The sequence below is a fragment of the Porites lutea genome, chromosome 9, assembly GCF_958299795.1.
Source record: "Porites lutea chromosome 9, jaPorLute2.1, whole genome shotgun sequence".
Taxonomy (NCBI): domain Eukaryota; kingdom Metazoa; phylum Cnidaria; class Anthozoa; order Scleractinia; family Poritidae; genus Porites; species Porites lutea.
In genome coordinates this window covers 27,978,829-28,050,106 of record NC_133209.1, presented here as the reverse complement: position 1 = coordinate 28,050,106, position 71,278 = coordinate 27,978,829, and the positions used below count along the sequence as shown (strand labels likewise).

The following is a 71,278-nucleotide window of genomic DNA, read 5'->3' as shown; positions in this document are numbered from 1 at the left end:
CCTAAAAGCACAAATCTTCATCCGGTTGAACATTTTTGTTCGGTGAATGTAGCCAACATCAGTATCCAGTGGAAAAGTACAGTGTGTTAGGGAAACCAATTTCAGTTATCTAGCAGACCAAGACTCATCCATTGGATAGCGTTATCCACCTTTTGAGCAAAGAGGCCAAGTTACTTACTCGGCCAAGGTGCTTGTGTTGCATCCTCCCTAATACTCCTTTCCTCAATGCCATACGACACTTGATCTAGCTGAATTCCAGAGTGCAGTTGGTCATCAAGGTAAGACAAATTAGTTATAGGTGGCAAGTCATCAGCTCCAGTCGCTTGTGGATCCTCAGCAATTATAGGAACACCCAAAGCAGGGACAGCTGGCTTGGCCATCTCATTGTTTCCTAATGGTGCCGCCCAGAAGCCTAGGCTTGGATGAGTGAAGTCTACAGCAGGAATTGCTGTTTCTGGAGTGTCTGGTGTAGCTGGACGTTCATCTTCTGAACTGAGTCTCCCTGGGCTGATGTCTTCAAGGTCACTATACTCTATGTCAGCAAGAGGGTTTTTCTTTGTATTTCAAAAAAAATAGAAAAAAATCAAATAGAGTGTACGATTAGATCAAGTAGGCCTAAAACTCTCAGAATTATGAGTCACTCATAACATAATCACTGCAGAAATTGCTTAATACAGTCAACTCCCTTGATTGCGGACACTGTAGGAACATTGAGGTAGTGTCCTCATTTGCGAGAGTCTGTAACAGCGAGAGTTTACTTCAGTCAAACGTCTGTAGTTTATTTTTGTTTGGGATTTAGATGCTGTCCACTTTATCGAGGCATCCGCAAGGCGAGAGTTGACTGTAGGTGGTGACATGAACTACATAGAGCCCTTCCGAACACCAGTATAGAGCGGTTTTCACTTGACTGTCGTAAAACCAAAACCAAAGTAAATACACTAGCCAACCAAAGGGCGTAGTAAAACCAAAACCAAAACCAAAACCAATCCCTTTCGACAGTCAAGTGAAAACCGCTCTAATACCACACACTACAAGAGTGTTATCTAAAGTACAATCCACTTGTCAAAAACATGTCGCTCCCTATTCAGCATCTAAACCACATAAAATATATGGTTGATGATCGTTAAGGTGCCTTTATTCTAGCACAGCATTGTGGGCTCTGAGAAAACTGTCTCCTCACAAGCGATCCTGAGCCATGCAAACATAACAGCAGAGTGCAACCTTAATTGTTGTCTCTCCTAGAGTTAATATTGTGAAAAAAGGTAAGCAGTTCTAATTTTGAGTCTGTAGATAAAATACCAATTATTTAAATAAAACCAGTTTGGCAGCACTTTTAGACTGTATTTGTCAGCATGCACAGAAAGGCATGTCCGATAGCCCAGGGCTAGTAGATTTTGCTACTGGGCTAGTGAATTCTGTTCTTAAGTTGCCCGAGGGGAAAGTGAAGTTTTTTTGGGCCAGGGGAATTCAAATTACAGAAGAACTGTAATCAATCCTGCTCATCAAAAATATTGTAGGGCTAGTTTAAATGACTCTTGGGCTGGTAAATGCCAGCCCGAATGGCAAGCTTTAAAACAGACTTGCTTTGCACACTGATAGTTTTGCTCATTTGGTATCAACACAAACCAGATTTAGGATTTTGGGCAGTTTGGAATGATAGCATTATCAACACTGTAAACTGTAGCGAATTATCTAATCAGGGTACAAAGAAAATCATTTTTACGATGGCAAGCTGAAGGTAGCATTTACTAGCCCAGACGTCATTTCAACTAGCCCCAAAAGCTTTTTGACGAGCAGAATTGATTTCACAGTTCTTCTGTTATTCGAATTCCTTAAAAAACATCACTTGCCCGTCGGGCAAGTTAAAAACAGAAGTCACTAGCCAAATCGCAAAATCCACTAGCCCCGGGCTATCGGACGCTACTTTCTTTGCGGGCTGCTAATTCATGAAAGGAAGCTACTCATCATTACTTGTTGTGACAGTTGCCTTTCTTCAGGTGTTTTAGGAAGGTCTGACTTCTCTTGTTCAACCTTTCCCTTCTCAGGACTGGGATCTAAGCCAAAATGCAACATCATGATTACTTTTAAAAATACACCGCACCTAAAAAAACATGTTGTGGCTTTTAATATCAATTTTAATAATACTCCTCTTTTCGTACACATATCACTTGGAAGGAATAAAAGAGAATTAAAAGTGTAAGAAGGCAGGAATGCTTAAAAAGCTGCCTAAGTTTCTGGTTCACACCAAAAATAAATTTTGATGTGTGGAACTACAAAACAAAAAGCAGTGACAAAGAGAAAGAATTCAATCAATGTTTTACCATTGCTGAACAGTACAATCCTCACTTTTTTTTTCAATACCATCCAAGTACATGCTTTGTAATATCATTTTGCACTGACCTTGTAATATAGTTATCTTCAATGATGGTCCTTTTGTTGTTTGATTACTAACAACAATCCTTGAGGAGACTTTCTTTTCTCTCGAGTGATCACGCTTAGATCGCTGACGCCTCTCACTGGATCTTGACCTGTCTCTGCTAGACTTCTTTGTACTGTCCACAGGACTATGTTGCTCTGGGGACCGTCTGTGTCTTCTCCGCACATGACTATCGGGTCTTCTTCGTTTAGATGGAGTAGTACGTTCTTCTGAGTCACTTCCCTCTGTTGTACTGTTGTGCCTTCTTCTTTTCTGAGAGGGTTGGGTAACCACAGAAACACGACTCTTAATAACAGAAGTTGAACTATCTCCCTCATCACGTACAGTCTTTGGTCTAGGTTCCCTTGGAGCAGCTGTTGCATCAGGATATGTCTTCTGGGCAGCCTCTGTTGTTTTGGAATGATGCTGTTTGAAGTTAATACCAACAGAGCAATATCCTGGAGTAAACAAATAAACATTATGATGGAATGATAATTAAAAGTACCACTGGCTATGAGAGCTACACCCTTTCAATTATTATTATAAAGCTCTTATGGTACCACAACAATGCAAGTGTCTGGAGTGTTACAAAAAGGAACCAATTTAATGAAGATTGCTGCTGTGATTCCAAAAAAACCTTCTTATGTACAAACTCTTCTCAAGTGATCACAGTTTGTCACATGATCTCCTACTATAAAAAATTGTTCAAGTGACCAAATGTATGAAGGGTCCTTGTTGAATGTTAGAGCAAGACGCTGGATTTCAACGACCTTCCCTATTCTCCTTATATTAGTGAATTAAACGTTTGAATAACTTTTGAAGATACCTGAGCTAGCTGAAGGTTTGAAACAGTTTCAGGTTGGCAATGAAGGGAAACTCAGTCAGTGGGTTTACCAGTAACCCACTTACAATAAACTACTGACATCCTAACATTTGGATTCTTTGGTGTAATGCCTCAAGTGTCACCATGCAAAGGAAATCTACGCTGCAGTAGTTTTCCCTGTCACTGTTTATTGTGTTCTACAAAAGCAGGGCTGTATTAAGAGGCGGAGGCCAAGGATTTCCCCCTACTACTATGAATGTGGCTACCCTGGCTACCTGGCTACAATATTTGTATTCAGCGGTGATTTTTAATTCGAAACTGGACTATTAAATGAGAGAATTTGACAACAGATGAAAGCATTATTTTTCCCTTGGGTGATCATTGTATAAATCCTCATATCTTTTTCTCTTGATGATGTATGGATATTGTTAGGAGAAAGCTAATGTTGGTCCAAAAAAAGATCCTTGTGTCCCTATTTTAAGCTGCATTGCAGGGGTTATTCAAAAGCAACAGCAACTGGCAAAAATCGCTGTTTAGCTGTCACAGAAGCATAGGCCAATCTCTGGAAAAATGCTTAGAGGGATACTAAATCCTTTGTATTTGCTTCACCGCACTTAAGTTGAAAAAACAAACACATGATATAAAATTATACAATGAAGCCAATGTGGGTTAAAGTTACCATCCTCATGGTAATGCAGTTTTCAGGACCACCAAATAAAAATTTTCCCAGGGGAAGACTTCCACAATGGAAGAGAGGCAATATTATAAGTGGCTGTGCCACATGAAAGGTGCTCTGTGTCTTTTAATCTAATGTATTACTGTTTACTTATTATTTTTCCCCTTCTCTTTTAAAATTTTCTGGAGAACCCTAATTAAAGTACTCTCTTGTTGTCAATAGATGTAAAGTGGATACAATACCAGGAAGGTCTCTTTCTGGAGTGTCACCATCTGAGGTGTTACTGACATTGTCCCATCTAGTCTTTCTGGATAAGCCTGTGACACGCGGCACAAGTGATCCATTATTTTTCTTTGATTCCTCGGATGACTCAGCAGAAATTTCTTCTTGAGTGCCAGCTCCCCCTTGTTCACTTGGTGCCAAGGCAGATGATCTTCCACCGCTCGTGTCCTTCTCTTTCTCACTCTCACTTCCACCCAAGTCAAGGAGTTGAACAATGCGCAATCCACTCTCCAGGTGAGTGGTTTGTTCACTTGTGGTACTTTCCTCTCCACTAAAGAGCAGTTTTTCTTCCTTTGCCCTACCTGGATTCAAATTTTTGCGGATGAAACAATATTAGCAAGGAAATGGGAGGAGCAAAACCTCAAGATAGTACCAAAGGAGTCAACCTTTGAAAAGGAAATTTTAAAGCTATGTATTAACAATCCAAAGGAGACAGATAACTGACTTAAATTGATGTCATTACTATAGTTACCAAGATTGTAAACAATGAAAACCTGTTGTTGATTTGTTGATTAAACAAGTTAAGGCCACTTTGCAAGTAAGAGATGTCATACATAAAATATAAACTAATCTACAAAATCTGTTTCCTTTTATGATGCAAGAATAGCAATGCATAGACATTAAAACTGTTAGCAGTTATGGGAAATAAAGATCACGAGAATTGTTTTAATAAATTAGACTAAAACAAAATCAAACTGACTAACTATTTCGTCTGGGGAAACGTAGTTCTGAATAGGACTGCTGTTGACAGTGACTGACGTTTCAACAACCTGTGAGGTAGTCATCTTCAGAGTCAAAGTGAGTTATATCATGTCAGTTGATGGTATTAAACTCTGGTTATTGACCTGATTGGTCAATTCAGTCGCGATGTTACCAGCACCATACAAACGACTTATTGATGGACTCAAGCAAAACTAACTACAAGAGAATGATTGGGCAACTGACAATTTGACTCAAAATAAATGACTGTTTAACTATGATAATAGATGGATCGAAATGCACCAATGACTTTACGAGTATTCATAGCAAATAACATCAAGGCTTAACTGACAGACGACCAATAACATCACAACTTAATTGACCAATCAGGTTAATACCATCAACTGAAGTGATACAACTCACTTTGACTCTGAAGATGACTACCGCATACGTTGTCAAAGCGTCAGTCACTGTCACTGTTGTTGGTTCTGTCAACAACAGTCCTATTCTGGACTACATTCAACCAGACAATCATGCTCAACCTACTTATGAAATCACTCCTGGGTTCAAACCTTTCACAGTTTGACTAAACATTGTATTAATCGATTCTATTAACTTAACAACAACGGAAAATATACAAACTAAAATATACATTACATTTAAAAATAAGCAAAACCACATTACACTAATACAACATCAAATGTTACGTGAAAGTAACTCCAGAGAAACTATGCCTGTCTTTTCTACATGTGCAGTAAGTTGCCTTTCAAGTTCTTTCTGTTGCTGCCTGTCTGCCTCCACAACCTAACAACATCGTCAAATTATCCCACCTTCATCCATGTGAACATCAGGCTCAGGGATATCAGGTTTGTCTGGTTCATCCTGTTTGCATGGATTCTCTGGCTCTTGGTTTGTCATACTTGTCTCTGGCTGTGGTTCTGAAGCATTGCTTCTCAGAATGTCATAGATTTTTTTAACAGCTTTGATGCTTGTTTGCTCTGCTTCAGTAACATAATTTGTTACTAAGGAAGTAGGAAAGGATATGTTTTCTTCCACAAGCTGATCTCTGTTTTGAGTTTTAAGCACATTACTGCTCTTGTTACTGGAAGACTCTGTGGACATTACTGTGGATTGAAAGGAGGACATTTGACTTTCCCCGTAAGAATTTTTTGGGTGGTGGGCTTCACTGATCATCTTCCTTGGTACAAAATTGTCTCCATCGTTCATTTTGGCAGATTTTTCTTCATCTACACCATCAACAACAGGCAATTCCTGTTCACTTTTACTGCTAAGAGCATCTGAAGTCACCATCGGGCTTGCTTGCTGGGCTTCACTGATCCTCATCCTTGATACAAAATCGTCTCCATCTTTCATTTCGGCACATTTGTCTTCTTCTACACCATCAACAACAGACAATTCCTTTTCACTTTTACTGCTAAGAGCATCTGAAGTCAACATCGGTTCAAGTGGTGTTTCTTCGTGCATATGTGTCTCATCCACCTGTAAATTGTTGAAGTCTTTTATTTGGTTTTTATCCCTTGGTTGTTCAAAATGATCAGCACTCAACTCCTTCCCAGCATCTGTACCTAGGGCGTCCTCTTCACTTGTTTTCTCTTCAGTGGCACTAACTGTTTTCAATTTGTCACTTTCTGAGACACACTCATCACTTATATCTGATGTGTTTAAAATATGTTCCTTCACCTCGTAAACTTCCAAAGAGGGTTTGTTGACAGAATTTTCTTCTTTGGGGTTCATTTCATCAGAATTTTTCTTTTGAAGCACACTTTTCTCTACCTTTTTATTGTCTCTTTCCCCTTTAGCACCATCATCACTTCTTGAATACCGTTTTACTGGATCAGAGCTTTTATGAGACGATGATGGCACTGATCCATTTGCCTGTTTTTGCACTGAATTGTGATGAAGTGGCATTCTACCCAAATTGGCATCCGACACAGCTGGGGTCTTCACTGGAGCAAGCCAAAAACCTGTAGGACGTTGCTGAAAAGACATTTGCTGAAAAAATGGGGCCATTGGGGTCCCTGAAATTCCACCCAGTTGGGGTGGCAAAGGTACCATATTAGGTAATGAAGGGGGACGCATAAAAGGCATTCGCTGTGGTGTTGCTGGTGGAACACCAAATCTCAGAGCTTCCACTGGTGGAAATCCAAATTGTTGTGAAGTGTTTGCTTGTTGTACTGTTAGGGGGTTTACTTGTGGTGAAGGACCCAACTGCTGTACAAAAACAGGTGGCCTGACAATAGTAAGAGGATGTGAAGGCCTTGGAAGAGATGCTGGGGGAATGTTCACTGCAGGTTGACGAGGATGGGGGAATGGCAACCCTTGAGCAGGTGGTGTCCATTGTTGACCTGGCAGTGTCGGTGGAAACATTCGAGGGGATGGTGATACATTAGTGGGTACCGAGTCCAAGCTGTTTCTCCTCTGAACATTTCCAGGGAATGCTGGAGGTTGAGGGACTGTAAATAAAGGACTGTCTACAGGAGGCCTCACTCCAAGTGGAACAGAAGTGGGCAGGCTCCCAATTCTAGGTGGCATAGAATTAATGGCTGGTGGATATAATCCATGTGGTATAGTGGTTGGAGGTGCATTTGCTGGAGGTAAAGTGGTAGCCATAGGAAGAGCTGGAGGTGGTGGAGCAACAGATGTTGGTGTTAAAACAGGGCTAGCTGGAACCGGAGGAACAAAAGGCATTGGGGTACTAGATGGTGTTGATGAGGTGGGATTAATGCCAGGGATGGAAGGAGCAGATCCACTTGAGGGAGTTATTGACAATGATTGACCATGAAACCCAACAGGTGATACTGGACTTCTGAATGGACCTTGTGGAAAAGGAGGGCTGAAAGGAAACGATGATGGAGCTGGAGTGGAATTCACAGGAGTCGCGGGAGCTGCCTTAGAAGATGCCACTGGATTATATCTCCCTTTTGAAGACACCACAGTTATGGGGCTAACTGAACCGGATATGCAGGGTGGAGAAAGGGGACTAAGATCCATAGCAACTGGTGAATCTATGGACCCTTTATCCCTATTTACCTCCCCAAGATCAGGCTTGTCTCTGTTATCTAATTTTGTTTCATCAGGAACATCTGTTGGTTTTTGTTCAGATGACTTGCTGCTGTTGATCCCTTGCCCTGAAGAAGGTTCATTTCTATTTCTGGGTTTTAAGATCAGCTTTAACTTAGGTGCTTTGGATGTCGGACCAGCGTTTGAGGGTGGGCTTTTCAGCATTTCTAAAGATTTTGATGAGATGGCTGGGAAAGAGTCATCTGAAAGTTCTGGTATTGGACTCTGTACAACTGCTTTTTCAGGCTTTTCTACAGGGGCATCATTTTTCTCTAAATCCTTGGAAATCCTGGCCTTTTTCTTTTCAGGTCTTTCCGATGACTCTTGCCTCTTTTCTTTCCTTGTTTCCTTATGTTCTTTCCTTTGAAGCAATGCGACTCTTTCTTTGACAGATAGCTTCTCCTTGTCCTTTGGGACACTTAAGTTACCTTTCTTCGGGGACTTCCCATCATTTTTTCTTACAGCAGTGACCAACTTACCCTCATCTTTTTTTGCATCATCAGCAGTGATTGTCTTTGACTCTTCCTTTTGTTTCAGTATTTCTAAAGCTTTTCTTGTACCATCATTGACACTAACTTGATAAGCCAAGTCCTTGTGCTTTGAAAGCTGTAATTTCCCCAAAACACTTCTAACAAAATCATCATTCACTTGATAATTGACTTGCTGATTTGTCACTGATGAAGTTGATGTTGAGACAGAAGAAGAAATCACACCTTGTGCCATTAGTGCATTCTGTGCATTATATGGCATACTGTCATTACCTTTGACTGGATTAGGAGATTCTAATTCTGGGCTAGGTTCACCATCAACTGAATGTCTCTTGAGTCTGGGGTCCTCTCTATGTTCTACTTTCTTTGTCACCAGGGTCACAAGAGGTGGTCTGGTGTCCCGCTCCCCTATACTGCTGTCACCTTTCAGTTGCCTCAATACTCCATCATCAGTTTGTGTCCTAGCAAATGCTCTCTGTTGCTCTGCACTTCCTGTCCAGTCCTCTCTATGTTCTCCTTTCTTTGTCACCAGGGGCACAGGAGGTGGTCTGGTGTCCCGCTCCCCTATACTGCTGTCACCTTTCAGTTGCCTCAATACTCCGTCATCAGCTTGTGTCCTAGCAAATGCTCTCTGTTGCTCTGCACTTCCTGTCCAGTCCTCTCTATGTTCTACTTTCTTGGTCACCAGGGGCACAAGAGGTGGTCTGGTGTCCTGCTCTGGTGTTCGGTGGTCACCTTTCAATTGCATGGATATTCCATCATCAGCTTGTGTCCTAGCAAATGCTCTCTGTTGCTCTGCACTTCCTGTCTGATCCTCTCTATGTTCTGCTTTCTTTGTCACTAGGGGCACAAGAGGGGGTCTGGTGTTCTGCTCCCGTACTCTGCTGTCACCTTTCAATTGCACGGATATTCCATCATCAGCTTGTGTTCTGGCAAATGCTCTCTGTTGCTCTGCACCTCCTGTCTGACAAATTTGCACATCTTGAATGAACTTATTTTGTGACATTACTGCTTGTTGTTCTCTAGTCTTTGGAATGCTAAGTAAAAGAGAAGGCAGCTTATCAGCTGTTTTAGCTGTACCAACAGGAGCTGAGTGGTGTAAGGGATGCGGTCTACTAAGCCAGTTTTCGACTGCATTTTTCCATGATGCTGTTTGCTCATTTGTTAACTCCTTAACAAACTCTGGTCCTTTAGAATCCTGTGAAGTCCTGTCCTGGGGTACTACAGAGTCCAGGCTCAGTCTTTTCTGTTCAGTGGGGATCTCTCTGATATCACTAAAACATCTTTTCAGCTCATCTTGAATTTGAATGACTGTCTTTACTTCTCTGGAGCTGTCCTCTCTCACTGAAGGGTCTTTAAATAAAAAGGGAAGATACAAAAAAGGTTGAGATAAATAATAAGAGATAGTATCCTCATTAAACACTGTTTCCTTGATCCAACACAATATTATGACCTGGACAGCAAAAACTTTTTTAACTGGCTAATGCATTAAATTCAGCAAGCTACTCTAACTTGGAAAATGAGTCAAATAGAACAAAAATAGGAAGATTTCAGGATATATGACTGGCTACTCTCCCTGAGAGACCAGTCTCTTCAGTCCTGGACACAGGGGATCAAACCTATGATCTCTCCCTCTACAGATCAGCACCCTGCCTTCCATGGTCTAACAAAGAGTAAGCACTAATTTCAAAAATAAATACAGGATGTGAGTTACTGCATAGCGATATAACCACTCTCTAGATGAAATTTTGAAACTAAAGTTTTCCTTTTGGCAATATTTGGCAGTGCAAGGGTTAATAATACCTATCTCACCTTTGGATTTTTTCTGTGTATTTACAAAAAGAAGAACATGAAGAGCTGCAGGAGAATCTACTGTGGTGATTCCTATGAGATAAAATAAATAAACACATTAATTTAAAAAAGGAAAAGCACACAAAAAACACTTGCGTTGATGTTCCCAATAATAATTGTATGTTACACCTGCAAGACCATTGTGAGGGTGAATACTGGAAAGAGGAAACAGACCACAGGTTGTTTCAGAACTTTCAAACTATTATACAAGAGAAAGAAGAGTGCAGTTGGTCTCTCCTTTCATTTACTGGTTGCTCAGACCTTGTCCCATTCTAATCTTTTACTTCCATGCCAAAACAGCAAATTTTGAGGACGAAACCAAATAGCTGTTACAAGTAGAAACTACAATCAGGGACAAAAGTAGTTGACACACTTGTTTAAAACGGGTGCTTTTAACAAACATTTCATTCATTTATTATTTCATTCCTTTTAAACGCCGTAAATCCCCCGACCCCCTGAATCAATGTTGTCTGAAGTAAAAAAAAGACTTGAGGGTCCAAAATTCAACATTGATTTTGGGGGGAAGGGGTTGGGGTAGACAGGGGAAGGGGATAAGTATATCCACTATGCAAAAAGGGGCCATTTTACGGAAGTGTGTCAACACTTTTGTCCCTCATTGTAGCTGTGCTATTACCATCTGTGTCAGAAAATGTGCTTCACATAAAATGGAATAAAGCAAACTTACCAAGATCCAGAGTGACTTGAGAGGTGGGTATAAGGAAAATGACTCTGTTAGCATCAGGACATTTAACAATACCAGCCTGCAATTTGAGACAAAGTTGAGAGACAATGTTGAAAAGTTAGACACATACATCTGTTCATTAACACAAACTTAATACATCTTCAATTAGCAATCTTGAAAACCAAGGCAACCCAATGTCTCCCATATAATGTCCTGTCATATAATCATCATCGCTGGCTTTCAAATCGTGAGGGACTTGGTATATAAATGTATTATGGGATTATTAAGTAAATAAAGTCGAAGTTCTCCTTGCGACCACTCTTGTAAGCGACCAGCTCTAGTCACAACAACCTCTGTGAAACCAGATGCAGCAGATGCTATGTTAGTTAATTTATTATTAACTTTGAATCAACAAATTTTTCTAACAGGACTTAACTATAAAAGTTAACGTTAAAAAAGGATGATGTTTCGATCATCAAGCGGTCATTTTCTAGTTCCGGTTAACAAGTAAAAAATCAGCATGTGCTTATATTTTGAGTGAAACAATGCAACTCAATCCGTGTGAAGTTATTTGTTTGATTATTTCACTTTTACATATCTTTTATCGTTCTTAGCATCACTTTTACTGTTTACTGTGTTATCTTTGCTTCTTTTGATTATATAAATACTTGACAGCTTTTAAGTCAGTATCTCATAAGTCCATTCACAAGTGTATATAAACACATGCTACTTTTTTTACTTGTTATTCTGAACTTGAAAATGACCGTCAGAGGGTCCAAACCTTGTTCTTTTTTAATGTTTACATTTGTAGTTAAATTATTAACTTACCCAATTTCTTTCTTGAAAAAACTTGACAAGTTTTTTTATCTTTCCATGATCGTCTTCCACTGGGAGTAGATCACAGTGCAAAAAGAAACTTTTATCACCAGCCATGGATGCTACAAAATATTAATTGATTTTAAAGCAATAATTATAAATAATAGTGTTAGAACTAACTGAAAGCATGCAATTTCACCTGCCTCTTGGGATCAGACTCAAAATATTAACGTTAAAATTTCCAGGACTGTCTACGATTCTCTGATGTGCATTGGTGGCTCAAAAACAAAGGGATGACATGGGTGGACCTTGGAAGTTCCTTGGTTGTAAATGCACAACCCTCTCCCCCACCCTTGCAAAAAAAAACCTCTTTTCCCATACCTAACTCCATATCCAAGATTTACACTACATATTATTCTGATCAACATAACTTACATTGTATTACAAGTAGAGCAAAAAGGATGTTCATAAAAACCAAAATACTCCACAATTAATGATCATACTATTAACTCACCTTTACAGATTTTTGTTTCTACTGGAGGACCAGCACGAAAAAGTGGGAAGGTTAAGAGTGGCCTCAGCTGATCAAAGGAGATTTTCTCTTTCATCACAATCTTTTCACCACTAAAATACAAACAAAAAATTGAAAGTGGAAATCAAAGAGGAATTATTTATGTACCCAGGTTTTCTCTCTGTCTAGTGTAAACTGCTTGATAACATCTTTTACTGTGCTGTGTTTTAGTTGCTGTAAGTTACTGCTTACAGGGAGGCATTCAGTTGTCACTTGCCAGATTATTTTTTGTTTTGATGTAACAGGTCAAAATTTCAATCATGTAAAAATGTTTTGACCTAGGTTGAATCTCCATTTCCTTTGTCTCCTAGCCCTACTTATTCGTGAATTAGGACTAGGAGAAAAAGAAAATTTAGAATCAACCTAGGTTAAAAGATTTTAACCTGAATTTAATTTTGACCTGTAACACTGACGCTGCCCAGCTATGTGGGTAGTGAGAAAACAAAATTGTAAATTCTGAATGATCAATAAAAATGAAATGAAAATGTGTTTGTTAGAATGACTTACAATAATATTTGACCAGGAGTGGGCGGGAGGGACTTGTAATGGAAAAAGAAATCATCAAAATGCTTCTGTAAATGACAAACACAATGCCACATAACTAAAAGGAGAAAGATGATGTTCATGTTAAGTATGAACTTACATGTCAAAAGGGAGTTTGATTTTCTGGAAAGAGTGGCAGACAAGCTGAGCGTTGGCCAAGATCCTATCCTTGTTGGAAATCTTTCCAGTCCACAGAACATGGCTGGTTCTTCCCTGTCTGTTTTCCACAATTCCTGGTAATGGTGAGGGACAATATCAGTTACACACTAACACAAATTGATAATGCAGAACAAGGGAATGTCTCAAGTAACTCCTTACACAAGTGTCAACAATCCACCAGCACAACAAGTTTGGTGATCTGCGTTTGACAGTCAAGTGCCAAGATGTAGTGCTTATTAGTTGTTTTTATGGTCTTTCTACAGCTACGTGAGATAAACACCTGCATGAAATACCATTTATGCTCCATTTTCTTAATAACTCCTTTCTTTGGGTTTAAAGCCTTGAGATGTGTCATGTACCCTCAAATTCCAATGCAACAGTTCGGCCATTAGGACAAGATTCAACTAAAGGTATTTTGCATATCCTCAAAAACTAGACACCCATAACAGCTTCCTTGTACTTTTTTCCACTTGAAAAGTCAGCACAGTTATTTTTATTGAAGGAGGTGAAGCCCTCTCCCAGTCGCAAAATGATAAAACTTCTAACAATGTGATGACCTGTTCCGCCACTACGACATTCTCACTAAAAATAACAACAGCTATTCCATTTTCTGTCAAAATGAAGTTGGTCCACACACGTACAATCCTTAGTATTGAGAAAATCTTGTCCTGAAAGTCATCCTTGTCTTAAAAACTAAAGGTCACTAATATGCATTCAGTGAAAACTAAACATGATGATGCTGCAAAATTCCCGAGAGTCAAACATTAAAGGGACTGGTTCACGATAATGCGCATGCGCGCCGTTTGTCTCTTCAGAATAAATTTGTCGGGTCAACACTAAATTTGAAATCGCCACTACCGGTACAATAATTGAAAATCCTTCGTTTTATTCCGACATCCGTCGCTTTGGCTGGTCTAGTTATACTTCAGTAGGGGTGATTAACGTGTGGTTGTGTCGTTTGACTGGTTGCATTTTAAGAAGATGCAAAAAATAATGTTTCGATCATGGAGGTTCAGAAGAGCATCGTGGCCGCCCGGCAACAGGACGTCCTCAAGAGTCTCTGGAGATAGAGAAGCTTAGCCTACCGATCTGGTATGGTTCTAGGAGTACTGCGTGGCATACGAAAACAATACACAACACTTGGAAAGAGGTTAAAGGCATGAGTTCATTCAACTTTGATTTGATTTTTGACTCCGACCTGTAGTTATACCGCAACAGGCCGCACGATCTTCACCGATCTGGTACACTTGAAATGTTCCTTGTATCTTTGCTTTACGATCGTATATGTTTAAGAATTGATGTTTTTAAAATAAATTATTGCCTGAATATTCTGTTTATAATCTAGTTTCTTTATGTGTGCTACTCGATAACATTTGTTTTGCGGAACACTGACCCGATGCAACGCGAATGAATTTGTTCATTTCTGATAAGCAATTGACATAATCTTTATACTCATACGTTGTGTGTTATTGTCACCGGTCAGGCGCTATTTGCAGGTATTTCTGGGTTTATATAAGGCGAACTGAGAGAACAGTAATAAGATGTTTGTTTACAAATTTTGTTTGCCGATCGGTGACTGTTTTGTTAGCGTGGGTACGACCTCGTAAAAATACATGTTGGTAAATGTTTGTTTCAAAGCAGGACAGGGCTGTAAATCTTATTCTTATCGGCTGCAACATATATCTGAGGAGTAGCAAAGAATAAACTTGAATTATGGGGATAAATAAAATCAAACCAAATGCCCGGAAATACTCTCGCGTCAGGAACAATTAATTTGAATTTTGTAAATTTACTTGCGTGCATCTAACTCGCTTCCGATTGGTTGAAAAACAATCAGCTACTGTCAAAACTCACACATGTGCATTATCGTGAACCAGTCCCTTTAAAACTTACTTGTGCTTGGTCTCATTAAAGGTGGGATTGTGCCTAAAAGCCCACTGTTTTCTTTGCTTGGCATCTCATCCTTTAAGAGACAATATAAAATAACACACTGGCATTGCTCAGTTTGGAAGTCTTTCTATGCAATTTCAAAGTAAATCTAGTAGCATTAACAACAGACACATAGGGCTGTCAAGATTTCAAATTGCTGAGTAAATATAACAAGGAGGCCAGGAAACAAACAGCTAGCCTAGGGATTTCTTTTATCTCTTGTGGCTGGGGGGGGGGGGGGATCCCTTAATGACAGCCCTGTAAAAAAAAACAAACAAACAAAAGAAGCTGAGCAACACTAATTTTATATCAAGAAGCAAGAGGATGGTAGGACTTGTTTTCATCCCATATTTTCTCAACTTACAACAAACAGAAACTTTTTAAATGCTTTGCTTTATCTGGCAGTAATTGACACAACAGTAATATGCTAGTTTTTGGTATTTAAAATTTTTCTTTAAACTAAGTACATGATAAACAGAGGTTTGTGCCACATTTAAGTCCATTTGGAGTTCACAGCAAAATAGCAAATTCTGCCTTTTTACTGCCAGGCTCTTCAATTATTGTCTCCTACTAAACGGCTTTGCAGAGACAACAACAATCAACGTCAGGGAGTTAATGCAACTGCATCAACATCGGAAGCAAAGACAACAAGTCAAAACTCATTTATTTTTCCAAGAGTTAATTATCAGACACCACATCTAAGTTTCAAAAGAAAAAGTGAAAGTCTTTGCACATCCTCCATTAAAAGTCACATTAGAGAGTTTCATAACCTGGTCAAGACACCACATCTAAGTTTCAAAAGAAGAAGTGAAAGTCTTTGCACATCCTCCATTAAAAGTCACATTAGAGAGTTTTATAACCTGGTCAAGCAGGGATTGCAAAGAAATCAAATGTAACAGGAAGGTAAATGCAAGTGCAGAGTTGATGTTATGGGCTGGGTTGTTCAAAGCTGGGTTAAGATAACCCAGGGTTAGTGTGAGATTTGAATTCAGATTTGAAAGTTTAAAAAGCATTTCCATTTTAATTCTTTTTGTCAACAAGTTGATGATTGGAAGCTCTAAAAAAAACAGAGAAAATTATCCGAGAAAATTCTTTTGAACACACGAAAGAGAAACCCAGGTTAAATTTAACCCCCAGGTTAAGCGCTAATTGGCCTTCGAACAACTGGGCCCTGCTGATTAACCCTTTAAGTCCCAATAGTAACTAATGTCAATTTTCTCCTAACGATATCCATACATTGTCAAGAGATTAGGTTATGAGAATTAATAAAAATGATCACCTAAGGAAAAATGCCTTGATCATTTATCAAATTATCCAAACTTCTTCTTGACGGAAATGTATAGAGATCAGTTTGGAGAATTTGTACGTGGATATTGGGGCTTAAAGGGTTAGACCTACTGAGCTTTGACGTTGTCATTACCACCATCATTATCATTTCATACAGGTAGTTCAAATGAAACATTAGAAACTCAGAATACCAACTGACAGATGACACTAGCAAATGACCAAAATAAATGAACTCACCTGTGCAATTGATAATTCCTGAAAAGCTGTAGAGAAATCTCCGAGACTGAAAGTTATAACAGCATAAGGCAGACACTGCCGCGGTCGTTTAACATGCAAATCATCACCCTCTTCAGCAAACTCATAGAAATAATACTGAAAATAAATAAGAGAGCAGTGTGTTAGTTTAAGTCAACTAAAAGTGTTTCATTTCTGTAATGTTCATGTATATAGGGAGTACATTCTGATCAGCAGTATTAGTACAACTACTCTGTGTTCTTTCCTAACTTTTACCTGATCTCAGGTAACAGGTCTCAGAATATAAGAATTATTACATGTCAGTCAATAATTTTTGTTGTGACTGCTTGCTCTTAAGTTTGTTATTCTCAAAAAAATGCACAGCTGCCTATTTGGGGTAACCCAGTTACTCTTGAAACCTTGTCCAAGTGCCTTGACATAGGCCAATTTAAAAAAATAACCCTGTAAGGTACAACTAGAACTCCTTTTCTCATCGAACACATGAAGCTTCCTTCACCCTTCTAGCCACCACTCATATTAGCTCTTAAGCCTGGTTCTCATATGCCGCCAAGCACCCTAAGATGTAGCCTCCAATACTACCTTGGATACTGTTCCCATATGAAAACAGAAGTTTCTGTTAACAGAGGCCATCCCAGTCTTTACTGCTGACATACCAACAAAGTTGACTTGGGTTCAACTTCACAGGCATTCCAGAGGTAAAGACATGCAATGTTTCTTGTTAATGGCAGTGCATGTTCCCGTTTGTCGCAGCAGTAGTGCAGGCAGTATTCACGGCTATGTCGCAGGTACAACAGAGGCATATGAGAACCAGGATTAAAGCCTGTTACAAAGACAGGTAAGAAGCTGAGAGAAGACAGAAGTACCTGGGAATAATCAAACAGTTGGCTAAGTGGAGTGTTGGCAGGAAGGTTTTGAATGGATCTTGATATATGACAATCAAAGTTTGGTGTTGGTTCAAGTAAGTCTGTACCAGCTGTTCTTTCTGTGACAGGTTTCACCTTGCCCTGCAAACATAAGGTGCAATAAAATTACATTTAAAAACCTTGAAGAGCAGTTCTGCTGCAACGCATATGTGTATTAGGATTTGTTCAAACATTGTCTTTACCATGATGATTTGCATGAATTTGTTGTAGTAGGACAATGGTACGAGGGCTGAGTAGTTTAAGAATAGTGATGTAACATTTCAGTAACATTGTGGATGTGTATAAAGCCATGAATGTGAGAATTTGCACACATAAATTTAAATTTATCGCTAAGTGAATGAATGATGGCATAAAAAATTAATTAATTATTAATAAACAACAGAAGTCTAGTGAAAGCTCAAAAGAACTGAACTTGGTAAGGAATTTCACTTAAACATGTTTGTAAATATGGCAATGAAGTGGTTGTGACACAAACCTTAATGACTTTGAAAATAATCAAGTATCCCAGAGCAGCAAGAGGTAGAGGTTTCCTTGAAATTACATCAGCATGACGGCAAAGGTAAACACCTGGCAAAAAGGATAAACAGTGATGACTAAGCTGTGATGGCTCTAACCAGCAGAACTGTGTGCTCAAAGGCAAAAAAGTTCTCCTGAAGACGTTTTAGGGTTATAGCCCGGTGTTTGTTATTCACTGTTTTGTTGTTGAACCACTGTTTTTCTATCAATAAAATTGAAAGCCAGGGCCCGGTTCTTGAAAGGCTGATTAGGGCTAATCCAGGATTAAATTTTGTTCCATTTGTGTATTTACCTTCCTATGCATTGCTTAGAGAAACATTTTGTGTTATCATTACTGTACCTTGGAGTAAAGGCTCTCCTGCATTTTGTACACTTGAGTTACATGTTCTTAAACAAGAAATCCTAGCTTAAAATTTGGCTTAATCCTGGGTTATGCTTCACCATCTTTTGATGAACTGGGCACAGGTAAACATTTTTGGCCCCCAGTTCTTGATAAGAGCCTTGATATTTACAAAAACAGATCCTAAAACCTGTTTTAGACCAGAGGAATAAGTAGCAAAATTGTTTAATTGTTCATGGGAAAATTCAAACAAGAAAGAGTTTAATAAGATTATTATTATCAAACATGAGAGAAGTACCCTCTTGGACACCAAAGATTTCCGGTTTAAATTTAGTTATGTCATTGTTAGAATCGTCACCACAACATAGAAATAAATGTGTTGGTACTTTAGTTACTTACCCATTGAAGGGTCACCCAGACAAGATAAAGATGATGAACCGACTTCCAGTCCCAACTCACAGATTCTCTTAGCCTGTTGAAGATGAAAGTGTTCACTACTATGGTGTGAAGAAATAGGCTAAATTCTATCCATGCAAAAGTGCAGTTTTCACCTTCACCCTCAATTCTACCAATTGAGTCACTCATAACAGTAAAATAATAAAATACACCAATTCACACCAACCTCTCATGGCTCTACATTTGTTACATGATACCACCACAAAATGTCATGCCAGGGCAAATTACCCTGGTGTGAGTTCACCCCGGTTGTTGGGGTGAGAATTTCACTCTGGTACGAAATCTTGGAACGGTATCATGTAAATGCAAACTGACCACACGTTTAGGTGTGAAATCAGTCTGCTGATAGACTGGAATGGGTAGCGCATGCGCAATGTTTGCGATTTTGAATCACATATGTATTTTATCAACTTGAAGTGTACCTTCAAATATCAAGATATGAAATGACCCAGTCATTATGTAAATGCGATATGAAATGAAAAAGTCATCCCAGTATGAAACTCGTGCTGGTACGAAAAAACCCCCTAAGACTCAAGTATAGAGGAAATTTGTCCACTATTGATATGATTTGGCAGCACAATCTGCATGATGAACAACTTTCCAATGAAATTGAAAGACAGTCCATATGCATGGATTGCTGCTCAGTACAGTGAAACCTGTATTAAGTGGGTATTAATTAACCTTATTTACTTTAAATGAAACCTTTATTAAGCAGACACCTGTATTAAGCGGACGCGGACACCTAAAAAGTACCTGAAATCGTCATTTCTATTGTTTCCAACCTGTATTAAACGGACACTTGTAATTAAATTCCACCACCCAACATGCCAGACACCGGAAATAGGAAAGACTGCCACAAACAAATTTTCATTTTTTACCTTAAAAAACGTGACTTGACTAACTTATTTGATTAGTTTCACAGGACAGTTATGTTTTCTATTTCGTTTTGTTTGTATAGAGCTTGTTTCACTCATCTGATGTCTTCAAATTTGAGTTTCAATCTATGTTTATGGTACTTTGATCAACTGGTCCACTTAAATAAAGAAATTAATGCAACCGTATATCGTCATAGTCTCTGGGAGTATTCTAAACGTTTCCACTGTTCATTTGAATGGCATTTGACACCTCATATGATGTTTTCTATTGAAACCTGTATTAGGCGGACGCCCTGTATTAAGCAGACACTACAGCATTTCCCAAGGGTGTCCGCTTAATACAGGTTTCACTGTATAATGGCAAACAAAACAAGACAGCATATAAATGAGGCACCTGATATACATGTAAGCTTAATTTGCAGAAACTAACTGACAACATTTGTATGATCACATTTACCTTACAGTTCATACAACTACTATTTTCAGTTCTATATAAAATCAGAAACTCATAAGGGGTCAACCCCTCATGAGTTTCTGATAAAATACAAACTACTTACATACAAATATTTTCAGAATTAAAATATTGCAATGCTACACTAAATAATCTACAAAAATAATACAAAACCACCTGCTGTGATATGGACAACAGCATGGCAGATGGTTTCCAGATAAATTCACTTTCTTCAATATTTTTACTGATCCTCTAATTTGATCATTGCTTGTTACTTCAAGATAAAATTTCGGTTTTATCCAAAACGCTTCCTAACAAACTACGTGCAAAGCTGTATCCTATTAAAAAAAAATATCATGCCACCCTAAGATAAACAGATGGTTTTCCAGATAATGGCTTACTTGACAGCGCCTTTGGTTAAGCTCTTAAAAAATAATTATGCTTAAACTGAGCAGTAATTAAATTCATTTCTTAAAAAGGGCAGAAAAACAGGAAAGGAAACAAGGAATTTTTCTGGAAACCGAAGACACAAACATACGGTATTTTAATAACGTGTAGGCTGTGGCGCCTTCTTCAACCTCAACTCATCCCATGAAACGTATTCTTTTCTAAAACTGGTCATCTTTCAATCTAAGCTTATCATTCTTAGATATCAAGCGGAATAAATATGCCGAAAATCACGAAATAACGCGTCTACTCTTGACAAAATTAAAATAATTTTCGTTCGTAAGCGCTTAAAAACTACCTGGAAATCATCAACATTTTAATATGCCCACTAGCAAAATAAAAATAACGGAGAAGTAAACTGCCAAAGCCAACTGAAAATAAATGAATTGGCTAAGTTGTAAGTGCAGTTTATGTTTGCAGAACTACAAAGGTGTCGTCGGTAAAGTAACCTAAAAAACGTAACAAACCTCGTTGCGTTCAAGCGTGTACAGGAACGCAAATTTGTCTTCAAGTTCTCGTGCATTTCGCCATTCATTTCTCAGTGATTGCTTCTTTTCTTGATACTGTAGGGGATAGAACACGTAATAACAGACGTAAGTGATACATAAAGATCAAATGATGCTGTTTTGTTTACAGAAAGTAAAAATTGGTTCAAACAATATTTGTTTTTACCTCTGCGGACAATTTATCGTTATGTACGAGCTCAAGTTTTTCAAACTTGAACGTCGCTCCCAAAGCTGGATCTCTGTACGACTGCTCCACATTTCGAAGCAACTCTTTTCCATCTCTCGAGTTAAAATCTGAAACCTGGAGAAGTTCTGATTTGCAAGGAAAAGTATAAGATGGTATGAGCTTATTTGCATTGGTTAAACGTGAAAAATCAGACGAGTTTGGAAATGATCAACGTAACAAATCAGCAACAAATCTCAGTAAGCATTACCGTTAGTCTGTTTCTTTTTCCGGGGAATAACAAAGCTTGCCCCTCTCTTAGATAAAAAAGGCCTTATACGTGGCTTTCCTGTGTCATTCGGCCTGCTAGTTCCTTGCGTGTTCAATCGTACGGCGAGAGGAGTATCATCTTCAGAGAAATCTGAGCTTGACCCGTTTGGAGCTCGATCACTGTCGATTTGCCCTTTGTCGGATTTTGCCGCTTTCGGAGCTAACATTTTCCTCAATTAATTGTGAACGAGTTTTCTTTCCCTTGGATTTTCTCCTCATGACTTTGCCGCTATCACATAAAACGGCGTTCAAGCCAAGAATCACTGCATTTCACACCTCAAGTGTGCCATCTTCGCTTCCTGACCACGAGTGACGGCTATGAAACAAGCGCGGGAATATGGTGATTATCTTTTGACAAAGCCCCCCTGGTGAGAATGTGGTAAAAAATGGACAAGGCATCCAAACGTCAACAAAAAAAATTTAAATTTGCCACGTATGAATTCCGAAATTATTGTCTTGACATAGCCTTCGGTTTTTCGCCTGTTTTTATGCTGATAAAGCAAATTTTTGATCCGTGTTTCAGTTTCCTTTTCATGGACGAATACCTTTCCCCACTCCCCCCGATGGGGAAATAGACCCTGCAGTCGCTGAGAGTCCAGGCCTTGTTGATAATCAACTTTCGGCGCTGCGCGAAAAGCCGAACTGGAGCCATAGATGCTTTTTATTTGGAGAACAATTCAAGGTAATTAATGATCCAAGCTTCAAACAATTATTCTACAATGTTTGGACATCTGCAAACAAAGAGTTTTAAGGAACAGATTGGAAAGATTAGGGGTAATTGGCTTTGGCTCCGTTGTTGTCGAAGTCTGGTCATAACAAATCGTAAGTTTAAATATGCATGGAAGCTGCAGAAAGCGATCGATAACAAAAGTCCCTCTCTTTGAAGCAAAGTGATCCCAGCATTTTTAGAATCTGTTTATGTGTTACATCTTCAAATACTTCCCGATAGTGCATGTAAGCAGTGTGATAGTTTCAAAGGTTTACAAAGGTAAATACCGGTAATCGATCAGTCAATGGAACTATTACGTAAGCCGGCAAAGCTGGTCTCAAACGTGCGGCTAGATTTTAGTCGGCAAACGCAAGGTTAATATTCCAGGATTAAGCGAATTTTAATTGCAAAACACAATCAAAGGCAAAGACTCCGGCTTCACGTCCACTCATTAGATCCTTTTCACATGACGTCACATCTGTAGGGCATTCATGATAATCCCGTGAGGATTGAACTCCCCCCGGGATTGAACTCCTTTCTCATACCTGTAATAATTTTCTTTTGTTCGTTGAATTTGCAAAGCTACTGGCCATACAGATGGAAATGACCACTACTGAGGTACATTACGCTATACCTAGAAGAGCCTGAGGGGTGAGGAGAGGGTTCGGGGGGGGGGGGGGGGGCATGTGGAAGGGGAACGTATGTTGTTCAGGGGTGTACCGTGTAGATTGCATCTTTAGTCATCACTTAGTGTGTCATGGCTACGCTTGAAAAAAATCAAAAATGCTTCCATACAGTGCTAGTGGTTTAATCAAAGACAATAACCCATTTCGCAGATGTCACACAGAATTGCAATTTTCATGTTTTTCATTTATTCAAAAATTGACCACCGTAGATCGATTTTCCATGTCGAATTTAGTAAAACTGCAAAGTTTCAAAAGGATTCAGATGTAAAATAATGGGGAAATGATCTTCTGAACAGGTGAATTGTATAATACACTAGGCATGGCATTTACAAACTTGAAAATCTATAAAAGAGGTATGTGAAAAAAAGAGGTACTTATTTGTAACAAAGAAGACTGTAAGAAAAATGTGATCATTCTACATAATAATTATGGATAGTCAAGCCATGACTTTTGGAGCACCTAGCCAATTCACTCATTAAAAACAAAGGTTACACACAGGCAAGAGCCCAATTGAGTTGAACTTAATCCAGGCAGTTTCTAACAATAATTATGCTTTTTTTGTTGTAATTTACAGCTATTTTTGTGGTTCTTTCTGGTAGCTTTCAATGATGGATCCGAGTGAGATCCTATTACAAACAATTAGTGAGAACAGTCATCCTCTGGCATGTATAAAAAATTTGCTCGCCTGTCCAGATATTTCTGTTAACTTTGCTCATCCACGGAACCATCAGACAGCTCTGCACATTGCAGCGCAGCAAGGAAATGTGAATCTCATAAACCTGCTGTTGTCTTATGGTGCCCATGTGAATGGCGGAACAGTAGATCTTATGACACCATTACATGAAGCAAGTTTTGGTGGTCATCCACAAGCTGTTGAAACTCTTATTGCAGAAGGGGCTGAGGTTTGCTTTTTACATGTTATTACAAGTAAATAATCCTTATATTGAAGAATGTTACAGTGCAATAAAACATACATATTACTCTACAATACAAGATCACCAATTACCAGAAGTACTCAGTGTCTTATTTACTGAAAATTGACTTCATGTTTTATTACCATGTAGTTTCATTCTAAACAATTGTTGCAGCACTCTTCCGATAACATTGCCATCTAATAGATTACAACAAGTGGCCCTGGGCAAGCAAAATGAGAGAGCTGCTTGCCAAAATCAAGTTTTTTCAAGCCCTGCTTATATGTTAAGAAATTAGAATACATTACATATAATCAATAACAAGGGTAGCCTCCTTATGAATAAAACTACATACAATCATTTAAAAGGGTAGCCCCCTTATAAAAAAAGGCCCCCTTAGTCAACTCGAGATTGACTTAATCAATAGATACCTTATCCTTAGACCCAGTGTAATAGTCATGAATATCATAAGTTCGCTGTTGAGAATAATCTGAGAAATAACTTGGAGCTTGTCCATCAAGACAATTCTTGACAAGCTTGATGATATGTTTCTCTCTTCTCGTCTTAAGAGGGTCCCAACCAAGACTGAAAGCCATATCTTTAGTGGAAAAATGCACTGTCTTCAACACTATCCTAGCAGCACGTCTCTGCAGGCATTCCAATTCTTCTTCATTTTTCATTTACCACAGCCATGAAAAACAGCACAATAGTATTCCAAATTTGATAGTATCATTGATTGATACAATAATGGTTCAATGCTTCAGTTGTTAATGATGATCTAATTAATTCTTGAGAACATCCCCAGTGTTTTAATGTATTCTCTCTCTAGTCATTTATCAAGCACTCTGACAGCAGCAGAAGAGTGCTGCACCAGTTGAGTAGTTAATAAATTAAACTATAAAGTAATAACATGCCAATTAAGTCTATCTTTAGCTGATGAAGAATTTGTCCTTCTATCAAGCATTCTCTAGCCCTGACAGCTTCTGCACATCTACTAAAATCTACTAAATCTAGGACTCTATCAATAATATTATGTTAAAGAATGAAGGGGTCAATTTCCTTTGCTTCCTACTATGTAGCCCTAAAATTAATTCAATAAAAGACATTGAAGGATTAAATTCTGGTTTAACCTGAGAGCAAAATTTAATATTACCACTACAACATTGGTCACCAGTGCAATAAAGTTTGTAACAGCTAGTCTGCTGTTGATGGTATGCTTTTACATTTGTATGACATATTTCTTTTTGTTTCTTCACAGGTAAATGCACGCAATATAGATGGCAGTACACCCCTGTGTTTTGCTTGTTCCAAAGGGTGTATTCAGTCTACACATCTGTTGGTTAAAGCAGGAGCAGAAGTCAACCCATCCCTGACAGTCACCTTCCCACCTTTACATGAAGCAGCCTTGAATGGACATGTTCGTTGCATAGATCTTTTAGTGCGATTGGGTGCCAACCTAGAGAGATCTGAGAATCAGTTTGGAACTGCTCTGCACGTTGCTTGTCTCCGTGGTTATGCAGACTGTGCGAGATCATTGCTTCATGCTGGAGCTAATCCCAATGCAATCAAACGACACCAGTCTCCTTTGCACACAGCTGCACTATGTGGTTACGAGGAATGTGCAGCACTGCTTCTGGAGTATGGAGCAAATGTTTATCAGAGGAATTCACAAAGCAAGAGACCTTCTGATTTGGCTACAGATGTGGCATGCAAAAAAATCCTTCTATCAAAAGCCGGTGAGGAAGGAGGGGTGCTGAAACTATGCATTGTCAAATCCATACTCTCATCTTGCAATAGGCGAAGCTTTGTTTACATTTTTTTGCCTCATTAGCATGTCCCTTTTGTTTTCTGGTCAAGCTATCAAAATAAACTCTCGGAATAATCAAAGGTCAGCATAACAATTTCAGATAGCTGTGAAAATTTGAGCTTGATATACTAGATAGTTTAGGAGAAATCTTTGAAAAACTTAAAACTTTACCAAAAAATATGTATGGGCTCATTAACCTTTTTACCACCCAGCAATTTTGCAGTTTTTGATGGCTGCTATTTCCTTTGTTATTGCTTGCAAAGAGCTGAAAATTGTACAAATTAATCAACTCTTCAACTCTTGAATTTAATTTGTGCATACAATGATGCCCTCTGTGGTTTAACTCATATGCTACTAAACAAAAGTGTAAACAGTGACGTTACCAAAGATTCGCCTATAGGTAGATGCTGAGGAAATTAGTAGGAGTGGTGTTTTGGGTGGGGTCTTTCAGACAGGGAGGTAAACAATCTACAGGAAATGAGAGATTTGGAGGGAATGAATGATAAACTGTCTAGTATTCCACCTTTTTTTGTAAAAATGTTACCATGTTAAATATTTTTTTGCAAAATAAAATTAATAAACAGGGAGTCCTAAATGTTGTTCATCTCAGGCCCATTTTTATCCTTTCTTTTGTAATGCTGAAAAACATATTGATATTATTAGTAAAGGCCAATTTTTGCTTGATTTTTTTTTCCAGAAACTCCAGCAAAACTTATTGAAACCTGCCGGCTTGTCATCAGACAACAGTTGTCACGAACTCCATCAGTCAAGATTCCACTGCTACCCCTTCCTGGCTGCCTCAAAGAATACCTCAACTACTACTACTGACCAGTGACAGGCGGTCAAACCCTACATCCAGATGTAGCTTAAATAGAGGTTTAAGCTTCACATATATGGCAAACAGCAAACAATATCGGATTCAAGTTGAGAATTTCTCAAAGTAGATAATGAGCAGATAAAAACAGCTCAAAAGAATTCTTATGGATAAAAAATTGTGTCAAACTAAACAACAAGTAAATCTAGGATTCAACTTGGTCAGGTGGTACAAATTCACGTTTGCTGTTTAACTAAAAAGTGATGCTTAATGTACCCTGTTAGTATCATTAACTTGCATTGCTGACAACATTCCCTGGGGGGGGGGCATTAACCCTTTAAGCCCCAATATCCACAAACAAATTCTCCAAACTGATCTCTATACATTTCCTTACAGAATCAGTCGGGAGAAATTGATAAAAGATCAGAGATTTTTCTCTTTATGATCATTTGATTAATTCTCATAGATGTTGCACTTGACAATCTATGGATATTGTTAGGAGAAAATTGATGTTGGTCACTACTGGGACTTAAAAGGTTAACAAAGTATTGTACAAGGAGGCTCTACCTGGAGGTCCAGCCTGTGCCCTTTTATATGCATGTACCAATTTTGACAGAAAGTATACCTTTCATTGACAAAATAATGGTCCCCTTTCACTTGCCTAGCTTCAGAATGTTGCATCCCTTTAACTGCTTTAAATGCACTTTCTATTAAATATGAGTAAATCACAAAACTAGAAAATTCTCTCGACTTTTTCACAGCCATAAAATCCTTCTGCCAGCCTTGCAGGTACCTGTAATTGAAAATATCATAGATAATATTGTCAGCGTTACCTAGTATTTACATTTTTTGTATTGATTACTCCAGACCTTGGTGTTTAGAAAAGAAAAAGAGTTCAGTTATAAGTTAAAAGTGTATAAAAATTAAGTAGCAGGTTTTGTTAGCTTTGTTATCTTGTAAACTTGTACATTCTCCTATAGATTACTTGATAGACCTTGGAGTTTAAGAAAGAAAAAGTAGTGGTATTCTTTTCTTTGTTTATAGTAGATATAAAGTAGCAGATTTTGTTAGATATAAGACAATAGAAAACCCATAAGAAAAGTCTAGCATTCTTGACTATAATGTATAGAAGTGTATATTCATATAAATCATTGATTTAACTGACGATTTGACCTGGTTATCAGCCTCCTTGAACATATAGTAAGCAATATTCTCGCCAGATAGAAAAAAATGTATATATCCCACTACTTTAATTTTAGTGATGAAAATTATTTTATCCAAGTGAGAAAATTCCTCTGTAGAGATATGCATGTAAAATGCTTCACCCATTTGAAACAAGCAGCACTTTTAGTGCTCCAATGCTGGAGAATGTCTTTAACTAAGGCTAAAAAAACTCATGAGCTACAAAAATTTGGCTGTTTTTGAAAGCCTTTTGACAGTAAAAAACAGCGCTGTTGTAGTTGTCCATGGCTTTTACACTTTAGTGTCATTGGTTCCCAGGTTTAGAAACAGGCCACTTGTACTATTTGGGTATGATGAAGTCCTCTGGACACTACACTTAAGATAAATAATACATTCTTATTATTAGATCCCACAAAACAGTCTTTCTTAATTTACTGCTTGATAAACAAAGTCATTATAACAATATTTTTGTTGTATTTGCATTTTTCACTCTTAAATACAAACTGTAATCAGCTCTGTGTGTAAAATTCTTTTTTTTTCAGTTACTCCGACTAGAGGTTAGCTGGGTTAATACTTCCTCAAGGGTCCTTGTGCACTGCCCTCGTCCAGGAAGTGACTGTCTATAATGTTAAGATTGGGTGGGCTCTCACATTATAGGTTGCCCCCAAGAACTCTCCTGTAAAATGTACGGGGATATACAGTCGAACCTTCCGTAAACGACCACCCAAATTGCAAAGGCTTGGTGGTCGCTAACGGGAAGTGGTGGCTTCCAAGAGTCGGACTGTAAGGGCAAAATTTTTTAGTCACCCTAGAATGGACTGGTATATTTATTCTAAAACAGTAGTGAAAGTTTACTTTCCCCTGCTAAATGTTACTGTTAGTTTTATTGACAAACTCACCAGCTATTCTATGTGACAATTCAATTACGAAAGTGCACTTAATTAGATAACACGCGTTATAAATTGTGGTTAAGAAATTGTACTTGTCCACGTGACTTTTTGCACAGAACTGTCCCTAAAACATCTGACAAACAAGAGCTTAACTTCTCAAACTGCAACCTGGAAATCTGAAGTCTTCTTCTCAAGGGTAATGGTTAATATGGAAATTATAGATCGAACTAATAAACACAGATATAGGTGTGTACACAATAGTGACAACCAAAGACTAAATTCCTTTTTGTACATATTTACAATGTGATTCACTGTTTAGTAGAACCATGTGTCAGGTGGTCGCCTACGAGAGGTACACATAGAGATTCAACTGTATAATAATTGTCATCTGGCTTTGGGGTCTCAATTGAAGATTCTAATGTCACTTTAGAGAGTTCAATATTTTTGCCCTCACCGATACAACTTCGGATTAGTGTGTAGCGATAAATATACAGAATAAAACCAAACCCTTTAAAAAAAAAACGTTTCATCTCAACATCTTTCTCCCAAACCACCAAAAGCTCTTAGCTGGTTCCAGGAAGTAGATATCTGGTTTAGTATACACTTTTTAGAAGGCAACACAAGTAAACCGTAAACCATGCCCATATTAATCTTTTCACAAATATTTTTAGGTTTCTAATGATTTTCCCGCAAGCATTCCCATCACTTTCATATAGCAATTCCCCTGGAAGATGACCACTTACTAAAGAACCCCACTGAAATGTTCTAATTGGAAACAATGACCATAATATTAGTCCCCAGGGCTCTCCCCCCTTGGGCGGAGCCTTAGTCCCCAGGGCTCTCCCCCCTTGGGCGGAGCCTTAGTCCCCAGGGCTCTCCCCCCTTGGGCGGAGCCTTAGTCCCCAGGGCTCTCCCCCCTTGGGCGGAGCCTTAGTCCCCAGGGCTCTCCCCCCTTGGGCGGAGCCTTAGTCCCCAGGGCTCTCCCCCCTTGGGCGGAGCCTTAGTCCCCAGGGCTCTCCCCCCTTGGGCGGAGCCTTAGTCCCCAGGGCTCTCCCCCCTTGGGCGGAGCCTTAGTCCCCAGGGCTCTCCCCCCTTGGGCGGAGCCTTAGTCCCCAGGGCTCTCCCCCCTTGGGCGGAGCCTTAGTCCCCAGGGCTCTCCCCCCTTGGGCGGAGCCTTAGTCCCCAGGGCTCTCCCCCCTTGGGCGGAGCCTTAGTCCCCAGGGCTCTCCCCCCTTGGGCGGAGCCTTAGTCCCCAGGGCTCTCCCCCCTTGGGCGGAGCCTTAGTCCCCAGGGCTCTCCCCCCTTGGGCGGAGCCTTAGTCCCCAGGGCTCTCCCCCCTTGGGCGGAGCCTTAGTCCCCAGGGCTCTCCCCCCTTGGGCGGAGCCTTAGTCCCCAGGGCTCTCCCCCCTTGGGCGGAGCCTTAGTCCCCAGGGCTCTCCCCCCTTGGGCGGAGCCTTAGTCCCCAGGGCTCTCCCCCCTTGGGCGGAGCCTTAGTCCCCAGGGCTCTCCCCCCTTGGGCGGAGCCTTAGTCCCCAGGGCTCTCCCCCCTTGGGCGGAGCCTTAGTCCCCAGGGCTCTCCCCCCTTGGGCGGAGCCTTAGTCCCCAGGGCTCTCCCCCCTTGGGCGGAGCCTTAGTCCCCAGGGCTCTCCCCCCTTGGGCGGAGCCTTAGTCCCCAGGGCTCTCCCCCCTTGGGCGGAGCCTTAGTCCCCAGGGCTCTCCCCCCTTGGGCGGAGCCTTAGTCCCCAGGGCTCTCCCCCCTTGGGCGGAGCCTTAGTCCCCAGGGCTCTCCCCCCTTGGGCGGAGCCTTAGTCCCCAGGGCTCTCCCCCCTTGGGCGGAGCCTTAGTCCCCAGGGCTCTCCCCCCTTGGGCGGAGCCTTAGTCCCCAGGGCTCTCCCCCCTTGGGCGGAGCCTTAGTCCCCAGGGCTCTCCCCCCTTGGGCGGAGCCTTAGTCCCCAGGGCTCTCCCCCCTTGGGCGGAGCCTTAGTCCCCAGGGCTCTCCCCCCTTGGGCGGAGCCTTAGTCCCCAGGGCTCTCCCCCCTTGGGCGGAGCCTTAGTCCCCAGGGCTCTCCCCCCTTGGGCGGAGCCTTAGTCCCCAGGGCTCTCCCCCCTTGGGCGGAGCCTTAGTCCCCAGGGCTCTCCCCCCTTGGGCGGAGCCTTAGTCCCCAGGGCTCTCCCCCCTTGGGCGGAGCCTTAGTCCCCAGGGCTCTCCCCCCTTGGGCGGAGCCTTAGTCCCCAGGGCTCTCCCCCCTTGGGCGGAGCCTTAGTCCCCAGGGCTCTCCCCCCTTGGGCGGAGCCTTAGTCCCCAGGGCTCTCCCCCCTTGGGCGGAGCCTTAGTCCCCAGGGCTCTCCCCCCTTGGGCGGAGCCTTAGTCCCCAGGGCTCTCCCCCCTTGGGCGGAGCCTTAGTCCCCAGGGCTCTCCCCCCTTGGGCGGAGCCTTAGTCCCCAGGGCTCTCCCCCCTTGGGCGGAGCCTTAGTCCCCAGGGCTCTCCCCCCTTGGGCGGAGCCTTAGTCCCCAGGGCTCTCCCCCCTTGGGCGGAGCCTTAGTCCCCAGGGCTCTCCCCCCTTGGGCGGAGCCTTAGTCCCCAGGGCTCTCCCCCCTTGGGCGGAGCCTTAGTCCCCAGGGCTCTCCCCCCTTGGGCGGAGCCTTAGTCCCCAGGGCTCTCCCCCCTTGGGCGGAGCCTTAGTCCCCAGGGCTCTCCCCCCTTGGGCGGAGCCTTAGTCCCCAGGGCTCTCCCCCCTTGGGCGGAGCCTTAGTCCCCAGGGCTCTCCCCCCTTGGGCGGAGCCTTAGTCCCCAGGGCTCTCCCCCCTTGGGCGGAGCCTTAGTCCCCAGGGCTCTCCCCCCTTGGGCGGAGCCTTAGTCCCCAGGGCTCTCCCCCCTTGGGCGGAGCCTTAGTCCCCAGGGCTCTCCCCCCTTGGGCGGAGCCTTAGTCCCCAGGGCTCTCCCCCCTTGGGCGGAGCCTTAGTCCCCAGGGCTCTCCCCCCTTGGGCGGAGCCTTAGTCCCCAGGGCTCTCCCCCCTTGGGCGGAGCCTTAGTCCCCAGGGCTCTCCCCCCTTGGGCGGAGCCTTAGTCCCCAGGGCTCTCCCCCCTTGGGCGGAGCCTTAGTCCCCAGGGCTCTCCCCCCTTGGGCGGAGCCTTAGTCCCCAGGGCTCTCCCCCCTTGGGCGGAGCCTTAGTCCCCAGGGCTCTCCCCCCTTGGGCGGAGCCTTAGTCCCCAGGGCTCTCCCCCCTTGGGCGGAGCCTTAGTCCCCAGGGCTCTCCCCCCTTGGGCGGAGCCTTAGTCCCCAGGGCTCTCCCCCCTTGGGCGGAGCCTTAGTCCCCAGGGCTCTCCCCCCTTGGGCGGAGCCTTAGTCCCCAGGGCTCTCCCCCCTTGGGCGGAGCCTTAGTCCCCAGGGCTCTCCCCCCTTGGGCGGAGCCTTAGTCCCCAGGGCTCTCCCCCCTTGGGCGGAGCCTTAGTCCCCAGGGCTCTCCCCCCTTGGGCGGAGCCTTAGTCCCCAGGGCTCTCCCCCCTTGGGCGGAGCCTTAGTCCCCAGGGCTCTCCCCCCTTGGGCGGAGCCTTAGTCCCCAGGGCTCTCCCCCCTTGGGCGGAGCCTTAGTCCCCAGGGCTCTCCCCCCTTGGGCGGAGCCTTAGTCCCCAGGGCTCTCCCCCCTTGGGCGGAGCCTTAGTCCCCAGGGCTCTCCCCCCTTGGGCGGAGCCTTAGTCCCCAGGGCTCTCCCCCCTTGGGCGGAGCCTTAGTCCCCAGGGCTCTCCCCCCTTGGGCGGAGCCTTAGTCCCCAGGGCTCTCCCCCCTTGGGCGGAGCCTTAGTCCCCAGGGCTCTCCCCCCTTGGGCGGAGCCTTAGTCCCCAGGGCTCTCCCCCCTTGGGCGGAGCCTTAGTCCCCAGGGCTCTCCCCCCTTGGGCGGAGCCTTAGTCCCCAGGGCTCTCCCCCCTTGGGCGGAGCCTTAGTCCCCAGGGCTCTCCCCCCTTGGGCGGAGCCTTAGTCCCCAGGGCTCTCCCCCCTTGGGCGGAGCCTTAGTCCCCAGGGCTCTCCCCCCTTGGGCGGAGCCTTAGTCCCCAGGGCTCTCCCCCCTTGGGCGGAGCCTTAGTCCCCAGGGCTCTCCCCCCTTGGGCGGAGCCTTAGTCCCCAGGGCTCTCCCCCCTTGGGCGGAGCCTTAGTCCCCAGGGCTCTCCCCCCTTGGGCGGAGCCTTAGTCCCCAGGGCTCTCCCCCCTTGGGCGGAGCCTTAGTCCCCAGGGCTCTCCCCCCTTGGGCGGAGCCTTAGTCCCCAGGGCTCTCCCCCCTTGGGCGGAGCCTTAGTCCCCAGGGCTCTCCCCCCTTGGGCGGAGCCTTAGTCCCCAGGGCTCTCCCCCCTTGGGCGGAGCCTTAGTCCCCAGGGCTCTCCCCCCTTGGGCGGAGCCTTAGTCCCCAGGGCTCAAAGAAAAAAAAATTAACTTACCTTTTAACTTACCTTTTTTTACCTACCTTGTGTCTTTATTTATCTTCTTTGAGTTCTTTAGTTGCTGAATTAATTTTCTTGAATTTATGATGTCTGTCAAAAAGGTTTGCATTTATGTAATACACATTTGTTGTAATTTTATAATTTCTTTCTTGGTGGTTCGCGTTGATTAATTTAGCTGTACGTAATGTTTAAGTATGTTTTAAACTTTACATCTTTCACGAAATTTACCTGCGCAAACTTCTTTTAAATGGTAATAACTTTTGGCCAGAAATTCGGAAATAGGTTTGATGTATTAATAAATGCAAACTAGTTGTAGTTGTTACGGTATATATACCAAACCAGTTAAAAACGTGATGATATTGTTGATACTGAAGAAAGTTGCAACGTGAACAGAAAAACAGGATAATAATCGATCTCCGAGGCGATTTGTAAAATAATTCCCGAGCGCGTGTGCTCTTTTCCGTAGTTTTAGATTTAACAGGTCATTATCGGGATCACTGAGGTAGAACAGCAGGTTACTATTTGTAATAACCTTCTGTTCCTCCTCAGTGACCTGTTATTTCATTTATCCAAAATAATGTCCTGTTCAAAACAATGGAAAAGTGCATTGCAAGTTCTGACTGACCGACTGTGTTATGCAAAAAAGGAACTTACCACAGGTTTGGTATATACTGAATAATCAATGACACGGACACACAAATGAGTATAGCTGCATATCCCTGTTCAGGACGGTGGCAGTTCATTTTATTGATATTTTGAAGGCTTTCTTGCAGTCAAATTGTTCTGCTCTTCTTTGTAGTTAGGCGTTCCTGTTAAATAATGGAAGGTGTGTTATTTGTCGTTGTAATAACTACCTGCATGTATCTTGTTTCTCCCTAGTGATATTGATACCTTTCTGCCGCCGCTGTAGCACCGTTAAAAGTATACTCCTCTAGTGCACGGCTGTTTACACTCAAGTTCTATGTGCGAGCCGTGATGCTGAATCTTCACACTACATGAGAAGTATCATTTGGAATTTTTGAACATAATGTCAAATCAAGTTTTTTCACCCACTCATCTATTCGGAATAGATGACTCGCTGAAGTTCACTCCTATCAAGAGCATTCATGTGAATTATCTAAAAAATAAAAAGGTTATCTGTGACTAGACCCCGGGGGGGCACTTGGGTATTTTTTGGGTGGGTATGTGCCGCCCGGGAATCCAAATTGGCACCCCGTTCTAAAAAAAATTTCCCGTAAAATTGATACCCCGTTCTAGAAATGGGCCAATTTTTATACTCCGTTCTAAGGTGCAAAGAGTACAACAGTTTGCTTGTTAACGCATTGAACCGTATTTTTAAAAGCAATCTGTCCTTGAATAATTTCAAATTGCTGCTTACAAAACTGGAGCTTTCGTGCGTTCGAAATATTTTACCCCGTTCTAGAAAACGCCTCTGAAATGGATACCCCGTTCTAAATCAGGAGCTTCAAAATCACGACCCCGTTGGGCGGCACATACGCGTATAGGTAATGTATGGGAGTACCCCCCCCCCCGGGGACTAGACCAAAAGAAATGTTTTGAAAATTGACAAAAAAAAGGAGAAATAAATCTAAGCAATCAAGACTTTGCGTAGTCGTTTAAGCAAGAACGTATATTTACTCGATGTACCATGGAAATTTCCAAACAAACCTAGACCGAACGAGCACGTTATTAACCCGGGCCGGTGCATTTACATCCCGTACGCACTATAATTCTATCTCCTTTGTATTCACTTGGCGTGGCATTGCCAGCAAAACATAATTTACCTTCAAATCTCACTGATGCGGTATTATCAAACTTTTATTAGCGCAAATGCCGCTTTAAAATATAAAATAATACATCGCTCCGTGTATATTTTCTGCCAGAGTCAGAGTAGAACTTAACAGCAGAACTGAAGAACTGAATTAAGCACTAAAAGCCGTTAAACAACTAACGGCTGTTTCACCGTTCGGTTGATTAGATTATTGCCAACAATTAATGCAAACGACGTGTATATTAACAAGATACATATAATAAAAGTTGAACTGTGAACAAACCTGACATTTTCGAAGAGGCTGGAGCGAATCTTGACTGAAAAGGCCAGATACCGCTTGAGCTGAGTTTGATCTTCACTACGCCAAACTTCTGACTTTAAAAAGTTTGATCAACGTGAAATTCTGTGCCATTTATATGGTCGCGCGACTAAAATTCAATCCACTATGAGAAATTTTTTTGATTTTTAGCAGCTTCGCTCCCAAGAGTTTTCTCTCGACACTGCCAGAAAAACACGCACCCGCCGATTATGGTTCAACAATGGGCAATCAACGCTCAAATAGGACACATTCAACATGGAAAGTTTGCCGACTCGCTCAAATATTTGACGTAGTTTTGCAAAAAAAGTGAATACGCATGGGACTTCGAGATGCTTTTAAAACTGGTCTAAATTGCAGAACGTATAAGCGTTAACGTACCTTGGCAGTGTAGTGAGAAAAGCACGTTTGCGGTTCATCCATGAACAAGAACGCACTCGAAAGAAAAGTTTGTCGACTCGCCGATATTTCAAAGAACAAACGAAAAAAAGAAAAAAAAAACTAATAAAAACTTTCAAAACTTCTCGGTTATATATAACTATCAATTATTTATTATAAAAGCGTAGAAAGTTTCTAAGAAATGTGTACAGCAATCTTCAAAATTGTTCAGTGCCGGAATAGCAACATTTTCCATCACCGAAAAAGAAAAATACAAAAACAAAAAGTGGCAAGACGTCCTTGAAATTTATCAATGCCTTTTCATCTCTTCGAGAATGGAAATACCAGGGAAAATGTCCTGGAGTGTTTCAGGCACTTCTTGAACATTTTAGATGACAGTTTATAACGAACACAAGCTGAAACTCGGTGCGTTTCACTTATAGCTTTATTTTCACTTGAATATCAAGTGTGCCTTTGGGTGTCACAGAAGGATATCTTACTTCCAGATCGACTTACGTTGTTACACCTTTACGTGGCTGTAACAACATGCACTAAGGTCAATTTCGTAACACTTCTATAAGTGTAAATAACAAGTATCGCTATTTTTTTCAGACTCTAAGACTATGGCTACACTTGTAAATTATACTTGCAAAAGTTTTCTTAAATTGACCCCTGGTTTCAGTCAGATGTTACTAAGGGCCTGTTTACATGCAGGTGGGGGCCCCAGGTAGGTGAGGTAACCCGCTTAGGTGGGGTAAAAAAGTAACCCTCCTTTACATGTAATCTTACAACCCCGCCATCCCGGGGTGTACTTTCTCAAGATTATTGAATGGTCGCCAAGCACGTAAACAAGAAATATGCTGGAAAACCACGCGTTTTGGCGATTAATGCTCCTGTAAACTCACTTGCTGCTCTTGCTGCAACCTTCAGTGCTTTGGCTTTCTATTTTTTCCTTCAATAATGATGCAAACTACCGCCAAAGTGAATTTTGCGCGAATTGGATGTATCACGATTCGGACCCCGGCTAGGCGGGTTACCCTACCTTGAACGTTTACATGGCAAAATTTGACCCCTGCTGAAAGGGCTACCCGGTCTGGCAGACCGGGTTACCCACCTTGGTGGGTCACCCCACCTATCATGTAAACGTGAGCAAATTAAAATAAGAGATCATATGGACAGGCGGGTTACCCCACCTAAGCGGGTTACCTCACCTACCTGGGGTCACACAACTCCATGTAAACAGGCCCTTAAGCCCCGTGCAAACGCACACAACATTGTTGGATGACTGGATGTTACATTTTGTGTCCGTCTGCACAACCTGTTGCATGTTGTTGCACGTACCTTAAAGAGGGAAACGGGGAACGGTATAACGAGCACGGGGAAAGGAAAAAAGAAAAAATGGTAAAAAAAAAACTAAAACTTGAACCCTAGCCCTATCAATTACTTCATCTGCAATTCTGCCTTTTTGTCCAGTTTTCGTTTGCTCCCATTTTTCATTTTCCCCTTCGTCGTGCCCGTTCCCCTGTGCCCGTTTTAGTAACATCCGCATACAGTCTGAGAACTAAGGGAATTATAGATATTTACATTGAACTAGCCTAAATAGAAAATTTCCAGGTCATAGATAAATGATTTACATTGTACATAATTTTACAACCAGTATCTAAATTTTACATTAAGGAGCTTACTCCTAGATTTCTTTGCTCCAGTAAATGAAATATATTACCTAAGAGATATATTTCCAACGCATCAGTCACGCCTCTAGTTAAGCGCAGGATTGCAGAAATATAATTGTCCATAGACGTTTAGCTGAGTTAAAGCCCTCCTCAAGTCCCTCGTCATGCAAAACAACTTCCGTGATTTTAGGTGAAGGCCCGTTTTCACAGGCCATATTCCGCCCCAATTTTGATGCGATCCTTGCGGGAGATCAACTGAAAAACCTGCCAAACACGATTAACGGTAACCGCTACACACTGGTAAAGGTTTATCAATTAATGTAGGCTACTACAAGAGCAAGTGAGAAGGGCAGCCTAGAATCTGCCTTACGACTGCCCAACTAAAAAATACAATTCAAGTCTTGCTTCGGTCAAGGTTAGCTATTGTTGTTCTTATTGCATTTCCTAACTACAGTAAGGTTTTGGTAAAACGGGCGGGCAGCCAAAACGCGCAACTATTAACCTAACTCGGTCTCATAAAACTCAGGTCAACTAAAGCAGCGAGACCGGTCCGTTCATCAGAAACATTCCACATCTGTACGAGGTGAGTAGAGGCTCTGATTGATTGTACCTGCAATCATGGACATTCAACCCACTTTGCAACGGTTCTTCCCTCCCAATGTTGTTGACCATTGACTTTTTAGCTCAGTTTTTCCAATTCTGCGGCCAATATTGGAAGGAAAGAAGGAAAAAGGTCGACCATAGCACGTGTGCGAGAATGATGTCATTGACCCGAGTCAGTTGTAACGTCTCGCGTTGTAGTATGCGCCATTCTGATAAACTTAACCCGCTAAGCTCCAAGAGTGATCGTAACATATTTTTTTAAATATACATAAAAGGATCACCTCGGGGAAACATTTTTATCCTTAACCCAATTCTCTCAACTAACTCTTCAGGAATGTACAGAGTTGAGTCTGAAGAATTTGTATGCGGATAGAAGGGCTACAGAGATGTCTAAAGAGGCACAATCAATTTACAAACGGATTGGTTAGGCCAGTCAGTCCTGACAAATAATACTGAAGCAACTTCATAAGACCGAATCCATGACATCTACCATGATATGGTTTCTATCACGTAAATAAAAGACTTCCTATTCTAAAACATATTTACAGATACTTTATAACTATACAAATTGATACAAATTTCCATATTGGGTATTATCAACTACCACCAACTCGCGTTGCAATAATGCGCATTCATAATTATTCTTGATTCTGCGGGGAAGCCATTTGATAATCTTCAGGTCACGAGAGCGAGTTCTATAGAACAGAGCACGTAATTTCCAGTTGTGGTAACAATGAAAGTTATTAAAACTGCATTTATGATATTTGACAGCCTGAGAAAACTGTCGACATTTAGCGAGGCCATCACTGGTTTCCCCGCCAAAATGACGTCTGAGGAACGAGCGGAGAAATTCCATACTGATGACGTGTCACTACCCAGATCTGGGTAAGGCTTCTGATTGGTCGTATCGCGAGGAAAATTTGCTTCAACCAATCACAAACAATGCCCACATCTGGGAAGTGTACGTCATCAGTATGGAATTAGCCTGCACACAGACGTTGTTTTATTTTTCTTATCGTTCTTTTCGAAAACATCGGGGAGCTCGCGAGCGCGCGAGAACGGAAAATAAAGAACTATCTTCTTCCCCCACCACTACCTGCTTGCGCTGGCGGTCAATAAATCCCCTGCCGTTTATATTTTATCACCCGCGCTCGACGGACTTTGAAGAGAAAATAGAAGGTCTGTGAACAGGCTAGTATGGAATTTATGCAGTGGTCTGTTCTAGATATTTGACTCTCGTTAACAGTTTCGAGCTCTGCCCTGTCGTCCACATCCGAGCTAGTTAAATGGGATGTCATTAGATCCCCACAAAAACAACTCACATTGCCAAACAATCGCTCATTTGCCCAAATTCGTGGCCTTGCAGACCAGACAGTTTGTTTCGATTGAAGATTGAGACTCCTAAAACCACGCGCCATGGATTACAAGCCCCTTAGATTCACAAGAAAGCAATCCTTGAAACAAACACCTAACCGCTTCGAGGTTCAGTCTGTTCGGCAGAGCTTACGCAGTTGCCATGGCGGTCTGCCGAGGTGCAGCGTTACTTGGGATATGATTGCGTGACATCAGAGATAAGTCTTGTAGTTTTCTGGGGACGGTATAACGCTACGTATGGCGTTTAGCCATTGTTTTTTCTCCTCTTCATTCGGTGCTTGTAGTGTATGTGAGTGGCCTCCTTCAGCATCAACACTTGATACTCTAAATACGTGTCTAGCTGTTGGAATAAAAAGATACAAAAACAGGTATTCGCATAGATTTTTGCATGCAAAATTCAAAACTTTTTCCAGGTTTTTTTTCCAGAACGATAATATTTCTTTTGCCAGACTCAAGGTTATCAAATAAGTGATTGATATTAACCCGACAAACGCAGAAGCCAAGCCTAAATTCCTATGATGCAGTGCAAACTTTAAGTAACCACAGTGCAATGCGGAGAGTTCTGAAGCTTCTCGTTCTGCTGTTGGATGTTCTGGCTACAGACTAGGATTAACAAGATTTGACTACCGGATCACGAAAAATTCATTTAGCAATTAATTGATTGTAGTACCTTTGAAAATAAATAAATAGATTAAACTCCAGCCATTTCACTATTTTCCTGGAGGTTACATTTATTTCCTAGTTTTTTTTCCAGGTCAGGAAATTTTAGTTTGGAAATTTTAAGATTTTTTCAAGAATTCAAGACTCGCTACGAACCCTGAAAAAAATCACAATCGTGTCGTTTTACGACAAAAATAATACTTAAGGAAGTTAGATACGATCGTCTGAGTGCGCGTATTGGTTATGGTGGACTGCACTGCAGTAGCGACCACTGTTTGACTACTGTGTCTACACAACATACCTGTACCAAGTCTTGGGATGGCAGTCTTGAAAGAACCCCCCATTCTGACGTCACCATCCGGGAGATCTTCAACCAATAAATGCTCGACGGGGATTGGCTACAGATAATAAGGACCAGTGGATAATAAGCAATAAAATACTTTCAACTGTTTTCAAGGTACTACACGAGAAATACATCATCATTAGAGCCACGTGACTTGCAACTAACTGACCTCATGCGCAATGTCGTCCAACTGTGTTTGGCTGCAAAAAATATTCTGCTCATGCGCAAATGAAACTACGCTTTTCTCTGTGGGATTGTTTTGAGGACGCTATGGCCTAATTCACGATATTCGTCATCTTTGCGCGCCTTTATGGACTGCTGGGATAAGAGCAATGTCACGTGGTTTCTCACGGCGCAAATAATTTTAGACAGCAGAAAATGAAAAACTTGATCTTAAGACGATATTATGGGTGGAAGTGATCATTGGGACTTTGGATGCAATAACGACCGTACATGTCCTCACAGCGAGCAATAATGATATAAAACTTGACGAATTTCGCATGACTAAAGTCGTTGTCTCATTTTGAGAGAATAAACAAACTCGACCGCGTGTTTCTCCAAGGCAGTGTTTTTTTTGTTGTTGTTTTTTCGTTCAAAGTTGATTCCGTTGAAGTGGGCATTACGTATATAAAGACACAAGTTTTGAGAAGAGAAGGAAAAAATTCAATGAGGATTTCGCATGACCTGAAAGGCTAGAGGGTCGATCAAGACTTTTGGTGTGAGTATCTTTGGGAACAAGTGAACAAGTAACAAAATGGAAAGATGTTTATTAGTGGCTGATTTTGATGGTGAAAGAAGCATGGTTAGTATATTGCATCGTTTTACAGCGAGATTTCCTTGCAGCGGGAAAATACCAAAGTAGCAGCAAAGCGTTTCAACAAACCTGTGTGAAGACTTGATAGCTTGCTCTACCCTGCCTTGTAGCCGGTCGGGTGAGAAGAAACACCGCTTCGGACAGAAACACTTGTAATTTCTATGGGACAGAGATGAAACCTGGCATCAAAATAGTAACCAATAGGCAATTTCCGAGTCCCCCCAAACCTCTGTATCAAAACGAGGTTAAGTGCTCAGCCTTTGATATGGAAATGCTTTTTCATTCTCATGTAAATAAAACTCATTTTCACAAGAAAGGTTGAGCTCCTTGGCCTCATTGTGAAAGTGGGGGTCTTTGGGACTCAAAAGTGGCCTATTACTTTGCTACTCTTTTGGAAAGAGGAGACTGACTATTCTAGTGAAAAAGAAATATAAATACAAGGACTTCTTAAATTCAACTACAGTAAAATATCCATATAACGAAGTCTTCGGTATAACGGAATATATTATTTGCCCCAGTAATAGTAAAATTAAACATGTATAAACAGCATCGACATAGTGAAACCTCGTTATAGCGAACGTCTGTCTTGGTCCTTTGCAATATTGAGGTTCCACTGAAGCGAACAACAGCTAATTATTTGTTCAACTGTCTACTTCAGCTATTCAGAAAACACATATCAATTCTTACCGTTCCATTTTTGTTTCTTAGTGTGCCGTTACATATAAGTTTCCTAGATCTAAACACTTCGGGACACATCTGCAACAAATACAAACATAAAAAAAGAATTAGGTTACCTCAAAGCTCGCCCACACTGCGGGTAAACACCCAGTGTTATCTAGCTGAGTTTTTTTAACCTTCTGGTCGAATACTTAGAGGGCAAATTTGAAGAAAATGTCCCACAAAACGCGGCCTCAAAGTGCATCACCTTTCATCTTTTTAAACCCTATCTACATGTGCTAAAAAATCAGCACGCCAAGCCAAATTTTTGGCACCGTGCCTCGTTTACCCGTGCCGAGACTACCTCCGGGAGGTAGTCTCAGCACCCTAAAATTTTGAGCACTGGTGCCACATTACATTTGGGACAGATACGTTTGCACGTCGAAAATTGGGAGTGCCGTGCCTTAAAATCGTCAGCACGGTGCCAAAAATTTGGCGTGCCGCGCCGATTGTTTAGCGCGTGTAAATGGGGTTTTATTTTCCTTTTTTCCCGAAGCTTTTAATGAAAACCTGATCTTTAATTTTTGCAAATTTCTATCGTTTGACCGTGGCTCTTCCCACCCATCCCTCGCACCATTAATAGGGAGCTTTAGCAACAAGGACGGAGACGGCAACGAAAACGTCACTTAAAAAGTGAATACGGGTCGCCTCAAAGTTTATCGCGCTTATTCCATCTCGTTAAATTCGTCAAATCTTGGCCAATTTTTTTGTAGTTGAGTTCTAAAAGACTGTATCAAAGTTCAGAAAAAGAAAAAGTTGTTGCCTCGTGTTCACGTCCTCGACAGAACGTGAAATTAGGCACTTTCACGTTGTTGTCGTACACCGACGGCGAGGAAATGTACAAAAAGCGTGATGCACGTGCAAAGTTGTTGTTTTGCCAATCTAAACCTATTTTTTTTCCCGTCCTCGTTGACGTCGCCGTCTCGTTGCTTAAGCTAGTCAGCCACAAGGCGTGGCAGGAGTGAAATGAGACCGGAAACGTCTGCTCATCAAGAAGACAAAGCACAAAATTCAAGAAAAATTTGCAATGTGAGTTTAAAATACCGACTTGGTTACCAGTTGATACCATGAGAGCTTACCATTTGCACAAACTACCTGGGTGGAAACCTTATGCACAAACATAAAGCTAAAAAAGTTTACGTGTTGGGAGAACTACCCGCTACAAAGTATATCCAAATCAGCTGAACAGACTGAAAAAAGTAGAAAAATTGATTCGCCTCAAATCACAGCCCATATTAATTTATTTAGCTTCCCACACGGAATAGCGCGAACCATTTGATTTTCTAACCGGAATTTCCGGATTTCCCATAAAAATGGTAAGTGCCCACGTTATCGTGATGAAAAGACGCAATATTAATTACCTGTCTGTCGTCCAAGAATACTATTTTACTGAGAACATCTTGGCACTGACAAGAAAAAGATTGAATAGATCAGAAGGAGTTCGCCGAACGAAAGTGTTGCAAAACTAAACAACAATTTGATGAATGACGGACAGAAAAAAATGCCAAATATACCTTTGCTTCTCCTGTTTTTCGGTCAACTTCTTCGATAATACCTTGTAAGCGACGTATCTACATGGAATTATGGGACAGCAAAAAACTTTTAAGTTATGACAAGAAAAAAAACATCTGATTATTATCGTCACCACCATCAATAATTTTTGCTTTAATAGAGCTTGTTGCTGACTCCGCCAGGATCACTTCTCCTTTGATCCTTAACTCGGACATCGACTGTAAGATTCGATAATGCAACGTTTTTTTTTATCTGGAGATGAAAAACTTCGAGGATACTTGCAACAACATCCTACACTCATGGATGAACTAAAAGGAGAGTTCTGGAAGTTGGCCACACATATAACTCACCGCTTGCTCGAGTTTATTCCAGTCTGGGTGATCTTTAGGTGTCTAAATAAAATAAAATAAAATAAGTCAATCAACAAACCAACATTCATGAACATGACTTCCCTAAAAATTCCCGACAGTGAAGATATCGTCAAGTCGTGATGTTTAGTTGAATTAAGTGAGGTTCTTCCATAAAATGTTTCTTACTTTAGAGCCTTCACTAAACTCTAACAAAATTTGCAATTTAAGAGCTCAAGGCTAGCAACGCATTTCAAGAACAAATGTTCTTCATCGGCTCAGTCAAAACAACAAAATATCTGAAGAGAGTCTAGGTTACAAACTCGAGAAAAAGGAACGAAAAAAAATTTATTACCTAAACACTAATAACGTGAAAAGGTTATTACAGGAGTTGATCTCTATAAGAAATGCCTACAAGATGGTATTTTTTGGGAGGGGGTGGTCTCTCTCGCAGCCGTTTTTGTCTCGTCACGCAATAAAAGGAGAAAAACGGTTTCAAGGGCGACTAGGGAGGAGGAGAAGAAGTGACAGACAGTGTAAGGGTGAAGAGGGTCTGTGAATAGGCTAGTACTTATTAGGGAAAAAGGATGAAGAATTCTCAGGAAAAGCGACCGGAAATTCAGCCTCTTGATCATCTTATACTCACGTATTTCTGGATGCTTCGAAGCATTAACGGATATTTTACGAGGCGACTTCTAGGCGAATCTGCAAACAAGATAAACTGTTCATTTTTACATGTAATACTCTTTACTACTAGAAAAATCAATGATGACTATATTTTTTATCGCTTTCGGATTTTAGGGCCTGTTTAAAGACTCTCTGAAGAATGAAGTTACTTCTATCTTTATCTCCGTAACAAGTTGGAATTCGGAATAACATAATTTCATGACTACAGTTTAGCAATAAAATTTGACTTTGACGAAAGGGTTTCCTTTAAAATGAAAGATTAGCGCAAAAGAAAATTGTATTTTGGTGCCAGTAAGACAACAATTAATACCGGGTCAAATACAGTCGATTTGTTCAAGATAATAAGAGTTTGATTTCAAAGCAGTTGACCGGCAATTTCTGTAAGGACCAGTTAACAGACGTTACGTAAAAATAAAATGGAGTGGTTCTAAATTTGGGCCAGTTCATTTACGAAATCCTATCAGTTACAAAATAAAACTGTCATCAGTTTTAAAGTTGCTTAAGCGTGTTTCAATTCTTAGTACGAAAACTGGCATGCAAAATTTCTACTTTGACAACTTGGTTACTAATAGGCTTACGTTTAAACAATAAAACGTCGGCGATGTTTGTGCAGCGATTGCTGGATAACCACTTTGTACACCGGAAATGATTTAAGAGTTCAGAAGTATCTTAGCAAATAGTGCTGACCTAAAAAGCTCCAAAGATCTAACTTCCGGCTAAAGGGAGAGTCACGGCATCTCTGTGAAGGGAAAGAAAGAGATTGTGGTCAAGAATAAAACACGTACACGCGCAAGATAATTTCCGCTCCACGGGTGGACGGAATCGAAAGAAAAACGTGCGAGCTTCTCGCTCAGTCGTAATACAATACAACTGTTATTAGCTAGAAATATACCTAAATCTAAGTAGACAGCGGTTAAAAAAAACAAACCAAGCGACCCGATAAGTCTCATTTTCACTAATGCAGAAGGATAGGAATTTCGCTGCCCTTCGCGCACGTAAATAGGTTCAGAGGAAATTCACCGACAACCTGCCATACATTATTGACACACACTTAAATTAGAGATTTATCAGTGCAAAAATTGACCTTTAACAAGCCAAAGATTGTCTAGAATGAGAAAAAAATCGAACTACAAAAAAACACCCGATACGGAACGCAACGTGGACAAAGACGTTTCTCCCCCGGTGGCGGGGGGTGGGGGCTACTCCCTTATATAATAAGCTATATAGGGTTTCTCGTGCCGTTGTTGAGTCAGAGAATTCTTTCATATACCGTATGGTAACCAGATAGTTTAGTTCAAAGAATATTTCACGTAAACTGTGGACCGCTTGTCTTGTTTAAAAACGTGGTGAGTGATCGAGTTGGAACGACAACAAAAATAACATACAATTCACAAAGCGACATCTGGAGTAAGTCTATCATTATCCGTAATAGCGCCTGTAAGCCAATAAAATTTCCGCTGGTTTTAAACATTTCCTCTTTGGACATGAATTTGCTATCTTTACTATAAGCAGCATTGAAAATCACGTAAATCAGTACGTTAGAATCACATTTAATGAAGCAAAAATAAAACGTTGAGTCGAATCTCAGGGGGATACCACAACATTTCAGGTTAAACGCTGATGCAAAGGTTGGTGTATTATAAGGGAGGAATTTGCCGTCGAGGAACGATCGAACGTGCGTGGCGCACAGAACATGGTCAACATTGATTTCTAAGGTCTCCTTTGTCGGTAATATTAGAAAAAAAAATTCGTCGCCGGCCTAGTCTATACATTTCAAAATTTTCCTGTTTGCTGGTGTCATTGAATGACGCTCTCCAAACATGAGCCACCGTTTCTATTCCCTCTCAGTCACTTAGGTATTATTTTCAACCTAAAAATTCGTAGAAAACATCCTCTACTTATTTTGCATCTCCTGTCTTTCTGTCATTCAAGAAATCGAAGTTTCAGTAAACCTACTCAGAATGGACGTTAGCACAGAACCTTACGAAGCCACGGAAAAAATTACTTCCTTGAAAAACTGGAAATTTGAATCAGTCTATAAGTACAAGCGATACCGCTCCAAGGAAGGTTCCAGAGTGGTGAAGGAGGGAGTGTCCCTCACTCTGACACGTACGATATTTTGAGCCATTTAAGATTAATTAACGATAAACAAGATTACCTTGAAATTATAAGGGAAAAGACACCAACAACGTAAAGGAATGTTTAAGACGGAGGAAATGAACATGAAATATAGTTCATAAACTGAAATCTTTTAAGGTGCAGAAATCGACATGCAGCTCTTTTAAAGGAACAAGGCGATCTATATCAAGACCTTCACTCATGTTAAATACAGATGAAATATTGTGTCTGATTCTTTCCCTAATAATTCACTGTGATATCATCAAATTGATCTTAAGTAACCGATGTACGAGCAAGATATAGAGATGGATTTAAAAAGCATCTTGTTGACCAAAAGCAGAAAACCCCCGCCTCATTACACTGTCCCATGTAAAGTGATTGTGTAACCAGTAAGGTTCCCCGAACAAACGGGAAACAAATTGTCAAGACGCTTTGAACAAGACCAAACAATAACGAGGAAGACAACTTTTGTAATAATTCCGGTAATAAATATATATGGCAAATTCTATACAAACTGATTTTAATTTTATGAATAACGTGGAGATATCTATTGACTGCTTCATCTCCTTTAACGCTTGGGTTCCCTGTGATCTTTTTTAGCTTATAGCAAACTGAACCCCATACTCGTATGAGCACAACATATCAGCGAGACACAACAAAGTGTGACTCTCTGCCACTAGATAATACCTGTAAAAAATCTGCAACACTGCCCCCTTGTTGAAGTTTATCATCTAGAATTGTCTTTGCCTCAAATTGACTTGCACAGTATCTAGCATAGCATCTTAATCCTGGAAACTGAAATTGGCATTTATACGTTTTAAAAATGTAACAAGGCTTCTGCGCCAATTTGACAGTCACTTATCCAAATCAGTCAGCCTGGCAGACAGTCACTGACCTAACCATTCAGTCTCGGGAGGTACTCCCTGTAATGGCCTATAGGGGGAGGCTCTGCACGAAAGCGGTATTTCTTTCAGGCCTCAGGTTATGAAAGCCAAAGGGTAGGAAAATCTGTCTTTCCGCCTGTATAAAAAGACTTAACAGAGGTCTTTTTCTTTCCTCTCATTATTCTCTTACTGTGAGAGAGCTCTGCTAACAAGGAAAGGCTAAAGAGTCAGTCTTTTTACTGTTTGAATAAAAATGACTTAAAAAATATTTTTTACTACAAACATACCCAGTTTAACATAATATCTCCTATATTGTCTGTAGTACCATCACTTGATCTAGCGTTCTTAAGTTTTGTATAGAGATCTGGAAGAGAAGATGCCATTAATATACATCGACGAAAACGTTAATCACCACAAATACACGTAAAGGCACAACGATTTAAACAGTACTCAAGATAATTAATACACTGGGGAGAATCAGTATACTACCTTGATGAAGAGCCAGTAAAACTTCTAAACAACCAAAAATCTTCATAAATTCATATTCATTCATTAACTTCAATTTGTACATGGGTGCATAATATACCTGTTGATGAACACAACCAATAGTAATATATTATTTATTAGAGGTGCAAAATAATCAACACTGCTAAATATTTTAATAGGGTTTGTTTTTGAGAAATACATTGTCATGTATGGCATCATAATTATCATCATTATCATCATCATGAGCTAGCAAGGCAACTGGGAGTGGGTCATCGAGATGGTTCGCTATAAGCCATTAAAAAATGATGACAATGAATATTTATTCTTTCGGTGTCACCCATGCAAAAGTTTCATCTACATCTGTGATGATCTTCTTTCATTTTATTCCTCACCCTCAGTTCCTATGAATGATTTTTATAAATTCATCTTTCATAGTTATTAGAATTGCTTGCGTTTACTGATTGGAAGAGATAAGTATTTCTTTTCCATTTATTCTCAATATATACATATATTATTTTACCTCTCTGATCATCTTCAGATCAGTGACAACATTTTCTTCTCCAGTACAAACTTCATAAATAGCCTAAAAATTAAGGACAAAGAAAATAAAAAAACAGGAAAACCTTCTCCGTGCTTTTGCGAACCACGCTGCATGCAGATACCCTTCAAACTTCCTAAAAAAAACTGAACAAGAAAAGGTCACTATCAACCTCATTAAGCGAGTAACAAAGTGTAAAGAGTCCTTATTTTGCATCGGTAGCTCGAAATAGTCATCTCACTGACAAACCTGAGGCTGACAGTGCGCTCATTTTATCCCCCCCCCTCCCCCCCCCCCGCTACCCCCTCTTCTCCTACAGTGCTCTGTTTTACGTATATTTAAAGCTACCTAAAGCTACACCTAAAGGAAAACAGTCAAATGAAAGATTTAAGGTCACAACTGGGAATTGAACTCAAGACACAAAAGGCCGCACACTCAGTCTAACCGACTGAGAGCAATCGCAAGGACACTAATTAAAGTTCTTGAATAACTTGTTTGACTATGTTTATAGAAGCTTTTGTATAGCTTTTACTTTTTGTTTTAGTTGACATTTTCCGTTCCTTTGTATAATGATAAAATTAGTGTTAACACTGTATCTAATAAATTAGTACATAATTTTAACAGGGTTCGTACAGATTTTTAGATCCAACATTCAAGACTGTTTCCAGACTTTTCCCAAAACAATAATAAATCCAGACTCAAGGTCATCAAATAGGTGATCAGTGGAGATCTTGAGAAAATGCAGGAACAAAGCTTTTTTCATGATGAAGACAAAAAAAAATTCAGTATAAAGCACTTGTTGTAGTTTTCAAAAAAACTCAAGACTATTTACCATTTTTCAAGACTTTATCTCAATTTTCCAGGTGTCGAAAATTGCTGGGCAAATTTGAAGACTTTTTCAAGAATTCAAGACTCTGTATGAGCTGTGTTTAGTTGTCCAGTGGTATCTTAACACTAGCATTGCAACAAAACTGAATCCATGCAATAAAATGATTTCACTTTTACTTTTTTCCTTGGAAGTATAAATGGGCACAAGAAAGAATTGAGTGTGCAAGAGAGACAGGCTCAGTATCATCACATGTTTCCAATATGCACCCCGTACTATCTCGCACATTACTTCCAAGCACCCACCATACAGGCTACTCACTTCTTGTCTCTTGATTTCAGTCTGTGACAGGTTCTTGTTGATCTCATTGTTGGAAACACTATCACTCCATGACTAAAACAAAACAAAAAATTTAAGAAACAATGAGCTACAAAATACAAAAACAACAACAAAATAGGTCACATTCAACTTAAGTATTACAGGAAATGTTGCCTGTAGATCATCCATAAATTTGGAGTTGAGAAGTTAATAGCTATTTCTAAAAACTGACACAAAATTACTAATATTTGTAATATATATATTTTTTTATTTGAGTGACGTATTTGTAACTAAGTCCCTCAAATACAATATAAGAACTGAGAATAATATCCCAAATTTCAACACTGTTAGATATGGTTTACAAACATTCGATCAGATATTTCCGACCATACCTATGGTCTAAACTTCCGAGAGAAATTAGAAATATCACATCTAGAATTAGAAAAACAAACATAGCGGAACTAGTTATAATTCTAACTGTCAGAATTGCTATTTATGCCACTCTTGATTTATTTTTAGTGCTTGCATTCTTGTATAAAGCGATACATTCTTATCATACATTTTATAGACCTAATTTACACCACTATATTTATAATCTTAGGCATTTTACTTCTGTGTTTGTGTTTATTGTGTCCCAATTAGCTTGTAAGCTAAATATCCTGACATGTAAATAAACTTTATTATTATTATTATTATTATTACTATTTGTGTAAAACTAATGAACCAGTAAACTGAAAGTAAGTAAAAGGAAAAAATTAATCATGTGGTGCAAACTGATATTTGTAGTAAAAGTGATTCTGAAGCATTCATCACTGCCCAAAATACTTTAAGTGCATTTTTGCTATTCAGATTCTAAGTATCCCTAAGATTAGAAACTCACACAGAACAAAATTCATCTAAAGAAACGTTCGAATTATGGAATAGACTAGTATTTTAATACATGTAGATGTTTCATCCTATAAGACATTGACACCATTTTCTTATCATTATTTACCATCATAAATAAAGGAAAATAAAAGCCAAGACTGAAATGTGATTCATGATCGACGACATGTAGGCCAATACTGCAACAGGGATACTAAAGAAAGATACATCTTGGGCCAGTTGAATGTCTACTGGGATGTGTCTTTGCCCATAATTGATTTATTTATACATTATGTTAAGAAGTAACCCTAAAATTTTTTTCAGAAATAGCCTGCGAGTAGGCTCTCTTGTGCAAGTTTGGGGAAAATCCTGCCATCAAAATTTTCCACTTTTTTACGCCGAAGCTTTGCCTGATCTGAACAGACGACAGTACAGTGATGTCTCTTATCTCAAGTTGGTAACCAAATCGAGTTGAATGACTAACTGCATATAGTAATTAAGCAAAATGTTGTCACATCTTAAGACACTGTTTAAAGTCACTTCACAATTTTGTAAGAAATTTTGCACACTACTAGGATACAATGACTTAAAAGATTAGACACAATTAAGTGATAACATAGATCAAAGTCCCTTTTGAAAGGCCCAACTACATTGTAGAGTGAAAGTGTTTTCTTCTTTCAGAGCACAGCACCCCAAAAGTACGCTGCAAGAATTATGTAAAATAATTATGACATCCTAATTCCAAAATATACAACATAAAAACTATCACAAAATTATTTTATTGTAGTTCTGTAGATAAAACTGATCCTCAAGCTAACAATGTTAACTTGCAGCAATCAAAGCTTAGTCTGTGTAATGTTTTTGATAAGTCAGCATAAAATTTAACAAGTGCTTCCTAATGAAAGAACACATTAATCATCTCTGATATGCTACAAAATTAAGTTAGGAAACAAAACATGGCTTGCAGCCTGCATACCTTGCTTGGACGGTGCTTTGTTGGAGTCTGTGGTACTCTGTAACGCTTTGCAAAGTCACTGTCTTTAACGGTTAGACTTGACCTTAAGCTGACAGAACGCTGGAGAGCAAATTAAGTCCACATCAACCCAACATGCAAAAGCTTTAGCAATCAGAATGATAACCTAGTTGATGACTTAAAGAGGGACAAAGACCTTACAGTGGGGAAATTGTAATCTTTAAAACAGATGTTACATCAGAAGTTACAGGAGTCTTTTAGAACTCTAAACATAAGCAGACATGAAAAAACAAAACTTAGCAATGGTTTGGCATCACAAAATAATCAGTTACACTTTTGTTCCTCAGCTTAAAATAGAAAAATCAGCAGTGGAAGAGTTAAACAATGTCAATGTGATTGTTGATAGCAAACGACCCAAAATGATTAAAGCTGTTAATTTACATTAGGCCACATGACGTGTCCACGCTCCCTAGTGAGCTAGAACATTAAAAATGCACAACAGTGTTACACATTACAAAAATAATAATAATAAGTTTCTTCATATGTTTTTACAGACCTGAACCAAAATTCCTTTCTTTGTGGGACCAGGAGAAGCCTGAGCTAACGACGTTATGTTAGACACAGCACAAATCTTCTTCGTTGATGGCTCCTGTAATCAACAAGACAGTGAATTTCATCAAAACATTGTTTTTTTATTTCCAATACAAGCAAATACAATACTTTTTAGATTAAATTAAAATATCAAGCAATAAACACCTGATGAATAACAGCCCTGGTTGGGGATGGAGCTGGCTCAAAAAAAGTTGCAGCAGTTGAGATGCTATGCCGGCGAAGCAGTGGCTTAAGCATTGTGTCAGAAGGCACACTTCAATACACTGTCTTTTGTGAAGTATGACAGCAGTCACCTCTTGGGACAAGTAAACAAAAAGCTATTCACATGCACAAAATTCCCTGACACCTGACAGTGTGATTCCAGACCCTGGTTAGTGAAAAATCCTTTCAGTTCAAACTAAAATGCTTTTCTTCCGATGTACAACATAACTGGATAGATTAGACGCAAAAGTGTTATGAATAGTTCTCCTTTCATGAAACTGATCTCATTAACCTGAGCAACTTGATCCCAAGAATTTAGCCCAAGCTCAGGTTTCAAGGTTAAATTTGGATCATCCAACCTGATTTGTAAAATGATATGCTACCTCAGACAGGACACATGTTGAGCTACCCTTTTACTCCTCCTTCAATGAACACAAAGGCAATTACAGGGATAATAATTCCAATTAGATGATTTCAGTTCCACAGGAAACCACAGATAAGTGTTGCCACGGGTTATGTTGAGGACTGAGGGGCATTTTTTTTAAGTCTTCAGGGTGGTTAATGAATTCACAGTCATCAATCAAGTCATTTGTAACAAGAAAATCAATTTCCTGAAGTTAATGATCAGATCAAGTTTATTATGTCCGTTGTCACTGCTATGAAAGATTGAAGAAAATCCCTGACTGATAAAAAATACTCATCATGATGATGAAGGTGGTCTTAGAAGACCTTGTTACTAAAAAAAGTGGTGACCCATTATTTGAGCCAGTAGTCCTCAATATAATAATATAAGAGTTCTTTTATACGATGTACATTGATTCACTTACACATTTTATGAACATAGCACAGTATGACATGGGTAAAGGTTGTCATGTGGTGAGGATAAGCATGTAATTGATCTGAAAATGCATTTCAGATTTAGGCCAAAGTCATGAAATCAACGATAGTGTCACAAACGAATTATTTTTCTGAACCATGAGCCTGCTCACATAAGATGCATTCCTTTAAAAAACAAAAAATCATGGGAGCTTTTTATAGTTCTTGCACATTATACCAATGAGTGCTATCAATTTTCAAGATTCTTGATAAATGGTAAGTAAAATAATGTAACACAGGTACTTTGATAAATAATTTTGTTTTGATTTTAAAAAAGCTCAACAGGGCCCTTGACAAAAATGCATTTTATAATAACTGTTAAACTGTCATGTGGTTTAACTCACTGCCCCTTTATGGGCAAGATTCTTCTTTTATTTTAAGAACTGTTAAATGATTTTTGTCAAGAAGCATGCCTCCAATAGTGATTTTATGGTAATTTTAAAAGTAAAGTGAAGGATAACTTAGCATTTGTTATTGTAGCATACATTATTACTGCCCCTGTATTACTATTGCTTTTTGCTGTGTCATTGGAACTGATTTGTATGAATGGTAAACGCAATTCTGGGACGAAACTTACCAGTCCTGAATTTTACGTACCATTAACCCTTTAAACCCTAAGATCAAAATTTGAACTCTCATTTGTTGCCCCTATTCATTTCCTACAGAAGAAGTGGGGAGAAGTTGATAAAATATCAAGGAAATTCATGTGTGATCAAGTCCGTAATTCTCATGACCACTCTGTTTTGCAAACATTGATATTACAAGGAGAAATTTGATGCTGATCACTCTTAGGGTTTAAAGGGTTAACCCAAACCGTCGACCCACCGGTCTGCCCAGGTAAATGGTAAACAACCCATGTGTCCTGTAGTATATCCAATCCTGGCCATAAGGACCATTTACCGGTTGGTTGGGGGATCACGATTTTTCCATGGTCTGGGCAGCCTTCACCCTAGCCTTTTTTCCCTTTCTGTGCTGTTATGAGTTAATTTATATGGCGTTATATCCCCGCCAAAATTCAACCTTTTGTTTGCAACATTGTTGCTTTGAATTAATGCTCGTTTTTACAATCCAATATTCAACGTCTATAATTCAACATTGCGCATTCACGAATCAACATCCATATTTCAAATTCAGTGTGCTTCGTTTACATGCGACATTCGTCTGTGTGTGTGCGATATGCTTGCATCGCAATCCAACATTCTTGTTTTCCGTATTCACACACCAACATCCATATTTTAAATTCACCTTCCGTTCGCTTAAGTGCGACATTCATGCCTTTCATTGCTATGTTGATGTTCGGTGTGTGTGTTGCAGTGCAGAGTGCGATATGCTTGCAGCACAATGCAATATTCCTGTTGGACATTGAACTTCATGCTTGAGTGAGCTGACCTTCAGATGGTACGCCGCTGTACAAAACATGTGGGCTCAAGAGTGGTCGGGGTTTGCATGTCAAGATGGCGGCGTTCAGAAGAGCGTACGACATCATCCAGCAGACGATTGAAAGTCTAGACAATCCAGCTATTACCTCGTTCGAAATTGATGGAATATCGCTAAGGCTAGACTATCTAACTCGTACACTAGTGAACCTTGATAGTAATTGTGCACCAACAGATGGAATTGTTCAACTTTTGGGGGAGACCAGCAGTTATCTGCGTGTTATGGATGTACAGTCGGCTGCTTGTGCCATTGAGTTTGCCCCAAAAATATTTTCTGGAGGTCGTGGACGTCCATCGTTCGAAATCAAAGAGGAACAGTTGTCTTTTCTTATCGACCAGGGCTTCCAGGTCCCCGTTATTGCCAAGTTGTTTAGGGTATCGCCACGAACGATTGAAAGAAGAATGGCAAATTACGGCCTGTCGATTTCAGGTAGACTATTTTAAAACCACTTTATACTTTTGTTTTTATTTCCAGTATGTGCATGAATGCTTATTAAATATCAGTTTATCAGTTATTAATAAGATTACATGACATGGTTCAAATTTGGTTTTGTTTCAATTTTTATTTTCCTTTGTTTTGAAGTGGATACTTCCTGGCCACGGATATAGTTTACTCGCTCTACAAATACAGTCTAATAACGGATGTTTTAGATAAACAATTAAGAATAAAAAATAGCGATAATAGTTTAGAATGACGTTTAGATGACTCACTCATCATTTTCAAATTCATATAACTAAAGTCAGGTTCTTGTAAGTTCATTATATAATAAATTGTATGTGAAAGTCTTGTTGCATGTGATTAAAAAGAAATATAATGTGGAGTGTACAATCAAGGTTATGTTTAGTCTTATTAAAAATATAAAAGGTGAAAAGCCGATGTCCGGCTTCACGACGAACTTAGACCTGGCGTATAAAGTGAACCCTAACACAAAAGCTCAAAGTCCCTACAAAATGAACCGTGCTAAAAAAAACAAAAATACAACCCACCTCTATTTGCCAGCGTTAACAACTGCTCTGCAACGCGACGAAGTGTGGCCTTTGCAGACGTGTTCGCAGAGTTCACATTATCCGCCATCACTGCCTCGCCTGGAAGAGACTTAGGAAGCACGTGCAACTATTTTGAGCCCACATGTTTTGTACAGCGGCGTACCATCTGAAGGTCAGCTCACTCAAGCGTGAAGTTCAATGTCCAACAAGAATATTGCATTGTGCTGCAAGCATATCGCACTCTGCACCGCAACACACACACCGAACATCAACATAGCAATGAAAGGCATGAATGTCGCACTTAAACGAACGGAAGGTGAATTTAAAATATGGATGTTGGTGTGTGAATACGGAAAACAAGAATGTTGGATTGCGATGCAAGCATATCGCACACACACAGACGAATGTCGCATGTAAACGAAGCACACTGAATTTGAAATATGGATGTTGATTCGTGAATGCGCAATGTTGAATTATAGACGTTGAATATTGGATTGTAAAAACGAGCATTAATTCAAAGCAACAATGTTGCAAACAAAAGGTTGAATTTTGGCGGGGATATAACGCCATAAATTTATCCAGGGACCTTTAAATTTCGTTCCAAGGTCAACCTTTCAACCAACTGTGTGTCATTCTATCCAAGTCTGGCTTGCCCACAGCAAATGTCTCTTTTTCTAAAAGCATCCAAGACGGATGCTTTTCGCCAGGGGCACACGCTTGTTACTGCATTTTCAACCTCGCTGGTCTGCACATTGACCGCCATGCACGACTATTTTCTGACTGCCCGCACGCGCAGGTTCCTTTTTATTTTCAATTGGGTCGCCTGCTCACCAGGTAGGCAGTTGTTAACCTTCACCGGGATGCGGCTCATCACGCCAGCCTACCTTTCAAGACCCTTAAAGGGCACAGCTTTGGTAACGGTGCCACTTCTAGCGCAGCTGCCATGGGCTTGCCAGATTGGTTAATTAAGGTTTTAAGCAGATGGTCGTCAGACTGCTATCAATTTTATATAAGTACACCTTGTAACATGCTACTCTCTGCTGCGCCACAGATGGCCAGCATGTCATACTTCTAATTTATGGTTTGCATTGGGGGATACATGCTCGGCACATATCCGTGGCGGTTTAAGTCTCACAGCGACTTTCCCAAGCTTTGTTTTTAATGCAATATTTTATTGTGATGCTCTTGACTTGCATTATTATTTCAGCAAGTGCCGGTGGTGTCAGCTAGTAGTGCTGATATAAAGATAAAGCAGCTTGAGCAATATAATTGCCTACACTTGTTCCATTAAGTTACACGATGCTGGCTGGTGATCTTAGCTCATAGTGCCATGGAGAGTTAGGCTGTAAGATGTATGTTTTGGACTTAACTAGAACTTACTAGAACTAACTCTGGCGTAGATCTTTAAAAATAATGCCAGGGAGATAAGTTAAGCTTAATGGTCACACCATAGAAGTCATCTGCCGCACCAATTGCAGAATGGTACTCCCCCTTTACACCATATGTCTTCTTGTTGTGTTTTCACTTAACCTTATATTTTAAACGTAGCTAAGGAACTGTGACACAAATGACCAGTAAACTGTACTGGCTGTACTGACTACCAGCCACAGATCAGTAGAGAATTGGCCGACTAGTGACCGATACAGCAACCGATATGTCAACAAACAGTCGACCAAGATATCAGCCGAGACATCCACTGACACCCCCCTATAGACATGATCCCAATTTACCAAGATATGATGGAGATCAAGATACAAAAGCCATGATACCAAACACAATACAATAGACTATTGTGCAGGACTGAATGGGGACCAAAAGGTACCCATGGTGAACGCATCCTGAAAGCCAGTTGCTTAGCTAACTAGAGCTCTCTCTTAAAATGGCATTTACTACAATGAGAAAATTTAAGGCAACAAACCTTAACTTCCATAGCCTGTGAACTATCTTGTTGATCACTGCGTTTTCTTTTCCGAAACTGATTCTGTAAAGGACACAAAAATACTCATTTTAGCGTAAACACCATCATTGACATCTAAATCAGTGGATGCATGAGAAATGGCATTCTGATCTTCCAGTTTCCTCCACTTTCCTTATCATCTAGCTAATATCTTTACATTTTATGAGTATTGTAATCCCCTTCATTCAATTTTTTCTTTATCTCTGCATTTCATTTTCATTTTTCTCTCTCACTTTTTTGTCCTTTCCCTTTTTTTAAGCCTAACTATGATTAGTACTGTTATCTAATATATTATAATATATGATTAGCTCTGCCATTGATTTTTTACCTGTATAATTCTGTTCATATTAACAATTAACTGAGGGAGCCCATTCCTTGGTTTCCCTTGGGCTTCCTTGCCATTAGCTTTTAAACATTTACAACTTCTTGTTTTGTATACTTTATGGCAAAACAATAAACTAAACTGAACTGAACTTGTATGAGAGGGATAATAACACAATGGTGTACAACTGAGAAGAGATAGAGAACTAACCTGTGGTCATCATATAGTGTACGAAAAAAGTGAACCAGAAAATGCAACTAATCTGATTGGCCGATTTGGATATATATGTGTATTGCCCCTTGCTCAATAGAGAGGAGAAGTCGTTACATCACATTGCCATCAATTTCATTCAATTTGTCAAATGTTGACAAAATTTTCTGGGGCTGAATCTGATAGGATTGTATCTAAGTTTAGAAGAAGAAAAAAAATTTGGTGTTGTGTTCACATACTCCATAAAGCGGGTGCATGAAATTAGGAAGATTTATGTCCTAAACATGCAACAACAGCTGAGAAATGTATAAAAATGCGTGAGGCACATGCAAAGTTGTTGTTTTGCCAATATAAACCTACTGCTTTTCTGCTGTTCTCCTTGTAATCAACATCATTGTTGTTTATTAATAAGCTCCCTCTTGTTGTGATCCAGAAATTTTGCTACCATGGTAATGTGACATTACACTTCTCCTTTAATTCTACCCTCTTTAGCTTAATATACATGTACTTGTGTTTCAGAAGTTGTACGATAATAGACAGTAATGTTCCCTTAGTTCGTACAGATTTTTGGATTCAAAATACAATCCTTTGTCATGTGGCTTTAATGTGATTAAGGCAAAGTTAACCTCAAACCAATGCTGGTCTGCCGTTTTCTCAATTACGCTTGGGGTAGCACTGATATGCCCTTAGCAGGGGCACATATTGTGATTTGTACACGCGGTTGCTTGCTTGCTTACCTTGATATCCTTGATGTCAAGGTTTTTAAGATTTAAATGGCTGCCACCTCTTATCTGCAAAAAAATAGTGAAACAAAAAACTAAACAATTATTGTTGCTAAATTATTACTGCATTTAGGCAATTAAGTAACTGTCAAAAAACACAACCACCCATATCATCCAGCTTCTATATCCAAATAAATCCACTGTGCCTCTTCAGGAGTGTCACTATGATTTCAAGTTGCTCAGCTGGATATACAGTACACTGTATGCAATTAGTAATACATGTAATTGAACAGCCAAGAAGTTTTTGGTGCTATTTTCCATTTGTTTCCTTTGAGAGTTGTTGGATGTCACGCTCACAGTCATCAGGAGAAATCCCAGGCTCCTGGCCATTTGTGACATCCCTGCCTCTTATTAATTTGGTTAAATGTAATTAAATAAGTTAACCACCACGAGCTTAGCGGTCAAGCGGTCCACAAGCTTAGCGGTCAAGCGGTCCACAAGCTTAGCGGTCAAGCGGTTCATAAGCTTAGCGGTCAAGCGGTTCACAAGCTTAGCAGTCAAGCGGTTCACAAGCTTAGCAGTTAAGCGGTCCACAAGTTAAGTGGTCAAGCGATCCACAAGCTTAGCGGTCAAGCCGCCCACGAGCTTAGCAGCCATCCAGCGGTCAATCCCATAGGTGCAGGCTCACATGGTTTGTGGTAGCTTTGTACACGGCTAGGATCTGCGAGTTCTTTGTTGAGCGTTTGTGCAGTGGTCTGTGAAACGGTTCATTTAGCGTCTTCCCCCCCCCCCCTCCCATCCCTATTTTTCTTCCTTCCACTGTTTCATCAGTGTGACGGGTGCCTGGAATGGGGGCTCATGGCTGGGTTGCAGGGATTTGCCAGCCATGGGGGCAGTTTTCTATCTAGAGGCTGGCTGGTCACAGTGGAAGCCCCTGGGTATCCCAGGCACCCACCTTCCACTTAAGCGAGGCAGTTGGTTAACTGTTGTTTTTCCTGTACATTCTGTCATTTATGGGCAGATCATGCTTAGCCTGTACATCAAGGGGGTGGCAGGGCTTGAAAAAAAGTCCTGTCCAGTCTTCTAGGACAGGTAGATTTTCTGGCTGAGCAAGTAACTAGGGAGGGAGGGAGATCCTAGCACCAGGAAGATCCTAGAAGGTAGACTATCCTAGTGCCATATGTTGTCTGTATTAGGTTTACATACAAAGGGTTGTACTTGCTAGGATCTGCCTAGTACTAGTAAGATCCTAGCACTAAGTAAACTAGTACTAGGGATAAACCAGACAAAAATGTGGGCAGGTAGTTCATTGGATAATCACAGCAATAAAGGCTGAACATTTTGTTTGGCATTACCACAAACTGATTATTGTGATAATTCTGCTAAAAGGATTTATTAACGCTAGGAAAGAGAGCAGAAGGGACAAAATTGCATTTTTGTTTTGGTCGCCCATCATTTTTAATTCCTTCTCGAACCTTTCCTACTTGGGCACCACACAGACCAAAATTTCCGCAAGTAAAACCCAACATTAAGTTGTTCTGCCTTCTAGGATCTTCCTCCTTCCATGTAAACAGTCCCTTAGTTTTCAAGCTCACCAGTGGGCAAGGGTTCAGGGAAGTCATCCGTCAACTAAATCATTAACTACATAAGACAAGCAAGTAGTTGCCACAGGTAAGCAAAACATGAAAGCTACTGGCTCAAAAGACTTGCTAGGATTCAAGATGTTTTCAAGTGCAGGGATGGAGGAACTAGAGCCCTTATAATAAATTATCCATTACTCTAGATGCCCAGAGCTCAAGCAGCAGCACTTAGTAAATAGAAGACATTTAAAAGAGCAGGGTGCAAACAAAGTCAGTTTTACAACTTACCATTCCAGCAAGCTGTAGTTAGCAAGTACTAGCCCAAAAGTCATTTTAACTAACCCGATTATAAGCAGGGTTGATAACAGTTCTTTTGTGATTAGAATTCCTTAAAAAATTTCACTTGCCAGGCAGGCAAGTTAAGAACAGAATTCATTAGCCTGATAGTAAAATCCACTAGCCCCGGGCTATCGTGACATGACTTTCTTTGCACGCTGAGGACGGAGGCATTTTTTCTCATAACTGAACAAACTCCACATCACTAATATATGCTTTCAGTAACAGGCTACCTTCTAACTATTGCATGTACATGTACCTGGCAACTTGAAATCTTAGCAACAGAACTGGCTTTGGCATAAAATAACACCAGCTGTTTCAGACCCCATGGTAGATACTAATAAATTATGAAAAGTGAAGGATTTATGCACGAAGCACAAGTGCGGTCACTTGCGTAAAACCTTTACAAGTTCCTATCATAGAGGCTACAAGCAAATTCACCTGTAGAGACACATCAAATACCTTTGATGGTAATGTAGAACTGACTTTAAGGTTTCTTTGCCAAACCAAACACTGCAATAAGGTTACACCTAAAGTTACAAGTAGGCAGACACAGCTTTACTCATACCTTGAGAGACCGCAAAGATCTTTCCAGACTTGATTTTCTCCTGCCTGTTACACTTGAATCCAACTTCTCTTTTGTGCTTGAATTGAACGACTTTGACATTTGTGTCTGTTGGGAATAAATAACCAAAACAATATACAATACATAAGGATGTGTTCAAGCAGTACCTGGCGACCCCTGACACCTATTACTATTGGGTGACTAGAAAATTTTAGTTTTTTCATAAAAGGCATTTCACAAGTTCAGACCACTGGGCTACCTTCAGTATTTCCTAGAGCACAACCTTGCAATGTAAAAGACAGGAATAACGTGTATGTTATAAGTTTTAAGGATCTTGTGTAATTTTTACACCCCTCCATTGAGTATCAGTTGGCACTATCTGCCGATATGTTGACCAAGTATCAGCCAACTCTCGATCGCCATATCGGGCGACTGTTGGACGACACTCAACCAATATGCCAGCCGGTGAATTGGCCGACATTTTGATTGACATGTTGGCCAACATGTTGACCAATACACCAGCTGATACATGGCTAGTATACCGGTCAACACTCGGCTGATATGGGGAGTGTCAATTGTCTGCGGAATATCAGTCCACTGTCTGTGGAATATAGGTCGACTGTCAGTGGCACATCTGTCCACTGTTGTATAATATAATTTGTGTTAATCAGAAGGGGGAGCTGGGTTTCAGTTTTAAGCGCAAGATATTGCGGTTTGAGAGTTCGAATTTTTTTTTCCGTTCTGTTGTTCATGTCATCCAACATCAGCCTCGCTGCGTCAACTAGCTGCATTTCTGCTGTTGTTCTAGGCATGTTATAATGTTAGATTGCCCTTGAATACCTCTCAAAGGCGATGCCATAGCAGTCCCTATTTTTTCCAAAAAAACCTCCCACACACACTCTAAATTATGCTCTCACACTGGTAAAAGCTGCCAAGCGGCTTAAAAATTGCTTCATGGACAACATAACAACAAAAATTTGAGTAGACAAAAAATATACCATCGACTAGGTATCAGTGAAGGATTGACCGATTGTCGGTAGCCTATTGATAGATATGTCGTCCAACTCTCGGTTGACTATCGCTCTACATATCGGCCAACATGTTGACAGACAGTCGACCAACAGTTTTGACTGATACTCAACCGAGGGGTGCACAAATTACACAACATCCAGTTTTAATACTATTATTACTGTTTATTTTTCAAAACTTACAAAATTAGTGTTAATAAGGTATTACACATGAAAACATGTTGAATATCATTGTCTGGACACTGAATATCATTGTCTGGACATCTGTAGTCCTGAAATGGAATGGAACCATTGTGCAGAACTCATCATTAATTAGAGAAAACTTAGTTTAAAAAATATAAATACAAAGTACATCATTTTACTGACTGTTCCAACTACGCAGTTTGGCCACACCTTGTGAAAGCCTTATTCCAGTATGATATTTAAGACTTTGAGCTGAAACATTCAAGAAAGACTAACTAGCAGAGCTGCTTCAAAACACCACCAGAAGCTCAAAGAGATAACTTAGAGTGTACATGTATTAATAATGATAATCCAAAACCCTTTATCAACATCTATAACTGAATTCCCCGATAAAACAAAACATCCAGAGACAGATTTCAACAAACAGAAATCTTTCTAAAACAATGGCTTTCAATTAACAGATTCAGACATGACATCAAATTTAGAAACACTTTTTGGTCAATTGAGAAATCCAAGAAACTCCAGATTTTTTAACTGCATGCATCCTTAGAGAAAAATATACCACTTGCAGCAGAAGTTCCCAGAAAAACTAAAAATTATTTAATTTTTTAATACTACCACCTTCTTTTTCACTCTCCTGCTCCTTTGAACAGCTATAGAGTAGCAAAATCACAAAGTGAAAGTTCTTCAAAAGACATGAACCCATAAAGAATCTCACACAGATATTTACAAGCTTGCTGAGCAAAATGTTCCACAACAATTTACCTGCAATCTGTGCTTGGATGTTGCTTTTGAGTCTTAAAAACTGGCAGTTTCTATTACATCTTGATAATTTCACTGATGATTCTTTTACACACCAAAGAACATGTTGTTAGAGGAAGTAGTTGCTTGTGGTAACAAAGGAATTTGATATTGTGCTGACGAAGCTTCAATTTGTCAAGAGATACACTGTACACCACAAAGCAGTTTCTATACAAATATCACTAAACAAAGACTAGCGCAATCTAACAAGTCCATGAGTAACAGAGTATATGTAACACAATCGCAATACTTGACCTCAAAAATAACGCTTTGATGACAACATATTTTCATTCCAAATCAAATTCACTAATTAAAACCACCTAGCTCTGTTATAAACACCTTGACAAAATGAGTGTATTCTATTTTTCTTCATTTTATTTATGAATAACAGTTGTAAACAGTGAAGTGCTAAAAAAAGCTGTTCTATACGATACATTGTTAAAATTTTCAGCAACTTTTCAATTAGGAATGAATCATTACTTCCCGCTGAAAACAACATGCATAAAAACATAAACAGCATTTCTCATGGCTTTTTAAGACGCTCACCTTGTCAAGTTAGGAGGCACTGCTGATCTATGTAAACTACTGCAGTTTTGTACATGCAAAGCAAAAACTCCCTGTAGGAAAGCGTTCCTTTTCACTACAAAACTATTTTCAGTATTAGGATCAGGTTACTAAGTGCTGAGTGTATATTCTTGGCCGACAAATTAGTAAACCTTGCTGAAATATGCATGCTGTTTTGAAAAATAACAGCGTTTCATGATAACAATGACAATGTAATTTAATTCATGACTGAACTGCCAGTTTCAGGAAATATCAGTGTAAAACGGTTACTGCCTGCACCAATAAAATGGTGAAATGCTAATAGGTTGAAATAAGCAAATCAAACAACTTCAGTCTACCGCTATCCTCTATATAAAGAAAACATTAGGGATTGATTTTAGTAGTTGTTGCTCATCAACAGGACACTATCAACTCTTGTCTTTCAGGAAAGACTTTACTTTTTGCCTCAGCTTAATTAATGTGATATAGTTCTTCTTGCAGGACAACCTTGATTGAACCAGGCACATGGATAGCATTATGGATTCAAACAATTATCAGTATTTATAGCTATTATGATAACTAGATACATGTAATTCAAAGTTGTCAGTTGTTATTATTTTTATATACAGTAAGTTGTGGTTAATTTTTTTTAATTATGGAAGTCACCATAACAAAAATGAGTAAAAATCCAAATTTGAACAAAACATACATGTAATGTTGAACCACAATGTTCATGTATAGGGGTTAGTTTCTCAAGACAGCATCTTAAAACTTAACTTTGACGATCCCCTTCACATACTAATAAATTTTGTGTTACGTCAAAATATACTGTGGAAAGAGGAGCTTGATATAACATACCCTCACAGTTTCTCAGGCTCTTGGCACTTCATTATATCAGGTTTGTGTGTAGTTTTTCATTTAAGTAGTCTTGACTTGCCTAATATAATATTATGTCCCCTTCAAAATGTAGATTGTCCACTTTAAATGGAACTGTTACAAATTAAACAGTGGCGTTATCTCACTTCTTGTTTAATTTTGGTAGGAACTTACTATGTGGACTTTTTTGGCCTTAGAAGCCCTTATATGCCACAGTGACAATATAAGAGCAATATCTTTTAAATCTCTAGAAAAAGATTCTGGAAAGGAACTACACAACAAAGTCGCTCTCAAGTTACTAAAACTTTGATTCTTTTCAAATAATAATTGCTCATTTTGTTGTTCATCCAACCTGTGCTTTAGTATAATGTATGAAATAATACAATGTATTTTTCTGTCAGTTATTATAATCTACACATATAAAATGTCAAATAGTATATCAGCTTATTGTTATTTTTTTCTGTCTTGCGATCAAAATATTTTATTTTGGTAACTAAGACAACACAACAACGACATGTATTTTAAAATCATCAGAAAAGGTGGATTTCTCGTGTTAAGGAAAAAGTGTTAAGAAATGCAAGTGACATGGACTCATCAAGCTAAAATTAACATAGATTTGAAAACAGTTCAATTCATGTCACGTACCCTAAAATGACTGAAATAATTTTTTAACAGAAAGTTCTCCCCTAGTTGACAGATAAAATTTCTAGGGTATTTTCCCTGTACTTACCAAAACCTATCCTCCAAAACAATTTTATTTCCTCAATTAAACAAGTATAAATTATAAAGGAAGTCGAAAACATTGGACGTACGTGTCGGAAAGAATTCTTAGAAGCCAGATCTAGATAGCGTTCATCATGGTTCATGGGTTGCGTAAAAAATAAAACCACCTCAACATGTGAAAACATAGCGAAAATTCCATATTTCAAAGAGGTCACTCAACTAGAGATTTATGAATCCCAGCTGAGGACATCTGGTTCTCTTCTGTGCGAGTCCAAATCACATATTAAAAATGAGCTGAACCTCTTTGTTGTGGTTTCTATTTCCTATGAATCTTTAATAACAATATCAAAACGAAATTATGCCAAAAGGCGTCAAAGCAAAAGAACTGAAAAAATGTGTATTATTCGATGACTTGTTCAACTCCCATTTCTCCGCCTTAACACATTAAAAAGCTGTTCTGTCTTCAGGTCTCTACTGATAACAAGCGCTAGAAAATCATAAGCTTAAACTTGTAAACTGACAACTACAATTGTTAATCTGTGATATGTGACAAAATAAATCGAGCAAGGTAAGTCTTTAAAGCTCACACACCTACATCATTCTTGTCCTCTTGAGCTCATCGAGTTACACTAGACTTCATTCTTTAGTAAAGAACTTCCAAATATCACCACCCGGCTACATAAAAAAGGTTCTTCCTAGGCTTGGATTCTTATGGATCTCTACTGAAACTCGTGGCTATTTTACATCGTCGGTGGAGCTTACACTAATCACACAATGAATTATACCTGCACTCGAAGTAGCCAATATCCGTCACTAAATTGCTTTGAATTAAGAAGTGTCACGGAGAGTGTGATGTTTACAGCAAACCTAATTGTCGTCTTAAGGATTGTTCTGCCTCAATTACGAATAAATCTTAACATTCACGAGAAGACAATATGCTCAAGACAAAAACGACACGGCTCAAGTGAAATGCGACTCGACGAGTGATTGCATCTCGAATTCCCGGCCAGCTCGGGTTAATTAATTGCTCAAAACATCGCACAGAAATCCATGACTTCTCAAATCGAGACTATATCGGTAAAATGTAAGGAGAAATAAAGCGTTTCATACCTTCAAACATGCCTCGTCTTCGTTAATTCTGCTTTGTTTACCGATCTGCCCAGATCTGAGTTCCATGGAACAAAAGACGCAAGCACAAAGATAAACAACAGCGTCAAAATCTGCAAATACGGCAGTCCCTATTCAAACGCAAGGATACGTCATTCAACTTATTTTACCCGGCTTACCTAGACATTCTCAAGAGACGCTGGCAGGATAATTTGAATATCAAAAGAAAGCTCAAAAAAGGAGCTTTTCTCTTTGAATTGATTCAGTTGACGACCTCGCGCCCTGCATTCGAATCAAAACCGAATGCCCGTCAAAATAGTCTACAGCCAATCATATACGCGGATCCAGAGCTTTTGACCAATCAGAAATGAGAACGTCTCTTGCAGATGGCCTGCTTCATGTTCCAGTAGCAGCCATGTTGGATTGTCTTTCAGAAGATCACTGAGCACTTGTACTGCTGGTCTTTTGAAGTTTTGACTTTTCGTTTTCACAAGGTTACTTTTCGACCCCCAAATTGACCAAACTGGTATTTATGTATTCACACAGGGCTGCCCGCTATTTTTGTCATTTTGTCTTAGCTGTACGGACAAACTCTGCAAACGTTTTTCATTTCATTTTTATTTATTTAATTGTGTTCTCTGAAGTTACTATATATATAAACATAATTTTTCATTTATCGCAAACAAATAGGCGCTAGAGAGGGAAGGGTAATTTGAAGGAATTCGAATTCCCGAAATATCAAACGCGCCCGAGGCCAAAAGGGTTTCTCGCGCGCCGACTGGGTATCCCCGGTACGAGATGCTCTCAGAGCGTTAATTCGTTTGGTGGTTAAGGTGGCAGGAGCGTAGCGGCCTGTACGCACGTGCGCACCTGAAAAAAAACGAGGGTTAAAAATAATAAAAATAAGAGTTCAAAAGCGAATAGTGAAAAAAAAAAAGAAAGGATAGGATAGATAAAAGATCATGATTATTTTAAGAGCACAGTTTTGCTAACTACGGACTATCAGTTTAGTTTTTCTTTTTACACATGAATGTCGGCTTCTAGAAAAGAGACGTGATTCATTGGTGGACCGAATCTTCAATGATAAATTTGGAGAAACGGCAGGAAAAGGGCAAATAGCAAGGCTGGATGGTATAAAGCGTAAACGCGTTGTCTTCATTTCGGCCTGTCTTCGCACTAGACAAAGTAGAGCACAATTACATCAACTTAGGGTCTACCCTTTATTGACAAGATGAACGGGAACGTTTGCACGAGACCTTGCTATCGCCGACATCGCCATTTGGAGCAAGAAGCCCCCTGATCGGGAGAACGTCCTCTGATTCAAAGGCAAGAAACGTCAAAGGATCACAAAAGATCACAATACAATTTTCATGCACAAACAAAATTTATAAAACCATTTACATATTTATGGTAGCCGTAATTGGCTTCAACCTACTCGATAGGTCATTTTGACACTACCCGGTACGTAGGACCAGAAACCCATAAGGGGTTGTTCAACCCCTCATGAGTTTCTGTAAGCTTACATAAATCAATTAAAGGGAAAAAACATAAAAATATAAGACCAAATATAAAATATCACCTAAATATTTTCTGGGTATCACATAGAAATACGCCAAATATTAACTTTGCTTATAGATTGCGGCGATCTAAAGATATTCATAATCAATAAAACCGAACTTACCTCCACCGTGACGGCGTCATTTTAATCCTTGCCCTGACAGCGGAGGCGAGCTAGTTTTAGTCCTCCTCCGCCTAACAGCTGAACTGCGTGCGCGGAAGAGCTTTGCCAAAAAATCCTGCAATAAACCTACTACACCTCTTAAGTATACGAGTTTTGCAATTCGTGTTATCTCTTTGGATCGACAAATCGTGTATAGACTCTCTTGCCATGAAAATATTCTAAGTCCGACTAATGAGATGCAATGTACGGACCGTAAAAAGTTCTTTACGGACCGTATATCACTTCTGCGATTCGTATGGAATAAAGATGCTAATCGACTTGATGTTGTCCATTATATCACTTTTCTTTTGCTCTGTCTTCTGATGAGAAGGACTAGACAAGTGCAGGGGAAAACCGAGGCGGGACAAATAGGTAGATGTAGCTTGTGAGCCTGTTGGCATGGGTTTCAAGGGGAGGAAGAAGGAAGGTCAGATAATGTATCAAATCTGTTACTGGTAACAATACCAGATGAAAACATTGAAAAGGAAAAACTTGTCAGGCCGCAGTTGCAACATGACCTAACGTATGATGGGTGCTTCTCCAAGGCTTCGAAGTTAAAATCTTTAATATACGAGCATGCTTGGTAAAACCAGACTGAACACTCCTTGCACATAATAGCCCTCCGGGTTTTTCTCACTGCTTGGCCACATATTTCGCATGGATATCTTAGAGGTCCTGGGTTGAGTGAAATATTACCACAAAGTATGAGGAGACTCAAAGTAAATAATCCATGATTAGACGGAAGAGTTGACAAGACTGGAGCCGCTCCAGTGCGGAAGTACGACCTGTAAAAGTTTATTTCGCCACGAGAAGCTGAAAATTCTAAATTCAGCTCGTGGAGATATATCTTGGACTGGCGGTTCGAATTCAGGAAACGTGAAAAGGTAAGCATTAAGAAAAAAAAATAGAAGCAGATTTACGAGAGTTGGATTAATAATGAAATGAAAATGACAATATAAGCAATACAGACTCACGCTGGTCGACGACAACCGCTGACTGCCCTGACTATGAATTTGATTATTATTATTATTATTATTATTATTATTATTATTATTATTATTATTATTTTACAGTATCGGATTTCATCCAGTAGCATTATAATACGTAGTTCGTTCAGTTTAATATAATTACACTGGGCAAATTGCGAGTTTGCGTGATTGCCCTTGCTCTGTAATCTTTTCGTGGCCGATTTTGGCATAGTATCACCCATATTTCTTTACGCATATCTAATTCTAGTAATGCCTCCCAAAACGACGAAGCAAGAAAAAGCCTTCTGTTCCTTTTTCCTTTATTATATTGTTCTAACGATGTCCCTGAGGAAATCGTGGACATTCTGGCACAGAACTAGGTCACCTCCAAGTCGTTTTTTGGCGCAATTACTGAACAGGGTTTGGCGGACATGGGTTTTGATGTAGGACAAAAGATCCTCCTTCGACGCTCAATTTTCCGCCTCCAGCTAAATAGCGAGAATCCCACGGCCAGTAAGCCTGTCGCATCAGAGGTTTCACTTCTCCCTGGGCTAGACTTACAACAGGAGCTTTGCAGTATCGAACATTCTCCAACCCTTGGCCGTCCAAGGACACTGATATGTCCCAAAACCTTGCAGCTTCACCTTCTGGCACTTGAGATTCGAACTGTTCTTCACAAGGTAAGCCGTTGTTGCCTTCAGATTTCGTCTTATGATTATGATTATGTTTATTACATGTTATGTTAAAAGGTACGTTCACCAGTCTACCTTCATGCCCGCAACGCCTTATGGGAGGGTGTTGTTCTTGTTCAAGACGAGTCCGCCACCAATATGATTAAAAAGAATAGATTAGTCTGGAAACACTGTGTTCAAATTCAAACTTAAACCTCCTTATGTAAGAACTCCACACGTAATCTGTATGGAATTTTTTATCGTCCCTGTTTCAAGTCTAGTTTAAAACGCAATCTATTTTTCGGACAGGTGGCCCTATTTTCCCAGACAATTACACACGTAATGTTTTGTTCCCTTTTTTCAATTTGTCCTCGCTATTATGACAAAAATGGGAAAATTATGTGGAGACTGTCGTCTAAACTTAATGGTTGTCTTACACGAATTGAAAATTCTAAATGGTGTTGCCATTTCTAGGCCATCGCAGTTTATGTAAAAAGGGTCCGGAAATAGCGTGCGACAAAGTAGAATATTTGCAAAACCTAACAAAGCCTAATAAGTTTCATGAAAAACTATAAATGTACTGGTCTTTTTTAAATAGTTCTAAGAGGAATGGGGAATAAAAACGTTGTAGCCAGTTAAACCTATACAAAATTTTGTGACAAATCACTTGCCTTCCCAGCAAAAGCCTCAAACGAGAAGCAAATATTTCATTGGTTTAACTGAGTTGTTAAGGAGAGCGCAGTGACCTCATTTGACTTTTAAAGGAACTGAGCAATGATAGACAATTGAGCTAATTGTGGGATCCCCCGCACAAATTATTTATTTAAATTACTACTTTACTACGACACAGCTAGTTTCTGAGAAGACGCTATTGGATGAAACTAAAACTAGCAATTTTTGCTTCTTGATTGTTTATGTAGGCGTTGTCTACATTAATCGAAAAGCGGTTAAATGCAGGTTAAATTATCTTTAGATTCATAGCGCTGGTTATCGTTTGCAACGCAAGCTGCAAATTTAGAGAACAAAAGCAAAAGGAAAAAAGTAGGAAACGGTATGTGAGGACGCTGCACCAGCAAAACCACCGAGGTCAGTGGGTGTGAGTTCAAATAGACGTTGTTTTAACTGAAATTTAAACTGCTTACTTCTGTTTCTTTACTACTGACACAGGGGCAATCAAATGAGGCCTAAAAAACAAAATTTGGTTTTGTTTCCTCTGTGGAAGTTCATAAAACCTACCGTATTTTCGTCACATTAAATATGTGAAAAATGCAAATGCTCTACTTAGTTTCCTTTGAAATTTAGTTCAAATTTTGTGACTACAAATGATATTTTCCTACACAAAAATTTTAAAATAGTCGTATTTTACGATTAAAAGCAAGAATTTATGTTCCCTGTTGTCTACATTAGTCACAATGTGACCATAACACAGCGATCTTGGGATTAAAAGCCTATTATAAGAGCAAGTTTATTTCAACTTTAAAAGGCTTCCCTTTAGGTTACGTAAAGAAAACCATACAGTCGCGCGTATTTTCGTCACATTAAATATGTGAAAAATGCAAATGCTCTACTTAGTTTCCTTTGAAACTTAGTTCAAATTTTGTGACTACAAATGATATTTTCCTACACAAAAATTTTAAAATAGTCGTATTTTA

The 71,278-nt window shown here is 40.0% G+C and overlaps 3 protein-coding genes across 9 annotated transcripts in view; 1 reads left to right on the top strand and 2 right to left on the bottom strand.

The window, feature by feature from the left end:
• The window catches only part of LOC140949133 (uncharacterized), a 39,422-nt gene extending 17,190 nt beyond the window's left edge, over window positions 1-22,232 (bottom strand). The window contains exons 1-18 of the mRNA XM_073398367.1: window positions 21,507-22,232; window positions 21,239-21,384; window positions 21,034-21,129; window positions 18,737-18,809; window positions 17,957-18,048; window positions 17,422-17,562; window positions 16,541-16,675; window positions 14,981-15,050; window positions 13,029-13,161; window positions 12,329-12,438; window positions 11,827-11,936; window positions 11,002-11,077; window positions 10,278-10,349; window positions 5,727-9,818; window positions 4,158-4,499; window positions 2,322-2,874; window positions 1,972-2,101; window positions 179-554 (exon numbers count right to left, since the gene is read on the bottom strand). Coding sequence (XP_073254468.1) covers window positions 179-554; window positions 1,972-2,101; window positions 2,322-2,874; window positions 4,158-4,499; window positions 5,727-9,818; window positions 10,278-10,349; window positions 11,002-11,077; window positions 11,827-11,936; window positions 12,329-12,438; window positions 13,029-13,161; window positions 14,981-15,050; window positions 16,541-16,675; window positions 17,422-17,562; window positions 17,957-18,048; window positions 18,737-18,809; window positions 21,034-21,129; window positions 21,239-21,384; window positions 21,507-21,732 — 6,973 coding nt within the window. The 5' untranslated portion in view covers window positions 21,733-22,232. The remainder of the gene's footprint in view (window positions 1-178; window positions 555-1,971; window positions 2,102-2,321; window positions 2,875-4,157; window positions 4,500-5,726; window positions 9,819-10,277; window positions 10,350-11,001; window positions 11,078-11,826; window positions 11,937-12,328; window positions 12,439-13,028; window positions 13,162-14,980; window positions 15,051-16,540; window positions 16,676-17,421; window positions 17,563-17,956; window positions 18,049-18,736; window positions 18,810-21,033; window positions 21,130-21,238; window positions 21,385-21,506) is intronic.
• LOC140948651 (uncharacterized) lies at window positions 22,218-28,188 on the top strand. Its single transcript, XM_073397924.1, has 4 exons — window positions 22,218-22,247; window positions 23,535-23,862; window positions 25,130-25,607; window positions 26,376-28,188. The coding sequence occupies exons 2-4, from the start codon at window positions 23,566-23,568 to the stop codon at window positions 26,504-26,506; spliced, it is 906 nt and encodes a 301-aa protein (XP_073254025.1). The 5' UTR covers window positions 22,218-22,247; window positions 23,535-23,565; the 3' UTR covers window positions 26,507-28,188.
• A 7,704-nt stretch (window positions 28,189-35,892) lies between these two features.
• Window positions 35,893-66,576, bottom strand: LOC140948649 (neuroepithelial cell-transforming gene 1 protein-like). 7 transcript variants are annotated; one of them, XM_073397919.1, is made up of 21 exons: window positions 66,447-66,576; window positions 66,271-66,325; window positions 61,010-61,114; window positions 58,541-58,594; window positions 57,233-57,295; window positions 51,759-51,851; window positions 51,206-51,304; window positions 49,369-49,440; window positions 48,204-48,266; window positions 47,687-47,783; window positions 47,485-47,561; window positions 47,001-47,108; window positions 44,883-44,934; window positions 44,155-44,213; window positions 43,512-43,553; window positions 43,164-43,220; window positions 43,011-43,055; window positions 41,620-41,688; window positions 41,002-41,091; window positions 40,077-40,173; window positions 35,893-39,455 (listed from the first exon to the last, which is right to left on the bottom strand). In XM_073397919.1, exons 1-21 carry the CDS (start codon window positions 66,452-66,454, stop codon window positions 39,307-39,309), a joined length of 1,554 nt encoding a protein of 517 aa, XP_073254020.1. In that variant the 5' UTR covers window positions 66,455-66,576; the 3' UTR covers window positions 35,893-39,306. The 7 variants fall into 7 exon arrangements, with proteins under 7 accessions (XP_073254020.1, XP_073254019.1, XP_073254021.1 ...); XM_073397918.1 differs by lacking the exon at window positions 66,447-66,576 and having other exon boundaries at window positions 66,271-66,400; XM_073397920.1 differs by lacking the exons at window positions 66,271-66,325; window positions 66,447-66,576 and adding an exon at window positions 65,752-66,074.
• Window positions 66,577-71,278: the final 4,702 nt, after the last annotated feature.

Coding starts and splice junctions, on each gene's coding strand:
- LOC140948651 (XM_073397924.1), top strand. CDS start 23,566: ATGATGGATCCGAGTGAGATCCTATTACAAACAATTAGTGAGAACAGT. Junction 23,863..25,129: donor TTATTGCAGAAGGGGCTGAG/GTTTGCTTTTTA, acceptor GTTTCTTCACAG/GTAAATGCACGCAATATAGA. Junction 25,608..26,375: donor AATCCTTCTATCAAAAGCCG/GTGAGGAAGGAG, acceptor TTTTTTTTCCAG/AAACTCCAGCAAAACTTATT.
- LOC140948649 (XM_073397917.1), bottom strand. CDS start 65,345: ATGTTTTCACATGTTGAGGTGGTTTTATTTTTTACGCAACCCATGAAC. Junction 58,595..61,009: donor GATCTTTGCGGTCTCTCAAG/GTATGAGTAAAG, acceptor ATTTTTTTGCAG/ATAAGAGGTGGCAGCCATTT. Junction 41,689..43,010: donor TATTCTTGGACGACAGACAG/GTAATTAATATT, acceptor TATTTGTTGCAG/ATGTGTCCCGAAGTGTTTAG.